This window comes from Acipenser ruthenus, chromosome 21, assembly GCF_902713425.1.
Source record: "Acipenser ruthenus chromosome 21, fAciRut3.2 maternal haplotype, whole genome shotgun sequence".
Taxonomy (NCBI): Eukaryota; Metazoa; Chordata; class Actinopteri; order Acipenseriformes; family Acipenseridae; genus Acipenser; species Acipenser ruthenus.
This window is the reverse complement of record NC_081209.1, coordinates 13325104-13386051: the sequence shown is the minus strand read 5'-3', so window position 1 is coordinate 13386051 and position 60948 is coordinate 13325104. Positions and strand designations below refer to the sequence as shown.

Below are 60948 nucleotides of genomic sequence, written 5' to 3'. Positions count from 1 at the left end.
AAAAAAGAAATGCACACAATGTTAAAAGTGACTATTTTCCAGGAGACTGTCCACATTCATGTCAAATCCTCCAACTACATAGACCTGCTTCTTTGACATTGTTTGATATACAGACGTGCTCAAATTTGTTGGTACCCCTCCACAAAAAACGAAGAATGCACAATTTTCTCTGAAATAACTTGAAACTGATAAAAGTAATTGACATCCACCATTGTTTATTCCATATTTAATAGAAATCAGACTTTGCTTTTGATTTTTTATTCAACATAATATTGTAAATAAGAAAACAAATGAAAATGGCATGGACAAAAATGATTGAAGGCCACTTCAGAATAGTCCAATGTTTTGTTCTTATCCATTCTTGGGTGCTTTTAGCTGTGTGTTTTGGGTCTTTATCCAGTTAGAGGACCCATGACCTGCGACTGAGACAGAGCTTTCTGACACTGGGCAGTACTTTTCGCTCCAGAATGCCTTGATAGTCTTGAGATTTCATTGTGCCCTGCACAGATTCAAGGCACCCTGTGCCAGGCGCAGCAAAGCAGACCCAAAACATAACCGAGCCTCCTCCATGTTTCACTGTAGGTATGGTGTTCTTTTCTTTGAAAGCTTCATTTTTTCATCTGTGAACATAGAGCTGATGTGACTTGCCAAAAAGCTCCAGTTTTTACTCATCTGTCCAAAGGACATTCTCCCAGAAGGATTGTGGCTTGTCAATATGCATTTTAGCAAATTCCAGTCTGGCTTTTTTATGTTTTTCTTTCAAAACTGGAGTCCTCCTGGGTCTTCTTCCATGGAGCCCACTTTCGCTCAAAAAGCGACGGATGGTGCGATCAGAAACTGACGTACCTTCACCTTGGAGTTCAGCTTGTATCTCTTTGGCAGTTATCCTGGGTTCTTTTTCTACCATTTGCACTATCCTTCTGTTCACTCTGGGGTCGATTTTCCTCTTGCGGCCGCGCCCAGGGAGGTTGGCTACAGTTCCATGGACCTTAAACTTCTTAATAATATTTGCAACTGTTGTAACAGGAACATCAAGCTGCTTGGAGATGGTCTTGTAGCCTTTACCTTTACCATGCTTGTCTATTATTTTCTTTCTGATCTCCTCAGACAACTCTCTCCTTTGCTTTCTCTGGTCCATGTTCAGTGTGGTGCACACAATGGTACCAAACAGCACAGTGACTACTTTTCTCCATTTAAATAGGCTGAATGACTGATTACAAGATTGGAGACATGTGTGATGCTAATTAAAGAAACTAATTAGTTTGAAATATCGCTATAATCCAATTCTTTATTATCTTTTCTAAGGGGTACCAACAAATGTGTCCAGGCCATTTTAGAATATCTTTGTAGAATAAGCAATAATTCATCTCTTTTCACAGCTTCTTTGCTTTATTCTGTGACATACCAAAGGCATGCCAGTATACATGATAAAATAGCTTTTAATTTCATCACTTTTCAGGAGGAATGAAGCATTATTTCAATGAGCTGTAAGGGTACCAACAAATTTGAGAACATCTGTAAGAGCTTAACAAACAAAGATCGGTAACACTTTATATTAAGATGCTGCTTATTAATGTTTTATAAACGCCTTATAAAGATATCATATATATGTAATAGCTCTGTTGTAGTGTATTAATACAGCATTATAGATGGTTTATAACCATGTGATAGCCATAGACAGAATTTTATAAAGGACAGTTTTTAGCCACCTATTGTACTTTGCGATGTTTAAACATAATTCCATCTATGGCTATTGCATGGTTATAAACCATCTACACTCTATAACATAGCTATCAAGCATCTATTATATATTTATAAAACATTAATAAGCAGTACCTTAAGATCAGCTTAATGATACATCGCTTGGATTCAATCAGACCTGGACTCAATTACAATTGTAATTGTAATTGAATCACAGCACACCTGTGGAATTGTGGTTGTAATTGTAATTGTAATAATGTATAATTGGTCAATTACAGTACAATTACACATCTTTGCAAGCAGAATTATTCCCAGGTCCATGTTGTGTTGAGAGAACATTGAGAGAACTTTCTTCTTGGATTTTCAACCACTTTTAGTGACCCCTATGTTTGAAAACATGTTCTATCATCTGTTTCTGTACCTGAGATCACTGCTAGTGTGTTTCTATATTTGTACCTGAGGTCACTACTAGTGTGTTTCTGTATTTGTACCTGTGCTTACTGATAATGTGTTTCTGTATTTGTACCTGTGCTTACTGATAATGTGTTTCTGTATTTGTACCTGTGCTTACTGATAATGTGTTTCTGTATTTGTACCTGTGCTTACTGATAATGTGTTTCTGTATCTGTACCTGAGATCAATGCTAGTCTGTTTCTGTATTTGTACCTGTGATTACTGCTTGATAGAATAAACAGAGTAAACATGTTAATAAGTGTAACAATTACATTACTTTTTAGTGTAACATAAATTGTTTAGGGCTTTGTTCTGAAGCATATGTTGTGCTGTGCCTCTTTAGTGACAGCAGCACTGCACTGTATATATATATATATATATATATATATATATATATATATATATATATATATATAGAGAGAGAGAGAGAGAGAGAGAGAGAGAGAGAGAGAGAGAGAGAGAGAGAGAGAGAGGGGGGGCTGACACTGTCAAGACATCTTCATTCTAAAGTGTTAAGTGTGCTCCCTTGTTCTGAGCAGGTGTTGTGCTGTGCCTCTTTAGTGACAACAACACTGCACTGTATATATATATATAGGGAGAGAGGGGGGGCTGCCACTGTCAAGACATCTTCATTCTGAGCGTGCTTCCCTCTCCCTCGCCAAACAAAGTAAGTGTATTTGTCATTGAATATTGAGAGCATTCATGGGTTCAGTTGAATATTGAGAGCATTCATTGCCAAGGTTCAGTTGAATATTGAGCACATTCATTGTCAGGGCTCAGTTGAATATTGAGCACATTCACTGTCAGGGTTCAGTTGAATATTGAGAGCATTCATTGTCAGGGTTCAGTTGAATATTGAGCGCATTCATTGTCAGGGTTCAGTTGAATATTGAGCACATTCATTGTCAGGGTTCAGTTGAAAATTGAGCACATTCATTGTCAGGGTTCAGTTGAATATTGAGCACATTCATTGTCAGGATTCAGTTGAATATTGAGAGCATTCATTGTCAGGGTTCAGTTGAATATTGAGCACATTCATTGTCAGGGTTCAGTTGAATATTGAGCACATTCATTGTCAGGGTTCAGTTGAATATTGAGCACATTCATTGACAGGGTTCAGTTGAATATTGAGCACATTCAATGTCAGGGTTCAGTTGAATACTGAGCACATTCATTGTCAGGGTTCAGTTGAATATTGAGCACATTCATTGTAAGGGTTCAGTTGAATATTGAACACATTCATTGTCAGGGTTAAGCTTTGGGCTGTCTATAAAAATGTGTTGCTAATCTTTTTTTAGTTTTTTGCTCTTTTATATGTTCTCAAATATATAAATATATCAAGGCTATGTGTATCAAATATATATTTTTCATTGAGTTTTGTGGGGGGGAATGGCATCATGCATTTACGTCTTTCAGACTAGAAGATTTTGTATCCGTCCCCATATGAGGTCACCATGCATGAAAGGGTTAAAGGAGATGCTGTTTAATAAACCCAGATCCATTCTAGTTGTATCTGAAATAATGCGTCTATTCACAGGGTTCTTCCACGTGTACGTGATCTAGATTGAGATTGAATAACCCTGTACTGTATTCATAAACCATGACTGGAAAATTCTTGGGGAAAAGCATTGTAAATATTACAATGGTGTAATAGGCAGCATTAAACTATTGGCATTGACATGCAAGATAATTGTCTAGATACTGACTCTGTATATATATATATATATATATATATATATATATATATATATATATATATATATATATATATATATATATATATATACTGTAGACCAGTAAAGGGTTAATGGTGCTGCCTGCTTCAGCATGCACAGGTGTTGTGTTGCTCCAATTCAAAACCTCACCACAGTCTTGTACACAACTAAAGTCTTGTGCAATTTTTTAACTGTTGCAATTGCTTTCTTCATGCATGTTTGCACTTTAAAACTCACTTTAAAAGAGAGAGTGAGAGAGAGACATTAAATCCTTACTAAGCTGATCGTATTAGTGAAATTATTTTAAAATTGTTAACGCCAAAATGTTCTAGTAGTAAGGTTTTGCAAATGATGTCAGGTTTTATATTAATACACTTTTTTATTAGTTTATAAATAGGTTACAATAAATGTAGGTAACACTTATAGCAACTCTCTCCCAGCTTTGGTGCGTGATGCTCCCACCATTGCTCGCTTTAAATCAACTCTCAAGACCCACCTGTTCTCTCTTGCTTTCCATGCTCTTTATGCCAGATATCTGCTATTAGCTGCTGTGTTGCTGCTACTATTTCATGTATTATGTTACTGTCATGTATTATGCACTTTCCACTGTATTTAATGTATTATGCTTTTCTTTTTTTTTTTTTACTGTATATCATGTATTATACATTTCTCTGTATTTAAAGTATTATGGATTTTCTTGTTGTTACTGCATCTTGTAAAGCACTTTGTGATGGTGGTCCACTATGAAAGACGCTATATAAAATAAAGATTGATTGATTGATTAGTTTAGGGATCAGTTATAAGTGATTATAAACAATAGCAGAAAAAAAACAATGGCACAAGTGTATAATAACTGTATTGCAAAAACAAAGCAGTCCCATACAATTGGAGAGACAGACATATAAAGACAGACAGACTAGATCCATTATAAGTGTATGCATACTTCATTTATTTATATCTCAAATTGCATTGTACAATGTCATTTTATACTTGATTATATAAATAAATAAATGTCAATGCAATCCAAGATGGCATATACTGCTGTAGTCTTATGTAAACTTTTTATCATTACTGAGACACATTGTTTTATTCGTTATGAAATAACTTAAACCCCGTTCCATCAAATTACATATTTTGATCATCCTATGTCAACTGTGATGTCAAAAATATCTGTCCTGTTAGATCTGCCTTAACACAATGTTGTGTCACTTTCCACTTTGCACCCCCTAGTGGACATTTCTAAAGCTTCAGAAATTCCTTTTTTGCAAGAAGCGCTGTTGGTTGAAGTCGGAAGTAAAGCATCAGCGGCGGAGCAATAGCAGGTGCAGCGGGTGCAACTGCACACGGGCCCACGCACTCAGAGGGCCCCGGAGGGGTTAGAAAGTTTTTTTTATGTATTTATTTATATTTTAACAATGATAATATCCTTTGCATTTATATTTGCAGATGTTACACATTTGTATAACTATAGCTGCCGGTGTGCGGTGCCAGTAATTCTGACTGTATCCTCCCTTATTTCAACAGGTATCGCTATTGTCTTAATTATCCTAACTTTTTTTTTTTACCCCGGAGGTTGGTACAAGGCACGTCTTCATGGAAGGTTTTGGGGTACTATTCAGCACAAACATTTGCAGTTATATTCTGTGCGCACAATTCATCCTGTAGTTTAGACGAGACCTATTGGGTGCTGCTGCGGGCACCAAAATAAACTACAGCAAATCAACATGCCTGTATTTCTGATTTATTATTAATAATAATAATAATAATAATAATAATAATAATAATAATAATAATAATAATAATAATAATAATTAAAAAAAAACAAAATAAAAAAACGGTTTCCTCTGTGAGAACATTTCTGCAAATGCCTGTGCAGAATTGTGAATTCTGTGATAATTTCTGTGATAGCAGAATCGGGGAATCCTGTTAGGGTTAGTGGTTAAACCTGTTCGTTTATGATTAAAAAATAGTGTAGTGTTGGGTGTAAAGATGCACGCAAAATAAAATAAAGTAGGTGAGTAGAAAACGTTCTTATTACATACTATTCCATACATGCTAACATTCTGTCAATTCAATATAGTTAAATATTGAACACTTGATTTGGTATGTTTGATGTTTATAAATGTGTTAAATTAACGTTTGAGGAGGGCGGCCCACAATAAGGTCCTGCATGGGGCCCATCTTCCTCTTCCTCCGCTACTGCTAACCATGAGAAGAGATCCTGTTTGATAACACACATAATACAGTAGTGAAGAGGTAGGAAATATTAGGAACATGTAAATAATACAGACTATAGAGTATATCTTTAGGAAGGGAAAGATAGGGATTCATAGATGTTTCTTAAAAAATGGTGGAGTTTAAATGAACATTAAAGTCACTGCATTCAATTCAGGACAGAGAGCAGAACAAGGGGACATCATGGGTAAAATTCAGAATGTAGCGAGCACTTTTTTACAGTTATACACACTTGGGATAGCCTACCAGGTGAAATAGTTGGATGTAAAACACTGGGGGATTTTAAAACATATTTCGATGTTGTCCTATTAAATGAGATTCCCTAGGAAGGGCAATGGTGTGCTAAGAAGGGACGAGCTTTGCTGGGGTGAACGACCTCTCATTCCCAGACGTGCACATTGTTGTAGATTGTGAACTCCAGATTGAATTGACTAGACTGGCTCGGTTGTTTTTGTGCTGCTGCTTCAGTGAATGAAACACCGTGAGGCTAAGCGTGAGGCTCCATTCACCGTCAGGTTAGTCGCTTGATTTTCAGCGTCTATTGAAGCAGCCAGTCTCTCGAGAAGGACTATTTTTTTCTTCAGAGAAGGAATTTGTTTGTAACAAATATTGTGGAGCTTTCTTCTCGTCCTGCCTGTACCACTGAAGAGATACAGCATAGCTTTTGTCGGCCGTGTATTTGCACTGTATTATTGCTGTCTGTCCTTCTGTTACTGTGACATGAGATATCAATTGCAATAGTGTCTCTTTCCCTTGATTACCTGCAAAAGCGGTGATGGAAATATGTAAGGATATTCCGAATATTGAAAACACAAACAAGCAGGACCTTATTTATTGGCATAGTATCTTAATACAAGTTCGTGTTTGATTGGTAATTAGGTTCTTTCAAAAGACATTGTATGAATATCAGCGACGTTAAAAAAAAAAAAAAGCTTTTGTCATTGCTCTATTAAAATGTGTCAGTGGGGTTTAATACATTTTCCTCACTTGTACCACTTTAAAAATTATAAATATGTGTTTTTCGTTTTTATTATGTGTATACAATAATTGATTAATCGTAGAACTTAACTTTACATTTTAATTTTTGTTTGTTTGTTTTGTGTTACAGCTTAAAAAATGTTTCTGGGTAGACTATTGCTACAATTGCTTATAATATGGAACTGAATTGACAATCCATTTAAATCGGCTGATTTGTTTTTGTAGTAGTTTTCAAAGGTCTCAAATGTAATTTGTATAGGTTTTATATAAGTTTACGATTACATTGTTGATTCAAAATTAGCAAAAATGTATGAAAAACAAATCGATCCAGACTAACTGGCAAGCAATGCAAAGATAGATGTTGCATGGTCCACAGGATAAGTTATGTTCAGTAGTTTTGAGCAATGCCGCCCCATTCATTACCTTCCATGATACAGACCCCAAGGCTGCATTTGAAGGTAAGATAACCTTTTTATTGAATCAGCATAATCAGCACACATTCATTCATTTCAAGCAAAATGCTCATGGACTGTTTAGGCTAACACTGCTATTGTTTCACAGATACTTTTATGCTGAGATGAGCATGATGCATCGTACCAGATGTTCAGAGTCTTATTCTTTACTGGAAGTAGATATGCACAGTCCTCCCCAGATTCGTCCAGTTTATTATAGTTATCTGGATCTTTCCCACCATCATGCTGCCTAGTGGCCCAGTATCTGAAAACAATGAGGGGCAGGTGTCAGTCAGGATCACAGCACTAACCCGAATGCTCAGTGTTTCAGTGCAGTACATAATCAGTAATATTTCTTCAAATGATCCTGTTGCTATAATGTCAGTTTCTACAGAATATTACTGGATTGGTGTTCTTTTTTCTTTTCAGTCCTCATGAAATGATTACAGTATGAGATTACTTCTTACATTGCATTGTTATTATTATTTATTTCTTAGCAGACACCCTTATCCAGGGCTTACAATTGTTACAAGATATCACATTATACATTATTTCACATTATACAGATATCACATTATTTTTACATACAATTACCCATTTATACAGTTGGGTTTTTACTGGAGCAATCTAGGTAAAGTACCTTGCTCAAGGGTACAACAGCAGTGTCCCCCACTGGGGATTGAACCCATGACCCTCCAGTCAAGAGTCCAGAGCCCTAACCACTACTCCACACTGCTGCCCATGTTATTGAGAGGTGTGTCGTCCACCCAGCACCACTCTCTTTCTACAGCAGCATCAGTCAGTCCAATCCAGTGGGCGCTCTCTTTTCTCTTAGTATTATTATTATTATTATTATTATTATTATTATTATTATTATTATTATTATTATTATTATTATTATTTATTTCTTAGCAGACGCCCTTATCCAGGGCAACTTACAATTGTTACAAGATATCACATTATTTTTACATACAATTACCCATTTATACAGATGGGTTTTTACTGGAGCAATCTAGGTAAAGTACCTTGCTCAAGGGTACAGCAGCAGTGTCCCTTACCGGGGATTGAACCCACGACCCTCCGGTCAAGAGTCCAGAGCCCTAACCACTACTCCACACTACTGCCCAAGCCTTTTCCAATAGGAATTTCTAAACAAAAAACACATCTGTCAGTTAAGAGCCATTCTGCATTGTCGTTATGGATTCTGACCCTTGTTGGTGAGGTTAAAGGTTCTTTGGATACTCCTGCAGAGGAGCCTGATTATCTTGCATAGTGGTTAAGACGCTGGCTTGGGGTGTGCATGGTCACAGTCTCTCCTGACTCTCTTGCATAGTGGTTAAGACGCTGGCAAATGCAGAGTTCAACTCTTCCAAAAATGTGTTCACGGCATACATAAAAAACTTGAGAAGTCATATTGTTATTAACTCACTTTAAACAGAAATAACACTTTAGTATATCTATTAGAACATCATAGTTATTACTTTACTACAGCTGTAAATGGAAAACAGAATTATTTTAGGTGGAATGTTATTTCCGCATTTGTCTAATTACAATCACTTTTAAACATGAAACTAGTTTTATTTGGTATTTCAGTGTGAGCCATTGTATAATAGGAATAATGCAATCCAGTTTGTGTGCTGTGCTGGGATAACATCACTTCTCGGTGTTGGATGCCCTGTCATGCATTACACCGTGTAACAATTTTTTTTTTTGGTTCCTGGGTAGTAAGTGTTATTTCCTAATTGCTTATGCCTCAAAAGTATAGAAAATGGCTATTATTCCCCACAAACTTTGCTTTTGTGACCAGGACAGTGATATTTTGAAATGTACCTATTTTCCAGAACATTCCAGATAGATTCAGTGCTGAGTAAACTTGGAGTAACTTCTAGAACTTTCTAGAACTTTCCAGTAATATAAATAGTTGTATAAATACAGGGGCCTTAAGCCCACCAGTTCAGATTAGTTCCAGCTGCCTAAGTGGATACATATCTGCATTTTTCTGAGATGGCATCAAGGTCATAGGAGACTTCAAAATGGTGGCATTCCTGATGGGTCTCCAAGTCGGTTTTACCAAGTTTCCCTGCTATCTTTGCCGTTGGGACAGCAGGGACACCAAGGCGCACTACCACAGACGGGACTGGCCACAGCAGACCGAGTTCTCTGTGGGGAGGAACAACGTCAAGTGGGAGCCACTAGTGGACCCCCAGAAGGTGCTGATGCCACCACTGCACATCAAATTGGGCCTTATGAAACAATTTGTCAGAGCTCTAGATAAGGAGTCGGCAGCCTTCAAGTACCTTCAAGACTTCTTCCCTAAGCTGTCTGAGGCAAAGGTCAAAGCCGGTGTCTTCGTCGGACCACAGATAAAGAAGATCCTGGAGTGCAATGAATTCCCCAAGAAGCTCACTAGTAAGGAGAAAGCGGCTTGGAACAGCTTTGTCGCAGTGGTTCGGGGCTTGCTGGGCAATCACAAGGCCGAAAACTATGTGGAGCTGGTTGAGACTCTGGTGAAGAACTACGGCACAATGGGCTGTAGGATGTCCCTCAAAGTCCATATCCTTGATGCTCATCTTGATAAATTCAAGGAGAACATGGGAGCGTACTCGGAGGAGCAAGGCGAGCGCTTCCACCAGGATATACTGGACTTTGAACGCCGCTACCAAGGACAGTATAACGAGAACATGATGGGAGACTACATTTGGGGGCTGATTCGTGAAAGTGATTTACAGTATAATCTTAAATCTCGAAAAACTACTCACTTCTAAATCTTTTGTAGACATTTTTGTATTACTTTAGTATAAATACATGTTAATTTGGATTCATATGTTGTTTTTTTCTGACTTTATGTGAACGAAAAGACACAATTTTGCCTGTTTTCTCATTGGAAATAGATACATTTCAAAATATCACTGTCCTGGTCACAAAAGCAAAGTTTGTGGGGAACAATAGCCATTTTCTATACTTTTGAGGCATAAGCAATTAGGAAATAACACTTACTACCCAGGAACAAAAATTGTGTTACATTGTGTTATTCCTTTAATGTATTACACCTGCTTTGTTTGATTCCTACAACTTGTCATTCAAACCAGACACTATTTGCTATTGCTGTTGTGGTTGCTGTATTGCCATTGACAGCAAACACTCTTCTTGTTTTTTTTTACCTATATTGTCTATATAAAATTTAAATAGATCGATTGAACATATACGACAGAGAGGAAGCAGACTTAGGCGCTGTTGACACTACTGGGCCGCCGCATATTTAGGTCTGCAACCCCATTCACATTTGTGGTTTAAGGTGCCTTTGCGCATTTCCATATGTGACTGAAAAGCAGTCCTAAAATGTGGTGAATTGCTGTTTTTTTATGGAACGATAGCCTGCACTCAGATTGGACTGGGATGTACAGTAATCCTTGATTTGTAGCAGGTGTTTCTTATTAATATATTTTTTTTTTCAATACAGCACAGTACGAAGAGTTGTGGGTTCAATCCCAGGTGGGGGACACTGCTGCTGTACCCTTGAGCAAGGTACTTTACCTAGATTGCTCCAGTAAAAACCCATCTGTATAAATGGGTAATTGTATGTAAAAATAATGTGATATCTTGTAACAATTGTAAGTTGCCCTGGATAAGGGCGTCTGCAAAGAAATAAATAATAATAATAAATAACCATATTTCTAGGAGTGGTATATGAGGCTGTGGCAGTGTGCCCTGCCCATGTGTTGATTTTGTTATGTGTTGCATGTGGTGTGTTAATGTTGGTGTATAGGTATTGGTGCACAGGATATAAATGGGTCTGTGTAGCACGAGTGATTTAAAATATATAGTTGTATTTAGGCACAGGGAAGCATAATCATTTCATGTGTAAATAAAGTATGTGAGCACAGGATTGCACAAATTAGTTCACGTGCTGGGATTCAAGTGAATAATTAATTGATAATTGAATCCTGGCACAACAGTATATATAGATGCACGTTTTACTGTCTCGGGGTTGTGTGTTCGTGAGTGGAGAACGGGTGTGGAGAGGAGAATAAAAAGTAAGAAATAATTGCTACACCGTGCTGGAAGCACCAGCACTGTACTTGTTTGTTTGTTTCTCCACTGTCTGTTTTGTTTGTCTATTTATTTTGGCCTCAAGTGCCGTGCACTGTTTTGTTCAAGCTTTTATTTTCTGTGTGTTATTAAACGCACTGAACGCCGCAGCATCTCAGTTTCACCTGCCAGTACTGTCTGTGTGTTCCTTTCTGGCCTAACGTCACCCCTACAGCCAGCCTGTTCACAGAGGCACATCAAACAACCCACCAAACTCCCCTGGCATATGGCACACTGATTATTGCTTCCAGCGTGTAAGATCTGACGTCATAGGCCTGTGACGAGGGGGATACCACCCGGGTGGGTATGAGGAGCAAGCTTAAAGACCTTCCGCCAGAATTAAAGGGGAAAAAGAATATTATCTGCACGTCATTCAGGCCTCTCCGAAGCAGTCAACACACCATTGCTACACCTTCAAATTGAAGAGATTTTCCATTTGGTGTCAGGGCATGGAGCTAGACCCCCTGTCCTGCCCAGTGGTGAGCATCCTGGATTACCTCTGGTCCCTCCCAGTCGGGCCTACGGTTAACGACCCTCAAAGTGCACTTGGCAGCCATCTCTTTATACCAGGCGTGGGCTGCAAATATAGTTCTATTTTTGTAAAGTTGATTAGGTTCTGCAGCTGTTGTGTATGTGTTGAAGTGTACATGTATATCTACTGCTACAGCACCGGTGGACCATGATGATGGATGTCTCTTGTGTCATCTGGAAAGAGTTGCATCTTCTATGTCTTACCTAATGACCGCAGTCTACAGTTGCTTGTGTTGTCTGGTTCCTTTGGCTGCTTGTGTGGGGGTGGGAATGGCGAGCTCGGGTTAAAAAACCTAACACCACATTTCCTTGCTTTTTGAAGTGATGAGTTCAACACTAATTGCTGCATTAATGTAGTTTTTTGTAATGAATTTCCTTGCTTTTCATTTTATTTTCATTATAAACTACACCACTTCTGTGGAGGTGTTCCATATATGACTGCCGTGGGGAAGGAAGAGAGACCGCCTATCAGCTGCCATGCCAGCCAGCAAGCCTGCCCACTGACCAGCCCAACCACCTGCCAGCCAGCATATCAGCTACCATGCCAGGCAGCAAGCCTGTCAGCATACCAGCCTAGCAGCTACCATGCCAGCTGGCCACTCAGCTCTGTCACTTGTGCACCCGCAGTCAAGACTGCCAGCTACCGTGCCAGACCCCAGCCTTTGTACCCGCACCAAACTGGTCCAACATCAGATTGACACAAGGAACGCCAGGCCCAGCTAAGAGACAGCCCGCCGTCTGCCTCTGGCCAAGCAAGACGAAACTGAGGCTCTCATCAGAGAGATGACCGCCAATTGAGTAATTGAGTGTAATTGAGTGCTCAGAGAGCCTGTGGGCTGCCCTGATCGTCTTGAGTGAGAAGAAGAATGGCAGCTTACGTCTCTTTGTAGACGAGACGAGATTGCTGGCTCCTGGTGATTTAGCTCGCTGGACCTGTGGAGTGGGTACTGGCAGGTTGAACTCTCCTCTGATGCAAGGCCTCTGGCAGTTCCAGGTGATGCCATTCGGGCTCTGCAACGCCCCCGCAATGTTTGAGTGGTTGATGGAGAGGGTGCTGCAAGGAGTGCCGCGTTCTGACTGCCGGGTTTATCTGGATGATATGCTGGTGCATGCCACTGAGTTCAGCAAGGGCCTGGACTGGATCCGGGGCGCCGGGTTGAAGCTACACCCTGGGAAGTGCCACCTGAAGAGGAAAGAGGTATGTTTCCTGGGCCACGTGGTGGGGGTCAATGGGGTGGCCATTGACCATACCAAAGTGGACGCCATACGGAATTAGCCCATTCCAACCTCCTTCTTGAAGGGGTTCGCGGACATTCCTCGGCCACTTCACCAGACCACTGAGAAGGGCTGTCGGTTCCACTAGAGCAGTGCGATGCATTGGCCAATGCCCCCAACACCGACCTGCCATTCATCCTGGACATCAACGCCAGCGATGTGGGAATTGGGGCTGTCCTGTCCCAGAAAGCTCAGGAGGGGAAAAGTTGGTCAGCTACTACAGCCAGGCCCTCAGCAAGACAGAGCACAATTATTGTGTCACCCACTGGGAGTTACTAGCTGCTGTCATGGCCGTTCGCCACTTCACCATCCGGACAGACCACGCGTCACTGCTGTGGCTACTGCAGTTCAAGGAGCCGGAGGGGCAGACCGCCTGGAGGATTGAGGCCCTGCAAGGGTACCAGTTTCAAATCACTCACAGGGCTGGGAGGCAGCACGGAAATGTGGACGCTCTATCCCACTGCCCCTGCAAAGAGGAACAGTGTCGGCACTGCACCTAACTTGAAGAAAAAGAGCCCGCCAAGGCGACCGCAGCACTAGTCAACATCGTCACTATGGCCCAAGGGCCACTCCGAGAGGTACTGGCCAACAAACTTTGGCAGCTGATCCAGAACTTGGCCCCGTTATGGCCAGACTGATCGAGGACCGGCTGCCGACATGCGAAGAGGTGGCACCCCTTTCCAAGGAGGTAAAGGGCCTTGTAGGACAGTGGGACATCGCCACCGCTTGCTGGAAGGTACGTTTGGCCGGTTCGGGATCCCTAAACAGCTGCATAGCGACCAAGGCCAAATCTTTGAGTCGCAGGTGTTCAAGGAGCTGTGCAAGAGGCTGGGCATCTATAGGACCCACACCACCCACTCCACCCACAGAGTGACGGTATGGTTGAGCGATTCAACCGGACGCTTGCTGTCCAGCTAGTGCTGTGGACCAGCCGGATAGCCATTGGGAGGGGCCATGTAAAGTGTTGGCCCGGTTCTCCGATGTGGTGTACCAGATCCAGATGCGACACAGGGGGGCGATGTGTTGGCGCCCTATCGACCAGGGGTAACCGCGGTTCCGGAGCAGGGAGAGAACAGGTCAGGGGAGTCCCAAGAAGTAGGTTCGCCGGGACGTTATGGGAAACCGTGGTGAGCTGAGCAGAATCAGACACAGAGCCCTGCCACGTCGGTAGGGTCCTGCCATGGGAAGACCCCACATCAAAAGGAGCCGAGTGAGACGGGAGGGCAGGACGGTCCAGGCAGTTTAGACAGTCTGCTCTCTGGGCAGCCACCATTCGCAGCAGATCCAGTGAGGGAGCCCCGAAGGGGTAAGAGGGCGCACCAACCCTCTCGAAGGTTCCTGGAGTAAGAGGCGTGACTGTGACCGGGATGGTTCACTGTTTAGAGGGGGCAGTATAACGACCTTGGGGAAGTTGGCGGCCAAGTTGGTTCAATAAACCAATTTAGCCTAACTACATTGTTTCTTTTGTAATACATTATTGAAAATAATATTACATACCTGATATACCTCTCAGTGATGAAATTATAGTAATACAAACATATCATCCATGATTACATGCAGTTGTTGTTCATATCATAAAACAAAAGTCACATTGAAATAAGTGTGAGGGATACAAGGTACATTATTTCATGGCATTGACATTACTACATGTAAAGTGTAAAATAGTCACGTATTACACCCTCCCTGACCTGTTTAGCGGGAGCAGCAGCTGATTCATTTTCTAGCGGAACATGAAGTGCCGCATCATGTTCCCTCTGAGCTTGTATTGTATCCTCTGGAGTATCAATATAACATCCATTACGTATAGCAATATTGTGCAATACACACACTGTAGTACTCCATTTTATCTGCAAAAGAGGACATCTTTTTTATTCATATATTTGTTTATTATTAATTTACGAATAATATTGTTTCGTTTCTTACGGTTTGTCGTCTTTGATTTCCTCTTTGTGCCTGTGACAGGGAACCGGGTCGCTGGTTCCTGCGCAAGTGTGTGTCTGTGGAAAATCAGCTGCGACACGCGGTTGGAGACGCGTTGCTAAGCAACCAGTTGAGTGGCAGGCTCATCGCTCTTCTTTGCACTCTTTCTAGAGCAGCAATATCCTTTTTGTAACGAGGTGACCAGAACTGAACACAATATTCTAGGTGAGGTCTTACTAATGCATTGTAGAGTTTTAACATTACTTCCCTTGACTTAAATTCAACACTTCTCACAATATATCCAAGCATCTTGTTAGCCTTTTTTATAGCTTCCCCACATTGTCTAGATGAAGACATTTCTGAGTCAACATAAACTCCTAGGTCTTTTTCATATTTCCCTTCTTCAATTTCACTATCTCCCATATGATATTTATAATGCACATTTTTATTGCCCGCATGCAATACTTTACACTTTTCTCTATTAAATTTCATTTGCCATGTGTCTGCCCAATTTTGATTGCTGTCTAGATCATTTTGAATGACCTTTGCTGCTTCAACAGTGTTTGCCACTCCTCCTATTTTTGTGTCGTCTGCAAATTTAACGAGTTTGCTTACTATACCAGAATCTAAATCATTAATGTAGATTAGTAATAGCAGAGGACCTAATACTGATCCCTGTGGTACACCACTGGTTACCTCACTCCATTTTGAGGTTTCTCCTCTAATCAGTACTTTCTGTTTTCTACCTGCTAACCGCTCCCTAATCCATGTGCATGCATTTCCTTGAGTCCCTACTGCGTTCAGTTTCTGAATTAATCTTTTATGTGGGACTTTGTCAGAAGCTTTCTGGAAATCTAAATAAACCATGTCGTATGCTTTGCAGTTATGCATTTTCAATGTTGCATCCTCAAAAAAGTCAAGTAGGTTAGTTAAACATGATCTCCCTTTCCTAAAACCATGCTGGCTGTCTCCCAGGATATTGTTACCATATAGGTAATTTTCCATTTTGGATCTTATTATAGTTTCCATAAGTTTACATATAATAGAAGTCAGGCTTATTGGTCTGTAGTTACCTGGTTCGGTTTTGTCTCCCTTTTTGTGGATTGGTATTACGTTTGCTATTTTCCAGTCTGTTGGTACAACCCCTGTGTCAAGAGACTGTTGCATGATCTTGGTTAGCGGTTTGTAAATAACTTCTTTCATTTCTTTGAGTACTATTGGGAGGATCTCATCCGGCCTAGGGGATTTGTTTATTTTAAGAGCTCCTAGTCCCTTTAACACTTCTGCCTCTGTTATGCTAAAGTTATTTAAAATTGGATAGGAAGAGGTCGACATGTGGGGCATGTTGTCCGTTTCCTCCTTTGTAAAAACTTGTGAAAAGTAATCATTTAATATATTTGCTATTTTTATTCTTCATCTATGATTTTGCCATTTGTGTCTCTTAGACATTTAACCTCCTCTTTGAATGTTCTCTTGCTGTTATAATATTGGAAAAACATTTTGGACACTGAGCTTCTTGTTGCATACAGTGTTCTAGTGATCAGAGCCGTGTTTCAGACTGAACTGCTGTCATGAACACACTTCAGAACCGTGTGCCCCAGTGTGCTAGTGATCAGAGACGTGTTTCAGACTGAATCGTGTGCACCAGTGCATTTATTTAGAAAAAAAGAAAGCTAAAGCTACCAATCATTGATTAAACAAATCAAGCAAAAATAAAAACAGTCCGTATTAAGAGCACATGCCCTGTATTGTAGCTCTGTTTTCATTTCGATGCTGTAAAAGCCATTTACAAGTTGTTTAATGAAATCAGTTTAATTGTATGCACATGGGGGCTGATGTAAAGTGATTTGCAGCTGCAAAACACCCATATTGCGCCAAAATCAGTATTTTGCACATGCAAACCGTGTTTAGTTGCTTCAAAGTGGGATTTTAGTGGCCACTAAAAATGCAGCGTATGTAAAGAATGGTTTTCACCTGCTGTTCTGCACCTGTTATCAGATTAGCACTTTGCCATCATTTATCCATTTAAATGATTGTGACAGAATACTTGAGTGGTGACGTCCCCAGACCAGGAAGTTGACAGACACAAGTACTGTGCGTGAAAGTGCTGGGCGTGTCTTTATTAACTTAAATAAACAAAAACACTTTTACAAAACCAACATGCTCACAGAGCAAAATAAAAGTTTTTCCAAAAACAGTCCCGAACACACAATCCCCTCACAAGTATTGTATTTATAAAATCTGGATCTCTCTCTCTCTCTCACTCTCACTCTCTCTCTCTCTCTCTCTCTCTCTCTCTCTCTCTCTCTCTCTCTCTCTCTCTCTCTCTCTCTCTCTCTCACCCACCACCAACACAGACAAAGACAAGCTTATATACACTTAGACCTGACAATAATTACAAACAGTCAAACAATAAGTCAATTGCATAATCCCCTCAAATGCACCCAGGTGTTTCCCATTAAGCTCTAGAGGCTTCGGCCATGACATGTCTCCCATGGACTACAAATTACACCTAGTGCGGCACAAACGTAATAGTGAGAGGTAAGGATTCTGCCTTGCACTTAAGAACATAAGAACATAAGAACGTTTACAAACGGGAGGAGGCCATTTGGCCCATCTTGCTCGTTTGGTTGTTAGTAGCTTATTGATCCCAGAATCTCATCAAGCAGCTTCTTGAAGGATCCTAGGGTGTCACCTTCAACAACATTACTGGGGAGTTGGTTGAAGACTCCCATAATTCTCTGTGTAAAAAATTGCCTCCTATTTTCTGTTCTGAATGCCCCTTTATCTATTCTCCATTTGTGACCCTTGGTCGACATTATTATTATTATTATTTATTTCTTAGCAGACGCCCTTATCCAGGGCGACTTACAATCGCAAGCAAATACAAATACATTCAAGTGTTACAATATAAGTCATACAATAAGAACAAGAAATACAATAATTCTCAAGTGTGACAAACCACAATTCAATAATACAGCAGATAATAGTGAAAGTTACATCAGGATATGATTAAGTACAAAATACTACAGATTAAACACTTGGCAGATTACAATATTCTGAGGTACAGGATTAAATGCAGTAAAATAGGGGGCAGATAAGAGCAAAATAAAGCATATTTAAATGAAGGGTGATAGTGTCCCAGGATACAACAGAGGAGTTCTACAGGTGCTGTTTGAAGAGGTGAGTCTTAAGGAGGCGCCGGAATGTGGTCAGGGACTGGGCAGTCCTGACATCTGTAGGAAGGTCATTCCACCACTGGGGAGCAAGGGTGGAGAAGGAGCGGGCTCTGGAGGCAGGGGAATTATGTCTCAATCCTAAAATTCTAGGTGATGCAAAACATTTGGCCACAGCTGTATATGAAAAAATAATATACACGCATTGGAAAATAATAAGCCTCAACTCCTTAAAACCTATCAGCAATAAATCACTTTAAAAAGACAATGCAGTTAAACAAATTAAATAGTTCCAGTGACTTGTACAGAAACAGAAATAACAATTTCTGTGAGCAGACACTTGATTAGTTTACTGGTGTGCTGTTTTGAGTGGATTTCTCTTTCCTAGACCTGTCATATATATAGGTCTGTAATGATGGAATAGTTCATGTGATGTTAGAATGGGAAGTGTTACTGTGTTGCTGTGTTGCTGTGTCGCTGTGTTGCTGTGTTACTGTGTCACTGTGTTACTGTGTTACTGTGTTGTATTCTGTGGTGCACTGCCCTAGGGATGCTCATCCCTGCTGGTGAGTTGAGATTGATTAATAGACAGACAACTTTAAATGACCATACATTAATATTCAGGGCTAGGTTTACATTTCATTATGATTTGGATATTTTTTCAGAAATGATGTAATTTATGTTTTTCTTTTTTTTTACTTAAATAGTTGTAGCTAAAACCCTTGCTTGTGGATTGTCTAGACCAGCTGTGGTATTGTTTCACAGATTCTTTCATAATGAGCTGAGCATGATGCGTCGTACCAGATGTTCAGGGTGTTATTCTTTACTGGAAGTAGACGTACACAGTCCTCCCCAGATGTGTCCAGTTTATCATAGTTATCTGGCTCTTTACCACCATCATGCTGTCTAGTGGCCCAGTATCTGAAAGAGATGAGGGGCAAGTGTCAGTCAGGATCACAGCACTAACCTGTGCATGCTCAGTGTTTCACTTAATCAGCAATATTTTAGAGGCATCAAGTTAGTGCACAGCAAAAAATGTATCCTAGTCTTTGTGATGTGATTTCAGAATGGGATTGCAGTTCTTACACTATACTGGAATTGAGAGTTGTGTTGTCCACCCAGAGCCAGTCTCCTTCTTTTACCACATCAGTCAGGCCGATCCAGTGTGACATCTCTTTTTTGGTCAGAATATTATTGTTCAGGATCTGCTTAGCTTTTTCTGATAGGAATCTCTAAACAGAAAACAACTCATCTTGTCAGTTAAGAGTCCTTCTCTGGTAAAACCAGACTGCACTGGTAGTCCTAATCACAGATCTGAAAACAGATCTGAGTTCTATGTGTACTTTATTGTCAAATGTATAAAAATACAGATAAACAGAAAGCAATGTAATCGATTACAATGTGCAAAGATAGAGACACACTAATTACAGGATCCAACTCTGTTTGACAAGGATCATAAATATACAACACCATCAAGGTTCAAATGACCTTCGACCAGGTTTTTTCTGCTGTTATATATAGTGATCTTGGTCTGACGTAAAATAACAATTGTTAGTTGCTTTCCTTTGAGTGCTGAACGGGCAGGAGTCACACTCTGAAGGGTTAAGAACATTAATAAAATCATTAATAGCAGTGATGGTATGTAATACCTTACACTGCAGATCTCCAGCCCTCTGGCCCCATCATACTTAAGGGATCTTTTAGTCCCTTATATCCCTGGGCGTCCTCTCCGATTAAAGACCTATTTTGTACGATTTATCGTTTCCATTTTAATCTGACTTTTTTTTTTTACTGTTCTTATATATATATATATATATATATATATATATTATTGTAACGGCCCGGCACTCACTCGGGTTCGTTGCCCCTTTAAAAATACGACCCAACACAAGAAATGGAGTTTTTAAGCGCGGTTGCGCTAATTTTTAATACACACACAAAAATAAACAAAACATAAACAAACACCTAACTCCGATTTGGAGCACTTACTACACGTTTTATGCAGGTCCCTGACTAGCTCGCAGGACGGCTAAGCCGTTTACCTGTCATAAAAACCCTACAACTACACACAGCACTTACTCAGGACTGCTCGGAAACAGAGCACGTCTTCTGTCTCCTTCTACTCAGCAGCCCCGTGCAGCCAAGCTGCACGTCTCAAATACCCCGCGCCTGGCATTAATTTACAATACCGCTCAGGTGCGGGTGATAATTAACCAATAAACAATAAAACAATTAAACAAAATGTGCATTCGCACATGTTTTCTTCAGGGAGGACACTAACCCCCTCCCTGATGTGTTACACATCCTTCCCCTCAAGTGTGCAACACTGATCGGCCATTCCAAGGCCACCCCCTCCCCTAAAACACAACCACCCACCCTCGAGTCCACAAATGTCAATTTTCGCCCTCTTGCACGGGCGAGCTTGAGGGTGGGTCGGTCCCTCCGGCGCGTCCAGGAAGGGACCTTGAACCGGCGACATGGGACCCCACCGGGCTGACAGGGGCGACCAAAGCGACGGCCGGGGAACAGGCGGCTGCAGCAGCGGGCAGAGGTCTTCACCTGGGGACCGGCGCAGCGATGTCCGATCACCCAGGGGGAGCTTAGCGGCGAACAGGGGGAGCACTAGCGACGTCTGGCAGCAGCTCAGCGACGTCTGGGTGCTTGGGGAGAGCGGAGTAGGGAACCAGGGGCAGAACTGTGGCCGATGGTGCAGACTCCTGGGCTCCAGGCCAAGCGCAGGGAGGTCTAGGAAGACCGGCAGGGTGTCCAGGAGCAAGGGGCAAGGGACCGCACTGACCAGCGCCGGATCCTCTTCCGGTGTTGTGGGCTGGAGCTGAGGTGGAGGTGCGGTGCTCACCTCCTCTGGCTCCGGGACGGTCTCTTCCTCCTGTTCTCCCTGCCGCAGCTCCTCTGGTGCAGGCGATTCCGCGGTTTCTCTCGCCGGCACCGCCTCTTCTGCCTGCTCCCACTTTTGGAGCAGCAGCTCCAATTCTGTCGGCTCCCGTTCTTTTACTTCTAACGGGGGCCACCCAAACTCTCTCTCCCATCTCTCAGTCTGCTCTATTTGAGCAGCAGTATTGCGGTTGAGCATTGCAATTAATTCTTCAAATGCTTTCCATTTCTTGGGTCGTAGGGGCGCCCACACACTCTGCCACCATATGTAACGGCCCGGCACTCACTCGGGTTCGTTGCCCCTTTAAAAATACGACCCAACACAAGAAATGGAGTTTTTAAGCGCGGTTGCGCTAATTTTTAATACACACACAAAAATAAACAAAACATAAACAAACACCTAACTCCGATTTGGAGCACTTACTACACGTTTTATGCAGGTCCCTGACTAGCTCGCAGGACGGCTAAGCCGTTTACCTGTCATAAAAACCCTACAACTACACACAGCACTTACTCAGGACTGCTCGGAAACAGAGCACGTCTTCTGTCTCCTTCTACTCAGCAGCCCCGTGCAGCCAAGCTGCACGTCTCAAATACCCCGCGCCTGGCATTAATTTACAATACCGCTCAGGTGCGGGTGATAATTAACCAATAAACAATAAAACAATTAAACAAAATGTGCATTCGCACATGTTTTCTTCAGGGAGGACACTAACCCCCTCCCTGATGTGTTACAATATATATATATATATATATATATATATACATACATAAATATATAGGCAAGTTGAGCTGTCTTGGTCACTGAAGCTCCTGCCAAATGCGCCCCAACAATCACCCTTCTTTCAAAGTCACTGAGGTCTCCTCTTGTACCCACGCTAGCCATAATTATAGGCAACCAGGCCTATAATTATATATTAATTATATAATTATATTAAAAATATATTATGTACTAGAGTTTTATTACTGTTTTATGATTTTTGCAGTTTTATTGTTAATGTTTTGAATTGTTGTTTTCTGTTACGTGCCTTGAGATGGCTCTGCCATGAAAAGCGTTATACAGGGGGTCCTCTGCACCTCCTCCAGCACACCCTCCGTTCCTCTGCTCCTCCTCCAGCACACCCTCCCAGTTCTTCTGCACCTCCTCTAGTACTCCCTCCCAGCTGCCCCTGCTCCTCCTCCAGCACCCCCTCCCAGTTATTCTGCACCTCCTCTAGTACTCCCTCCCAGCTGCCCCTGCTCCTCCTCCAGCACTCCCTCCCAGTTCCTCTGCTCCTCCTCCAGCACCCCATCCCAGTTCTTCTGCACCTCCTCAAACACCCCCTCCCAGTTCCTCTGCACCTCATCCAGCACCCCCTCCCAGTTCTTCTGCACCTCCTCTAGTACTGGCTCCCAGCAGCCCCTGCTCCTCCTCCAGCACCCCCTCCCAGTTCTTCTGCACCTCCTCTAGTACTCCCTCCCAGCTGCCCCTGCTCCTCCTCCAGCACCCCCTCCCAGTTCCTCTGCACATAGGTACCCCTTTTTTGCCAGTAGTGTAACAACTGCCACCCTGCAGTTGAGGGGCATTTTTCTTGGGCCAGACCCAGCAGACCCCAGAAGGTTTTATAAAATTCCACCGGTAGCCCGTCGATGAAGGGGCTTTACCATTGCTCAGCACTTGCAGGGCATCAAAGAGCCCCTGCAGCATGAACGCTCACTCCAGTCTGACCTTCTCCTCTTCAGGGACCTGTGGTAGATCGCTGTACCCTCTCCAGTCTGCCCTTCTCCTCTTCAGGGACCTGTGGTAGATCGCTGTACCCTCTCGAGTCTGCCCTTCTCCTCTTCAGGGACCTGTGGTAGATCGCTGTACCCTCTCCAACCTGCCCTTCTCCTCTTCAGGGACCTGTGGTAGATCACTGTGTCCTCTCCAGTCTACCCTTCTCCTCTTCAGGGACCTGTGGTAGATCACTGTACCCTCTCCAGGCTGCCCTTCTCCTCTTCAGGGACCTGTGGTAGATCGCTGTACCCTCTTCAGTCTGCCCTTCTCTTCAGGAACCTGTGGTAGATCGTTGTACCCTCTCGAGTCTGCCCTTCTCCTCTTCAGGGACCTGTGGTAGATCGCTGTGCCCTCTCCAGTCTACCCTTCTCCTCTTCAGGGACCTGTGGTAGATCACTGTACCCTCTCCAGTCTACCCTTCTCCTCTTCAGGGACCTGTGGTAGATCACTGTACCCTCTCCAGTCTGCCCTTCTCCTCTTCAGGGACCTGCGGTAGATCGCTGTACCCTCTCCAGTCTGCCCTTCTCCTCTTCAGGGACCTGTGGTAGATCGCTGTACCCTCTCGAGTCTGCCCTTCTCCTCTTCAGGGACCTGTGGTAGATCGCTGTACCCTCTCCAACCTGCCCTTCTCCTCTTCAGGGACCTGTGGTAGATCACTGTGCCCTCTCCAGTCTACCCTTCTCCTCTTCAGGGACCTGTGGTAGATCACTGTACCCTCTCCAGGCTGCCCTTCTCCTCTTCAGGGACCTGTGGTAGATCGCTGTACCCTCTTCAGTCTGCCCTTCTCTTCAGGAACCTGTGGTAGATCGCTGTACCCTCTCCAGTCTGCCCTTCTCCTCTTCAGGGACCTGCGGTAGATCGCTGTACCCTCTCCAGTCTGCCCTTCTCCTTTGCAGGGACCTGTGGTAGATTGCTGTATAACAGCTGAGTGCCATCCTCTTTGTCCTGCAGCTCAGCTGGGAGTAAATTCCACCGCTCTCCCGCGGATCTCTGCACACTGAATGCAGGCAGTGGACCAGCTTACTCTGGCTCTGTTTCTTCTCCAGACCAAAGAAATACTGCGTGGGGGCATCCACCTCTGGCACACTCTCAAACCTGGATCAAATGAGCACCCTCTGTACTTTAGTGTCTAACAAGTCATTCAATTATGCTTTTGTCTTTGAGGTCTGCAATCTGACTGCTATTTGTAATAGACACCAGGTCATGCTGGAGATCCACGATGTTAATCTCTAGGGCTCTCTTTGACTCATTGATGTTCTTTGTGACTCTCACAGTGTACTGCTGACAGAACTGGCAGATCTGCAGCTTCCCAGCATCCCACCACTGCCTTCAGTGAATTATAACAGTGAAATTGTTCTCGCCACCTCTGCCAAAAAAAATATAACATTCCTTAAAATGTACATCATGAGTTAAAAGTGTGTTAAAATGCCAATGTGAACTCCTTGGCTTTAATGATGGGAGTAAAGCAGTAGTGATTACTAGAGAGTGGTCTGATATTCCCATGGGGCTTATAAAACAAGCTGTTTAAAGCAATAAACCCAGTCTAATCTAGCTAGGGAGGGTGATATCCCTAATCTGCATCCAGGTATACTGCCTTTTGTCACCATTAAAATTCCTCCACACATCTACTAACTCCTACTTCTCCACAATCCTGAGTATCTCCCTGGCAGACTGGGCATGGGGCTCCATATGGTTCCTATCTAACTTATCGTTAGTAGTGCAATTAAAATCCCCTCCAAGGAAAAGATATTCTTCAGAGTTAAATTTTACATCTAAAGTTGATCAAAAACACCACTCTCTCCCTTCTATCTGTAGACACATAAACAGCTTGCACGGTAAGCAGTCATCCCTGAATGACCTCATCTACGATGAGAGAATGGGGTTTAACACTAGAACTGCCAAGGTTATACTCATATGTATATACCCATACTCATTATGACAGTTACATTTTAAACAACCTCAATATCAAAATGAACAATTAAACATTAAGGTTTATTTTCTAACTTACCAAATATAAAGCACTACTTCAAAAAATGAAAAACCCTAATAAAATAAACATTTCAAAAGAAACTAGTATGTAAACAGGTGTAAACTGGTATATGCACATATATATATTTTTTTTATTTAAAATGAAAGTAACATATGTAGCACTGAATCCAGGTTGAGCTGCAGCAACCTGCTGCTTTGTAGTTTTCTGATCAAAATGTTTCGGATGAAGCTCTGTGGCTAGCTTCAAGATAAAATCTCTCCTACTGATATTTTACCTGGTGCATTCCTTGTTCAAAACAAAGGAATTGATGGCTGCCAGGTCCAGTAGAGATAACAACAGGCTTGTATATAAAAACAATAGAATATTGTAGTTTATATTTAGGGCTTCTGTTTTTCGGGTTTTATTAATTGTATTTTTCAATGCTTATTTTTTAGCTATTTTTCGAGTTTTATGCAAATCGTTTTTTTTCAGGGCTTTCGTTTTTGATATGCTGTATGAAATCAGTGTTTTCGGTTACTTTCCTTAAAGGTTGAGCATTTTTTTGTGTCAAAAAATGTATAGTAACTCGACAGTACTTGCAAACTTAAGTTGTACCTTTCCTTTGCTGTCTCCCACAACGAAATCCCTATGGTCACCTGCACATTCTGTAGGCATTTTGTACATTTCGCCACAATTCTGTTTTAAATCCTCTGTATCTTCACTGGAATACAGCTTCAAATCCCGCTAACAAACCTCCATCATGATTGTAATCCTGTTTTAAATCTCGCAAGCGGAGTCTCCAGTAGAAATGTAGGAATGTGCTGTCACTCAGTAGTTGGGGCAGATTTAAAGTATTCAGAACTAATCAACAAGTAAGATACTAGTCAGGAAGGCGGGGAAATGTAATTATTATTAGTTTTGTAGTACGTTTTTTAATGTGAAAAGGGTAAAGTCAACGTGAATAGATTAACCATTTCCACAGTTTTTATGGTGTTTTCCAGTGTTTATTGCCTATCCACCGATTTAATTTTTTTTGTATTGGGGGTGTTTTATTGGGTTTTATCGGTTAAAACAAAAAATCAGAAGCGCTAGTTATATTCAAAATAAAAAACCTGTATTGTAAAAGGCAATTGACTGTTTTGGCAGTTCTAGGTGGGCGGGATTATAACTTCCTATGGCAAAGTGGTTTGCAGGCACAGGTGTAGTGGTGATGCAGTGCTCAGGAATAATATACACACGACAGTCCATGATAAAACAGCTCTTTATTTGGCTGGGTTGCATGCCGGCAACACTTAAATAATAAGCACAGGATCTACACAGCAAAGTGTATCCCTCCATGAAAAACAGTGAGTTCAGTCCAGAAATATATAACACATACACAAACACAACACGGTCACAAGTCCACAGTGAGTGCTCTTAGTGTCGTGGTGAGATACAGGTCACGTGCACAGTAGGGATGTGAAGTCTGGGTTTGGAAACTGGGCGCTTAGCAACAGCTCCCGGATAGTCTACCGACTGACCCTGGAATGAACTGCCAAATCATCCAGTCCGGGGCACACTGTTCCTGTTATACATGTCAGGAGGGAGATTTTTGACTAAAATTCATTCTCTCTCTGTCACACTTCCTTATTTTCATGATCCTACCTTTCAAACGCAGTCAGTGTATTTAATACATGTATTTAGGAAAAGTCATAAACGGACAACTGCATAACTTTCAGACATGCAAAACCTCAAAATGACTGCCGTGGTGGTTCTAGTGTTAAAACTTTCAGAAAATAAAACTGCTAGTCCTGCACTCAAAGAAGACACATGACTTAAAATATCCAAATCACTGTATTTGCTGTAAAAAGGCAACATCAATGCTCTTTTATTTTAAATAATCAAAAATGGCAGCTCTTTTCATTACGTCTCTGCACCTTCACAACTGAAAAGAAAGTAAAACAAACTGCCTATTTTTCACCCATTAAAATAAAAAATGGAGACAAATAACAGAAAAGGAGAACAGGAAAACAAATAACAAAAGATGAAAATGTGATCCATCCATTTTAACTTGCAGATTTTGAGCAGCACCTTATCTTATTGAGAATGTTCATAATGTTCCATCTTCCTGAGCCTTTCTCATCAAGTATTTGGCAGAATTGCCAAATAACTAAATATCAGAAAAATGATCTTCAAAAGCAACATTCCTCTTACCTTTAGTTTTCTCTAAGAAATATTTCATGCCGAGGCTGTACCCTTCCCTGAAATCCCGACTCGCTGTCGATGCAACAGAAGAATCAGTAACTACTCCCTGGCCATCGCGATCAGACCCGGAGGTTTCCTTGTTGTCTGCACCGACAGCACTGGCTCAATGGTGCTCTGTAGTCTGTTTCCCTGCAGAGTTGGCTAGCTCTTCGGGCTTTTCTATCTGCACCTTCTGGCCAACGCTATCGGTAGCACACCTAATTCTCTTCACACATTGTTTGCCATCTCTGTTTCTGCCTGTGAGCCGCTCGGATCCTGGGATCCCGCTGTGGTGCATATCCCCTGAATATGATATTAATACCTGAACATGTGTTAGAAATGTAACTGGACTAATTAATGACATGCCTGTCGTGAAGAGAACGGGCCCCTTTCCTGCAGACATACTGAACTGGGTGACCAGGGCTAGGTGGCATCTGGACTGGATGAGGCTGAAAGGACAGTTGAATTATGCACAGATAATCCACAACATCAACAACAAGCGTTTTGACACAAGGAAGACATAAAGCATCCATATCCCGAGAGGAAAAGTACATTAAAACATCAAAGGACTGCAAGTTTTAAAGAGGAAGATACACAAATGACCTCATGGAAGTGGCTACTTAGCAGGGTGAAAAGACTATAAATATCCAAGCAAAACTAAACATTTGGTATTCCACATTGTTTGCAAAACTGGGTTCTGTCACTATGTCTTGTCCATTGAAACCTGTTTAAACTGACATAAAGGTCTACTACATTATGTTAAGTCACTTGTGTTGTCTAGTGTGATTCCACCTTAAGAGACACTTCATTTCTTACCTTACAATTATGTATTATAGATTTCAAACACTATGTAGATACAAATGATCAACATTGTTTTACTGTTTTGCTGGAATTACTGAGTTTGCACTCTTTGCATTAACATGTCTACATGTCTACTCATGCTTCACATCACTGTCAGTCCCGCCCCTTTTCAAAGGAACGCCTTTCTCCTGCACTCCTCACAACAAGAGAAAATGGCTGAAAGTGAAAGACCTGCTAAACAGCAATTCTGTGACTTAACAGAAAATGAATAACAAAACATACTACAAAAGAAAGATGCTCTAAACATTAAAATGGTGATTAAAACAGCACTGTCACTGTTTTCTGACTTTTTGAAATTCAAACAAATTCAACTTGACAATGGAAACAAATATGATGGCCAGATCTAAACGCACTACTAGAGAGTATTATGCAGCAGTCAGGAAACCAGACGGCAAGCTGTACGTCACAAACACTTTGACAACTATGCAGTATGAACTTCAAAAACATTTTCTGTTATTTATTTATTTATTTATTTATTTATTTATTTATGTATGCCATTATTTAAACAAAATATATAGTCATATTTACTAACCTTGTCTCACTTATTTTCTTGGACTGATTCATATATTAAATATGTACTCTAGACTCAGCTCACAGTGGAAACTTAAATGCCCCTCAGGAAGATTACTGTTACCTCCAGGGTGCCTGTGTCTTCGGGCATTATAGCCCCCTGTCAGTAACAATAGTCTTCCCTTGGGACAATAATTGTCCACTATTCTCCTGTCCATATGTATATGTTACCAGCAGGAATTAGACTCAGACTCAGAGACAGAAGTTGCAGTGAAGCTCTGTATAGAGACTCAGAGACAGAAGCTGCAGTGGAGCTCTGTATAGAAATCAGAGACAGAAGCTGCAGTGAAGAGCTGTATAGAGACTCAGAGACAGAAGCTGCAGTGAAGCGCTGTATAGAGACTCACAGACAGAAGCTACAGTGAAGCGCTGTTGCGCACATTTATTAACAAACACAAAATAAAGATTCAAAACAAAATAACAATCATAGGCTAGGCAACCACCCTCACTACCAGCAGTCAAAATACACTTCACAACACAGGCAAAAAATAAAAAATAAAAAAAACACACTCTCCAAACTTCATCCTCCAAACAAAGGATTTTCCTCTCTTTTATACAAGTATACAGGTGGCCACTCCCCAATTAGCACTCAATTGGGGAATGACCACACTACTGCTGGAAGGGACATAATTAATCCTATTCCTGCCAACCTTACATTCCCATGCACATTATTTACACAAGCAGGGCTTTTGCAATGCCACAGAAGTTTTTTTTTTTTTTTTTGCTGGACCATTTGCTTTGACTTGCTTTCTTAAGTAGGTGTATCTATTACAGCGTGTTATTCATATTACTGGAATAAAAATCAATAACCCACAAATTACTCCTCCTTTTGTTGGACCAGCATTTAAATACTGGATTACTTATTCAAAATGTGTGGTTCAGTACTAGCATATGTTTTGGAAATTCCTAACCCTAGATGTCAGAGGTTATTAATGAATACAGAAATCCAGACTTTTCAGTCGAACCAATGCTCCCATTAATCAAGCAAGATGGAAGAGAAGACAGTTGAAATGATTCGTTGGTCTAGGAGGACTTTATCACCTATAGTGCACTGCAGACACACAGATGAAGCAAGAGCCTGATTCTGTGTTACTGTTAAAGCAGAGAGACAGACTGAAACCTGTAGGCTCAGGGAGTAATAGTCCTGGCTAAAACTTCATGAAATAAACAAATTAATTCAATAAGATGGCGCAAGAATATAACAGCACTTCTTCTTTCAAAAGAATGAAGGTGTGTTTCTGTCCAGAATGGTCCAGTGCAACTAGCAATGCCACGATTCATAAAAATGACAATAGAAAAATTGAAAAGAAGATTGCCATACCTGTTCTTCCACAGTCTCTATAATCACCAGGTGACCCCCCATTGATGTGCAGTTTTTATGACTGGAATTCCAGTCCATTGTATCATTTGAGAAGTAGTAACACTTGTTACTGGACATCTCCCATTCCTGTGGACAGTGTGGGACACCTGCATAATGAGAGAAAGATACAGTAGCTGTCTTTTAAGAGGTTCTAGCAAATTACCCAATTATATAACCTTACACATTGGTTCCTTCTCGCTGGGCTTCTGTCAATTAATTTACAAATGCTTTAGATACCTCTTTGTGACTGTGAAGTACAATACTGTTCAGTCTTGCTCAAGTCATTGTTGACTGAAGCCATTTTTTGCAATTTGATGCAGAAAAGAAACCTTCTCTGTTGCTGGTTATGAATAGATGTGCAATTCAAGATCACAAAGTCCTGTTTCTAGTGCAGTTATCCACAACCAAGATCAAGCTTGTTGCATGAAGTGTTTATCTGGCTGCTGTAAATGGTTGTTAGACGATTTCTTTATGTTCTCTGTGTCTTTTCTTAAATGTGAGTTTTGAATCACTGGCCTGTATATATTAATCACTGGCCTGTATATATTGGATGGTGTGCTACTAAAGAAAAAAATGTCAGATTGTTTTAGTTTTGCCAAAATAGAACTAAGACAAATTCAACACATTATAAATTGAATGTCATCAAGTTAATGTCTATATATAACAAACATGCACGTCTTCAGGGAGGCTCAGCACCCACTGCACCAGTGTGCACTTATGATCTTACCTGTAATGACTTTCCATTTGCTTTGTAGGTCTCACACATGCAGTTTTGAAATACTGTACACACCTGTTATAGCAAACATGCATTTGATTTTCTTTTTTTAGAAAATGATAGCAGGTACCATTCTAGGTTAAAGAATGGTCTAATTATAAATGCCTTCATTTCAGGTCATCAAACACTTTGATTTATAGTGGAACAGGAGGATGCTCACTGACCTTGGAGGACGCCCACAACTGAAAAGAAAGTAAAACAAAATGACCTTAAAGTCCAAACTTATGCAGCTTCCATATTGCAGTTATGTGACTTTGTTTGGTTTCTGGCTGATGGAGGCTTAACACTTTCAGAAATTGCCTTCACAATTGGTTCACAACTGTATTATATGATTCTGTTGCTAAGCTTTGATTATGAGTGAACCATGAAACATTTCCATCTATGTTGTGTGAAATACTCACGGTAGAATGCAAGGAATATCATGGCAGCCATTGAGAGCAATCACAGCAACGTCACGACCAATGCAACCTGTCTGCACGAAAACACTCTGCAGACAGAAGGATCTAATGAGAAAAAGAACACAGCACAGGATTGACTCACACACAGCTTATACAGACAGCAGTGAAATAGCTCATTCTATCATAGTGTTTGTTGGGTAGACTGAAGAGCATAGGAATGTAAAATCATAAGAACATGTATAAAGCAAAGAAGGCCATCTGGCCCATCTAAGCTTGTTTGATTCCTAATAGCTGATTGATCTCAAAACTGTCAAGTTGGGTCTTTATAGCTTTTTCCTTTGAGCCATGGGATTAGACTGGTTGCTCTCTCACTGGCGCTTGTCTCGTCAGGATGGTAGTAAATGATTAGTCTGGCCTTTCTCTCACTGGTGCTTGTCTCGTCAGGGTGGCAGTAAATGATTAGTCTGGTCACTCTCTCACGGACGCTCATCTCGTCAGGACGGTAGTAAATGATTAGTCTGGTCAGTCTCTCATGGACGCTTGTCTCATCAGGATGGTAGTACATGATTAGTCTGGTAGCTCTCTCACTGGTGCTAGTCTCGTCAAGATGGTAGTAAATGATTAGTCTGGCCTCTCTCTCTCACTGGTGCTCGTCTCGTCAGGACGGTAGTAAATGATTAGTCTGGCCTCTCTCTCACTGGTGCTCGACTCGTCAGGACGGTAGTAAATGGTTAGTCTGGCCTCTCTCTCACTGGTGCTCGTCTCGTCAGGATGGTAGTAAATGATTAGTCTGGCCTCTCTCTCACGGACGCTAGTCTCATCAGGACGGTAGTAAATGGTTAGTCTGGCCTCTCTCTCACTGGTGCTCGTCTCGTCAGGATGGTAGTAAATGATTAGTCTGGCCTCTCTCTCACTGGGGCTCGTCTCGTCAGAATGGTAGTAAATGATTAGTCTGGCCTCTCTCTCACGGACGCTCGTCTCATCACGATGGTGGTAAATGATTAGTCTGGCCTCTCTCTCACGGGCGCTCACCTCGTCAGGGCAGTAGTAAATGATTAGTCTGGTTGTTCTTCACTGGACTCTTTCCAGAGAGATGTTATGTTTATTGTTTGTAGCAATATGGAGCTATATCTCTTTGCATGTCTAATATATTTTCTTTACTTGCACAAGAACATCCTTGTACTCATTTTGTTTTGCTCTATGTTGTGTTTTTTGTACGCTCGGTAGATCTCCCTCTTAACCATTAAACCATATTTCTGACTGTTTGTTTAGCTTGGAATTCTTAGTCTTTGGGATGAAGAGGTCTTGCATTTCCAGCATGATGTCTCTGAACTCTCTGAGATCACAGGATGCGGGCTGCTAGTTATTCCTAGGGTCAACAAAAGCAACACGGGAGGTAGGGTTTTTCTTGTAGAGCTCCTAAACTATGGAATGCTCTGCCTTCATCTGTATGTGTGACATGCTACACAAATGTATTGTGGTTTATCCTTTTTTTCCGCTATGTACTGTACAGTGCTTTGCAATAGTTTTGTATAAAAAGCACTATATAAATGCAATATATATCTTTACACGTTATGTTAAGAAGCTGTCGTTTGCCACTTCCACCATTTCCTGCTCTGTCGCTCCACAATCTGTGGGTCTGTTCCAGTTGATTAAGGCATCCCTGTCCTTGCATGCATCTCTAATGTTGTTGCATAAACAGATGCTATCATTGGTATCTGAGCTTGGCATCTGTAGAACACTCCTAGTGTCAATCCTTTTGTTTTCTTGTCAGTTTCCTTGACCCAGATGGATTCACACAGATGTTGTGTTCCATCTATGTCCATTGGTTTTACCTCTATGTTGTCTCTATACAGCGCCACCCCTCCTTCTCTTCTGTCTTGTCTGTCCAACAACCTAAACCCACAAACTGAATCCCGATGACATCATAGTTTTCAGAGGCTTCTGTTGCGTGTAGTAGTTTGTTTTGAATTCTTCTTGCACTTGAACATAGGCATTTAAAAATATTACTATTGTTGTCCACTGTGACTTGGCTAGTCTCTGCCTCTTTACTAGTTTCTCCCAGTGGTCCAGCAGTGTATCCTGCCCTCCTCAGTCCTAGCTTAAACAGGTAATCAGTTCTATGTCTATGCACTCACTTAGTGTGCTGGAGCCCTTCTTGAAACACCTTTGGGCTCTTTTCCTCAGTATTGGTTCCAACATGGATAATGACTCCCGGGTTCTGCCCGGCTCTGGCCAGTAGCTTGTCAACCTGCAATGTGATGTCTTTGACCCTGGCAGCTGGGAGGCAGTAGACCTCCCAGAGCAGTTGGTGTTATTATCATACATCATACATCTCTTACATGTTGGTCATGCTCTTTGTAGAATGGCACTCTGGAGTTTATGTTAAATGAGCCCCTTTTTGTTGGGTAAAATGAAGAGCTGTTGATGTACTGTGATCTGTGATCTCACCTGCTGTGCCAATAGGGGTTTCCTGTTGCTGGTCACTTGGAGCTTCTGCAAACTTCACTGCTGCATAGGTGACATCACTTTCCTTTCCTTTGTGTGAAGAAAAATAAGAAGAACATGATTGAAGCTAATTATATATACCGAGCATCAAAAGAAACTTATCACTATTATAACACATTAACCACACAGTGGTTTGCAGAAGTATTCACCCCTACCAATAATATCACATTTAGTTGCATTACAAATAATCTATGCACAGTTTTTCAAACAAACTTTTTGTATTCAAAGCTGTAGTGGTTAAACTGAACACTGTTATATGAGGAGGAGGTTAAATGTCAGCAAAACTTGCAAAGAACATATACAAAATGAAACTGAATGGTTGCATAAGCATTCAGCCCCTTAAGTCAATACTTGGCAGAAGCACCTTTTGCAGCAATTAGTGCTATGAGTCTACTAGCTTTGCACAGTAGGATGGTGAAATTATTGCCCATTCTTTATGGGAAATTTGCTCCAGTTCTGATAAGTTTGTTGGGGATTGTCAATGGACTGCATTCTTCAAGTCTTGCCATACATTTTCGACTGGATTCAAGTCAGGACTTTGACTGGGCCATTCAAGAACATTAATTCTCTTTTTGCTCAACCACTCCACTGTGGCTTTGGCTTTGTGCTTCGGGTCATTGTCCTGCTGAAATGTGAATTTCCTCCCCAGTTTCAGAGTCTTGGCTGACTCAACATGTTTTCCTCAAGGATTCGCCTGTACTTTGCACCATCCATTCTCCCCATTATCCTGACAAGCTTCCCAGTCCCTGCTGAAGAGAAGCATCCCCATAACATGATGCTGCCACCAACATGCTTGACAGTTGGGATGGTGTTGACTGGGTGATGTGCAGTGTTGGGCTTGCGCCAGACGGAACTCTTGGAATTTAGATAGAAAAGTTCAATTTTTGTCTCATCTGACCACAAAACATTTTTCCACATGTCTGCAGTATCCTCTACATGCTTTTTCACAAACTCCATACTACTTTAAGATTAAGCTTTTTGAATAATGACTTCTTTCTTGCCACCCGTCCATACAGGCTAGCTTTGTGTAGGGACCAGCTTATTGTTGATGTGTGAACACTGACTACCATCTCAGACACAGAACTTTGCAGATCTCTCAAGGTCATTGTTGGCTTCAGAGTGACATCCCAAACAAGTTTCCTGCTTGCCTGGCTGCTCAGTTTGGGAGGGTAACCTGATCTGGGTAGTGTCTGGGTGATATGATGCATCTTCCACTTCTTAATGATGGACTTCACTGTGCTGAGAGGGATAATCAGCGCCTTTGAAATTTTCTTGTACCCTTCTCCTGCTCTGTGCCTATATACCACTTTATCCCTGACTTGTTTCGAAAGCTCCTTGGTCTTCATAATTGCTTTGTTGGATCACTATGTGAGTTGCAGCTTGAAAGTCTTTATATACCTGAGAGAAATTATCTACAAGTTAAACCACTTTGAGTACACACAGGCTGAAACCATTTCACTAATTTTGTGACCTTTCAAACAGATCATTTGCACCTGAGCTGATTTAGGGCTGCAGTAGCAAAGGGGTTGAATACTTCTGCAAACCACATATATATATATATATATATATATATATATATATATATATATATATATATATATATATATATATATATATATATATATATATATATACAGTGCTGTGCAAAAGTTTTAGGCAGGTGTGAAAAAATGCTGTAAAGTAAGAATGCTTTCAAAAATAGACATGTTAATAGTTTATATTTATCAATTAACAAAATGCAAAGTGAGTGAACAGAAGAAAAATCTACATCAAATCAATATTTGGTGTGACCACCCTTTGCCTTCAAAACAGCATCAATTCTTCTAGGTACACTTGCACACAGTTTTTGAAGGAACTCGGCAGGTAGGTTGGCCCAAACATCTTGGAGAACTAACCACAGTTCTTCTGTGGATTTAGGCAGCCTCAGTTGCTTCTCTCTCTTCATGTAATCCCAGACAGACTCAATGATGTTGAGATCAGGGCTCTGTGGGGGCCATATAATCACTTCCAGGACTCCTTGTTCTTCTTTACGCTGAAGATAGTTCTTAATGTCTTTCGCTGTATGTTTGGGGTCGTTGTCATGCTGCAGAATAAATTTGGGGCCAATCAGATGCCTCCCTGATGGTATTGCATGATGGATAAGTATCTGCCTGTACTTCTCAGCATTGAGGAGACAATGAATTCTGACCAAATCCCCAACTCCATTTGTAGAAATGCAGCCCCAAACTTGCAAGGAACCTCCACCATGCTTCACTGTTGCCTGCAGACACTCATTCGTGTACCGCTCTCCAGCCCTTCGGCGAACAAACTGCCTTCTGCTACAGCCAAATATTTCAGATTTTAACTCATCAGAGCACCTGCTGCCATTTTTCTGCACCCCAGTTCCTGTGTTTTCGTGCATAGTTGAGTCGCTTGGCCTTGTTTCCACATCGGAGGTATGGCTTTTTGTCTGCAAGTCTTCCATGAAGGCCACTTCTGACCAGACTGCTCCGGACAGTAGATGGGTGTACCAGGGTCCCACTATTTTCTGCCAATTCTGAGCTGATGGCACTGTTGGACATCTTCCGATTGCGAAGGGAACTAAGCATGATGTGTCTTTCATCTGCTGCAGTAAGTTTCCTTGGCCGACCACTGCGTCTACGGTCCTCAACGTTGCCCATTTCTTTGTGCTTCTTCAAAAGAGCTTGGACAGCACATCTGGAAACCCCTGTCTGCCTTGAAATTTCTGCCTGGGAGAGACCTTGCTGATGCAGTATAACTACCTTGTGTCTTGTTGCTGTGCTCAGTCTTGCCATGGTGTATGATTTTTGACAGTAAACTGTCTTCAGCAACCTCACCTTGTTAGCTGAGTTTGGCTGTTCCTTACCCAGTTTTATTCCTCCTACACAGCTGTTTCTGTTTCAGTTAATGATTGTGTTTCAACCTACATATTGAATTGATGATCATTGGCACCTGTTTGGTATGATTGTTTAATCATACACCTGACTATATGCCTACAAAATCCCTGACTTTGTGCATGTGTACCTAGAAGAATTGATGCTGTTTTGAAGGCAAAGGGTGGTCACACCAAATATGGATTTGATTTAGATTTTTCTTCTGTTCACTCACTTTGCATTTAGTTAATTGATAAATATAATCTATTAACATGTCTATTTTTGAAAGCATTCTTACTTTACAGCATTTTTTCACACCTGCCTAAAACTTTTGCACAGTACTGTATATATATATATATATATATATATATATATATATATATATATATATATATATATATATATATATATATATAATCACAGCTTCTGTGCACTTTGATTCATTATATAGGTCTCAAATGTATTTTAATATCAAAACACTTGGTCAAATAAATCTCTGTATAATTGTCCCCACCTCTTCAATGGCTTTTTTCCTGTTATTAACCAATCAGTTGCTTCCCTGTTGACTAACATGTATTCATCCAGTAACATGTTTTGACTGAGAAGACGCTGCTGCTGTAAAATGACACAGGAAGTGCAAGCAGAGCAGATATCTTAAATGCAAAGAAACTGAGAGTGTTCTAACCCTAAAGTAGCACCAGCTGTAACACGTGTTTCTTTCAAAACTGCACATTTGAGAGTAATGTGCAAAAGTGCAAAGCAGGTCAGATGTATTGAATTACTGTGTTAGCTATGACCACTTTAACCTAATACTATAAAATCAAAGGAACAGCGGTTTTGTAATGAAAATAAATTTCATGCTGTAATATATAACTAAAAATGGGAGAACTTCAACAGTCAAACTCTAGTATACTGATTTCTACAGCCAGTATAAAATTATATTAAAGAAATAAAGAAAATAAATTGGGCAATGATATGCAATGCAATATGGAGCTACAATAGTGGAATATAAGAACAAAATACAATTGCTGCTACAATTGAAACAAAATGATGACATGTACTCTGTGGTTTCATCTGAGGATTCCATTCTCCAGAGTAAGAGCTCCATTAAGTCGGTAGGCAATTTTTTCCTGACATATTTTCTTGTGTGTTGTTAATTCTGGATAGCTGGCCTTCTGGGTTCTTTCTTTCTTTCTTTCTTTCTTTCTTTCTTTCTTTCTTTCTTTAGCAGCACAAGCTTCCCCTTTTGCACAGATGTGCTGTATTAGAATAATGTGAGAACCAACTGCAGTTAAATAAACAGCACCTCGTGATACTGTGTGATAACAGGAAGATGAGGGTTGCTAAGTAAAGATTTCACTGGTCAGCAGCTTTACAGATACTCTGGGGGAATTGAACATGTATTGCTACCACTACAGATACCACTGAGCAAACCACCTGTAGACCACAGCAGTCCAGTGCATCACCTGTTCAAATGAATAGCAGTGAAGATTGTGGTACCAACAAAAGCCCTTGGGCTCTGTGATTGTAAAAGTGATTTCCACAAATTATTATTATTATTATTATTATTATTATTATTATTAGTAGTAGTAGTAGTAGTAGTAGTAGTAGTAGTAGTAGTAGTAGTAGTATTAGTATTGCAGTAGTATTGTGTCTCATATGTTTGAAAAAAGATTGAATCCTTAATTGAGTGACTGCTATTCACTATTAAGCAGGCTGTTGAGTACACAATACTTTTCTTTTGAGTCAGTTGCAATGATACGAAGTTCATAGGTTGATGGGGTGCTAAATGAATGAATATTTGCTAAATGAATGAAGATTTCCTAGTCTGTACAGTTACACACTCAGCTGGGGGTCCCCCTTGGCTCATCCAATAAGGACAGCACATTGCCGGAGTGCAGACTGAGTCCTACAATCAGAAGCGTGCTGCTTCTAATCCTGGTTGTGCTATGACTGCTACTATTAATAAAAATTAGAAAAAATGATACATAATGTTATCTAGTGGCCATACTCTTGTTATAAATACATGCTTTCAAGAAAGACACTGTAGATTGCAAGATAAATCGAGAGATGTTGATGTAATAATTACTCTGTAATCTCACCCTGTTTCTGGGCACTTGGAGCTTCTTTAAACTTCACGTCAGCGTAGGTGACATCATTTCCATCTCCTTGTGCAAAGAAACATGAGAAGAAATTAACTTGATTGCAATGTAATCACAATGTTTTAACATCAATGTAATGGTAGTTGTATAATGAAAATAAGCAACATGTTTTTATTCCATTTGGAATTCACAGTAGGCTACACTCCACTTACAGCAATTCAATATATGAATGATATTCTTGTGCATCTCAGTAATTGCTCCTTAGAACAATACCATTGCATTGCCATTGCAGCACCTGTGCCTGTGTACATTACCATTTAATATCAGTTATCCTGCTGTGGTACCATTCTCCTAATGGCAGCATCATTCCATTGTGGCTGCCCAACACTTTGAATAGCATTGCCTCTTTAAATGAACAATTCTCTTACCTGTGCTGGTTTGATCAGCTGCTTTTCTGCCTTTGTTTTTCTGAGGAAACTTCACATAGGAGTAAATAACTTCACCCAACATATCAGGATCTTTGTGAGTCAAGACGTTTTCTTTCTACTTGGTTGGTCAACCTTCACACTGCAGCGATGGTTCCCTTTGCCAGCTGTGTCTAAAATCATACAAGAATAAAGAGGAAGATCTGTTTTTAATATGCATACGTTATAACACTGATATGTGGTGCACTGTTTTGTTCAATAGCCGCTTGGTATATGGTGGTGTCACTTCTCCTTTTGTTGACACTCTTGGCTGCATTAGCAAATACAGATCTATCAAACAAAAATGTCCTACACCCAGGCTTCTAAATACAGAACTTAACTCTGTGTAGAGTCAGCATTTCAAGACCATATACTGGCAGAGCTGTCCTCTCTCTCCTGAGCTCCTCCCTTAACTGAATTGATTCAGCTGCATTTATACATGTGTCTCTGCAAAACTAAAAGAAAACATTTCAATGTGCAGGGTCTTCACCCTCCACATTGAGCTTAATTGATGATCAATTTGTGTGTGGTCTCTCCCTGGCAGCATCCCAAACCGCACGCTTGCTCACTCGTTACCTTCCCTTGAGGGGTTGGAAGTACTATGTTCGCCATCTTAAGGGCTGTCCCAAATCCTTAGGGAACAAGTGAAGGGAGCTTTATGTGCCCTTTATTTTGTAGCACCTTTATTTTGTAGTTTTATTAGTAGTGTTTTGTTTTCCCTTTTTCTTAGTGCATTTTGTTTTATTATTATTTTGAGCGCTGATGTGCACTGGACTGTCTACCGCATTGGTAACCCTGTGGTACTGATTAGTGTTGGCAGTATTCAGGCCATGGACAACAGCGCCCTCTGCGGGTATGAAAATAAATCTGTGCGCCTGAGCGGCGTTACAAATAAAGTTTTGTCTCCTGTGTGTCAGTGAGTTGCCCACCACCATTCCACAGTGGTCCACAAACAACTCCCAAATAAGATATGTATGCAGTCTGCATTATTCCCCTTTATCTGTTTTCTTTTATTACGGGTGTGTTTATAAATGAATATTTATTACAGCTCCGCCATTAACTGAAACAGCTTTCTAATGTGAAACACATACTAACTACTAACTAACTTACACATTATGAAGGGACATTTGTCTTGTCAAAATGACAGACTTATTTTTTGTTAGGCAGCATTATTTAAGAAAAAACAAAATCTAGCATTCACGTAAATTCACTGCTTTCTAATCTGTGTTCGTACTTCTTGTGTTCATTGAACGCCAGGGAAAAAAACGTAATCTGGCTCTCCCAGCCTTTTCGCTTGGCATAAAAGTAGCGCACTGCATTGAATATTCCTAACAGTTTGAATAGCAAAAAAAAAAAAAAAAAACATTGAAACCACAAATTTAGTACTTTTCATTTTCAACAATATATGTGCTACAGTCTTGCCAGTGGTATATACAGTATGCCATTACATTTCTGGAGAGGTTAGCTGCATATAGTAACAGAAGTTAATGTGAAACAGAAAGAGGCTATATTTGTAGCTTGACTTGTGAACTATACCATAGTATGTATGATTGATTTCAGCTCTGTGTTATTATATGGGTTTATTCAGCCAGGTTTAATATCTCACAAGACTATATGCCAAAAGGAAATTCTATTTCAGTCTGTTTTTTGTGCTGCACATAGCACCAAGATGGCCCTTGTCAGAGTTGTGAATGATCTGCTAATAAGTTCTGACTTGGGCTTTCCATCAGTTTAATTATTTTAGATCTAAGTGCTGCTTTTGATACTGTAGCCCAGGGGTAGACATCCCTGGTCCTGGAGTGCCACAATCCTGCAGGTTTTGTAGGTATCTCTTAATCATCAATTGCTAAATACCTGGAACAAATGGTAATTCTGACCAATTAAGCCAATCATTGAATCAATTAGGACTTGGGTAAAAGAAAAACCAGAAGTGTCTGTGGTCCTCCAGGACCAGGGTTACCTACCGCTGCTGCAGACCATTCCATCCAACTGAATCATGCACAGTGCGACTGTCTGGCCTAGTCCTGGCTCAAATCTTATCTTCCTGATAGTTTTCAGTTAATCTCTATTGGGGAGATAAAATCTGGCATTATCGGAAGTTGTCTGTAGTGTTCCACAGGGCTTCATTCTAGGACTCTTGTTGTTTTCATTATATATGCTACCGTTAGGTGACATTATCCACAGACACGTAGTGAACTTCCTTTTCTATGCTGATGATACCCAGCTATATTTGTCCCTAAAGCCATGAATTTCTTCTGCCTGGTTGTTATTATCTACTTGCCTTACAGACAGGCATTGGATGTCACAGACTTTTCTAATGTTAAATTCAGATAAAACAGAGGTTATGCTAGTGGTCTCACAGAACCAATTGAAAGGAAATGTGGGATTACGTGAGTTTGACCCTTGCAGTCGCTCATCAAAACTTAAACTATAAATTAAGAGTTTGGGGGTCATCTTTGATCCTGATCTCTCATTTGAGACTCATATAAGGGAAGTTACTAAAGTATATTTTTACCATTTGAGAAATATAACCAGACGTATACCAATTATTTCTGTATCTGATGGAGACTAATGCACGCCTTTGTTTCATCAAGAATTGTTTATTGCAGCTTGTTCAGAATACTGCCGCTAGAATTCTGACTAAAACAAAAAAAGGATATTGCTCCTCTAGAAAGAGTGCAAAGAAGAGCGACCATAATTATCCCAGGTTTAAAAGGCATGTCGTATGCAGACAGGCTAAAAGAATTGAATCTATTCAGTCTTGAACAAAGAAGACTACGCAGTGATCTGATTCAAGCATTCAAAATTCTAAAAGGTATTGACAATGTCGACCCAGGGGACTTTTTCGACCTGAAAAAAGAAACAAGGACCAGGGGTCACAAATGGAGATTAGATAAAGGGGCATTCAGAACAGAAAATAGGAGGCACTTTTTCACACAGAGAATTGTGAGGGTCTGGAACCAACTCCCCAGTAATGTTGTTGAAGCTGACACCCTGGAATCCTTCAAGAAGCTGCTTGATGAGATTCTGGGATCAATAAGCTACTAACAACCAAACAAGCAAGAATGGCCAAATGGCCTCGTCGTTTGTAAACTTTCTTATGTTCTTACTAAGTTAGTCCACCTGAACAGGATCATCTCACACCCAATTTGGTACGCTGCAATCAGGATCTTGTTTAGTCTGATTTAGCAGATGATCCACCAGTGGTGATTATCTTCTGGTACGATGCAATCGGGATTAACAAGTGTACTAACTTTAGTCTAAGCAAGTGGACTAAACCTGCTTAATCCGCTAGTTAGACACAACAAGTGGACTAACTTTGTATGTTGCAATCGACCCATTATGATGTTGTTTTGTTTCCACCCGGATCACACACACAGGGGAGAGTTGTTAATAATGGGGACCCTAATGAGCCGATTCAGATTGCCTACAGGTGCAGCCAATTTAACCAACGCATATAAACACTGGCTATAAAGAGCAGAGGCAGGCAGGCAGAAGCGAAAACGAAGAGACAGAAGCAAAAACGAAGAGACAGAAGCAAAAATGAAGAGACAGAAGCAGACAGGAGGTAGAGAACAAAAACGAAACAGAAGGAAAGCAGCAGCATTAGAAGCAGCAGCAGGGGCACTGGAAAGAAATCAGAGAGGCAGAGCAGAGGGCAGAGAAGCAGTAGAACAGCGGTGGCACTGGAAAGAAAGCAGGATGGAGAAAGACCCTGAAAAATAGAGGACAAGAAGAAAAGAGAACCCTGAGACCGGAAGTGAGGTGTGGAATTCCTACTGGAATTGAAAATAGAGACAGGTTGAAGTGCAAGAGACATCGAAGGGAAACAGCTGATATTGCAGTGACGAGAGTACCTGCGGAAAGTGCGTGTTCGGATAGGCAGAGAATGAGTGGAGCTAGTATTTGTGAAGTTAATTAAACCGAAGTTATTTTGCACAAGTTATAAAGTATAATACCTTTTGCTTGCTGTATCATTTAGATGTACTAATGCATCTGCCCTGTCTATAGATGTATTAGATGGATATTAGTTGTTTAACTAATGTCTGCTTTTAATTAAATTATTGAAGTAGTGTTTTATTTAGTCGGCTGACAATCTTATTGTATTTTAAGTCTTTTTAGTGAAATAAATCTATGTCTACTTCTCAGTATTTTACTCTGATAGTATATTGTGTGTTATTTATATAAATAATACAGCAGGGTTTGGGTACTTCGTTAAAGGCATTATCTTTTAAGGGACAAATAGGTATAGTTCTCCTGATTATTAGATTAAAAAGAAGAAGGGATTATTAGGATTCTAACTGCACTGTTGTGCCTCTTGAGCTTTGAATTAGAGCATTTGAAGACCACAGCCACAGCACCGTGACCATTGTTGGTGTGCTGCATGACGGGACTTACCCATCCTGGACCACAGCTCAGTCGGGGTGGACTTTCTTGGCACCACCTGAAAATTGTACACGGCTGATCCGTCATAGTCTGTCTGGGCTGGGTGGCGGAGTGGTGCCCCTTGCTGTGGGTGACAGTAGATTTTTAGCATATTTGTTAATTTACTTATTTATATTTTAATTGTGCCAGTATTAAACTTCATTAGCACCTGTTTAATAATAAATATTATTAATTACTTACCTGGTTGTCTTGTCTGGTGTGTTCTGCTGCTGGTCCCCTCTGTGGATGCCTCGAACCTGTGTGACCAAAGAAAGTGGGTTAAACACAATTATAAATATTGTCCTGTTGCTATTAACACAGGACTGGCGTAGTCAGACTACATTTTATAGCACCCAAGGGTATTGGAGTGGACCATCTGATTGGTTGTGGTGCCATGACATATCCATTTTCTAATAACAATAGAAACCTCATGAGGGCTTTAACGTCTGGTACGACACTTCTCATTATGGGTGCTGGGAGCTGGGTGTCTTACCAGAAGGTAAAGCCCACTTCAGGTTCTATTGCTTAGTTTCACTACTTCACTAGTTGTGTTTTGTTTATTGGTTTTGCCTTCACTTGTAATTTTTGTTGATTTTGATTATTAGTTAATTGGCACTTATGATAAGTCAATTGCCTGTTAAAGCTAGCCTTTTAGATGTTTTCAGGGGATGGTAATTAAGTGGGTGTGGCAATGTGCCCCGCCCCTGCGTGCATTTGTGTATTATGTGTTGTATGTTGCGTGCATGTGTTAAATGTTGGTGTATAGATTGGTACACGGGATGTAAACGGGTCTGTGTTTCACGTGTATTTAAAAAGTGTAGATTTGTATTTAGGCACGAGGACAGCACAAATCACTTCACGTGCTGGTTAAATGTAATATGTGAGCACGGGGTTGCACAGAATTAATTCACGTGCTGGGATTCAAGTGAATAATTAATTAGTAATTGAATCCCAGCACAACAGTATATATAGAGACACGTAGCATTCAGTCGGGGTTGGGTGTTCGAGAGTGGAGAACGGGTGTGGAGAAGGAGAAACTAGAAAGTGAAAGATCGTAAATATAAGTGTTTGTTCTCACCGTGTTTGTTTGTCTCCGTGCACCGTTTGTTAAGTGTTAGTTCGTTTTGTCTGTCTATTTATTTTGGCTTAAAGTGCCGTGTCCTGTTTTGTTTCAAACCTTTTATTTTCTGTTCTGTTATTAAATGCTGAGCGCGATCACGCGCCCAGCTTCACCAAACCCCAAATCTCTGTCTGTTTATTTTCTGCATCTGGTCTGACGCCACCCACTCCGGCCGTCTTTGTGACAGTGGGATATGCACTTGCATAAATCTACCTCTTTTAAAGTACGAGACACAGTTGTATTTGTATTGTATGACTGACTTGTTATTTCCCTGTAAATAAATGCTTGATATTTTCTTACAAATGGGGCCCGTTTTAAAGTGCTTAAGTTCTCCTGGACTTGGTCCTCTCAATGTCTCTCCAATAGTCCTGGCTCCTACCTGTTGCATTCTCGCTCCTCAGTTGGTTTAATGTTGCTGCAGTCCTGAATGTTCCTGGGGTGCTGGGTATGCTGGCTGCAGTAGCAAGTACACTCCTCTTTAATGTTGTTGCTCCATTATCCAGTAGGGTAGCTATTCTCAAATGCTTAACTTGTTACTTAACTTCTGAGGGCCTTAGCCAGGCCTTGAGGTGTTAGCGTGAGCCTGCGTCTTCCAAAATCCTCTCCTGCCAGGGCCATTCCTGCTGTTCCCTGCTTCACTGTAGTCTTCCCCAGCGAGCTGGCTGAAACACAACAACACAAGCACACACAATCCACAAGATTCGCTGTGCACTTGTTGGTTAAATTCAATGCTCCTGTACCCTATGTGTGCACAGCGCAATGTGTAATCCTCTTAAGGCAAATAGAATGATACTAGTTACTTTACCACACCAATACTTCTTTCCCTTTAAATATTTCCACTGCTCCAGCCTTTCCCTTTAAATATTTCCACTGCTCCAGCCTTTCAATTCAAATTGCAGCTGGTTCTGGCTCTTCTCTTCTCTCTTCTACTCTTCTTTTCTCTTCTCTGCTCTGCTGTGTGCTTCATTGTACATCTCCATGGTTTGTGTGTTGCATTGTACATCTCCCTGGTTTGTGTTCTTCATTGTACATCTCCCTGGTTGGTGTTGCATTGTACAACTCCCTGGTTTGTGTGTTGCATTGTACATCTCCCTGGTTTGTGTGCTTCATTGTACATCTCCCTGGTTTGTGTGCTTTATTGTACATCTCGCTGGTTTGTGTGTTGCATTGTACATCTCCCTGGTTTGTGTGTTGCATTGTACATCTCCCTGGTTTGTGTGCTGTATTGTAAATCTCCCTGGTTTGTGTGCTTCATTGTACATCTCCCTGGTTTGTCTTGCATTGTACATCTCCCTGGTTTGTGTGCTGCATTGTACATCTCCCTGGTTTGTGTGCTTCATTGTACATCTCCCTGGTTTCTGTGCTTCATCGTACATCTCCATGGTTTGTGTGTTGCATTGTACATCTCCCTGGTTTGTGTGCTTCATTGTACATCTCCCTGGTTTGTGTTACATTGTACATCTCCCTGGTTTGTGTGCTTCATTGTACATCTCCCTGGTTTGTGTTGCATTGTACAACTCCCTGGTTTGTGTGTTGCATTGTACATCTCCCTGGTTTGTGTGCTTCATTGTACATCTCCCTGGTTTGTGTTACATTGTACATCTCCCTGGTTTGTGTGTTGCATTGTACATCTCCCTGGTTTGTGTGCTTCATTGTACATCTCCCTGGTTTGTGTGCTTCATTGTACATCTCCCTGGTTTGTGTGCTTCATTGTACATCTCCCTGGTTTGTGTGCTTTATTGTACATCTCCCTGGTTTGTGTGCTTCATTGTACATCTCCCTGGTTTGTGTTGCATTGTACAACTCCCTGGTTTGTGTGTTGCATTGTACATCTCTCTGGTTTGTGTGCTTCATTGTACATCTCCCTGGTTTGTGTGCTTCATTGTACATCTCCCTGGTTTGTCTTGCATTGTACATCTCCCTGGTTTGTGTGTTGCATTGTACATCTCCCTGGTTTGTGTGCTTCATTGTAAATCTCCCTGGTTTGTGTGCTTTATTGTACATCTCCCTGGTTTGTGTGCTTCATTGTACATCTCCCTGGTTTGTGTTGCATTGTACAACTCCCTGGTTTGTGTGTTGCATTGTACATCTCCCTGGTTTGTGTGCTTCATTGTACATCTCCCTGGTTTGTGTGCTTCATTGTACATCTCCCTGGTTTGTCTTGCATTGTACATCTCCCTGGTTTGTTTGTTGCATTGTACATCTTCCTGGTTTGTGTCTTGCATTGTACATCTCCATAGTTTGTGTGCTTCATTTTACATCTCCCTGGTTTGTGTGTTGCATTGTACATCTCCCTGGTTTGTGTGCTTCATTGTACATCTCCCTGGTTTGTGTGTTGCATTGTATATCTCCCTGGTTTGTGTGCTTCATTGTACATCTCCCTGGTTTGTGTGCTTCATTGTACATCTCCCTGGTTTGTGTGCTTCATTGTACATCTCCCTGGTTTGTGTGCTTCATTGTACATCTCCCTGGTTTGTGTTACATTGTACATCTCCCTGGTTTGTGTGCTTTATTGTACATCTCCCTGGTTTGTGTTACATTGTACATCTCCCTGGTTTGTGTGCTTCATTGTACATCTCCCTGGTTTGTGTGCTTCATTGTACATCTCCCTGGTTTGTGTGCTTCATTGTACACCTCCCTGGTTTGTGTGCTTTATTGTACATCTCCCTGGTTTGTGTGCTTCATTGTACATCTCCCTGGTTTGTGTTGCATTGTACAACTCCCTGGTTTGTGTGTTGCATTGTACATCTCCCTGGTTTGTGTGCTTCATTGTACATCTCCCTGGTTTGTGTGCTGCATTGTACATCTCTCTGGTTTGTGTGCTTCATTGTACATCTCCCTGGTTTGTGTGTTGCATTGTACATCTCCCTGGTTTGTGTCTTGCATTGTACATCTCCATAGTTTGTGTGCTTCATTGTACAACTCCCTGGTTTGTGTGTTGCATTGTACATCTCCCTGGTTTGTGTGCTTCATTGTACATCTCCCTGGTTTGTGTGCTGCATTGTACATCTCTCTGGTTTGTGTGTTGCATTGTACATCTCCCTGGTTTGTGTCTTGCATTGTACATCTCCATAGTTTGTGTGCTTCATTGTACATCTCCCTGGTTTGTGTGCTTTATTGTACATCTCCCTGGTTTGTGTGCTTTATTGTACATCTCCCTGGTTTGTGTGCTGCATTGTACATCTCTCTGGTTTGTGTGCTTCATTGTACATCTCCCTGGTTTGTGTTACATTGTACATCTCCCTGGTTTGTGTGCTTCATTGTACATCTCCCTGGTTTGTGTGTTGCATTGTACATCTCCCTGGTTTGTGTGTTGCATTGTACATCTCCCTGGTTTGTGTGCTTCATTGTACATCTCCCTGGTTTGTGTGCTTCATTGTACATCTCCCTGGTTTGTGTGTTGCATTGTACATCTCCCTGGTTTGTGTGCTTCATTGTACATCTCCCTGGTTTGTGTGCTTCATTGTACATCTCCCTGGTTTGTGTGCTTCATTGTACATCTCCCTGGTTTGTGTGCTTCATTGTACATCTCCCTGGTTTGTGTGTTGCATTGTACATCTCCCTGGTTTGTGTGCTTCGTTGTACATCTCCCTGGTTTGTGTGCTTCATTGTACACCTCCCTGGTTTGTGTGCTTCATTGTACATCTCCCTGGTTTGTGTGTTGCATTGTACATCTCCCTGGTTTGTGTCTTGCATTGTACATCTCAGCTCTGTTTGAAGGGCATAGTACAGGTGTGAAAAGCAAAGGTTGAAAGGCATATCTGAAAAAAGCAACAATATTTAGTTTTTTGACAAGGAATACAGACTTGCCTATATCAATCTCTCAAGTGTAGAATGTGCACCTGTGTGTGTTTGTTTGAAGGTATAATTGAGAGTATGGGATTGATCGAAGTAGGCCTAATGCACGCTGTATAGAACATAAGAACATAAGAAAGTTTACAAACGAGAGGAGGCCATTCAGCCCATCTTGCTCGTTTGGTCGTTAGTAGCTTATTGATCCCAGAATCTAATCAAGCAGCTTCTTGAAGGATCCCAGGGTGTCAGCTTCAACAACATTAATATGGAGCTGGTTCCAGACCCTCACAATTCTCTGTGTAAAAAAGTGCCTCCTATTTTCTGTTCTGAATGCCCCTTTATCTAATCTCCATTTGTGACCACTGGTCCTTGTTTCTTTTTTCAGGTCGAAAAAGTCCCCTGGGTCGAAATTGTCAATACCTTTTTGAATTTTGAATGCTTGAATCAGATCACTGCATAGGCTTCTTTGTTCAAGACTGAATAGATTCAATTCTTTTAGCCTGTCTGCATACGACATGCCTTTTAAACCCGGGATAATTCTGGTCGCTCTTCTTTGCACTCTTTCTATAAAAGCTATAGCTAATTTGTAAGCAAGTTTAAAATATGTAAAGATTTTGTATTATTATTATTGTAGTGTGCAAGGTATATACTTGAACACTACAATAATATTGTAGTGTACTCATTGTATGACCCTGAGCAAGTCACTTAACCTCCTTGTGCTCCGTCTTTCGGGTGAGACATAGTTGTAAGTGACTCTGCAGCTGATGCATAGTTCACACACCCTAGTCTCTTTAAGTTGCCTTGGATAAAGGCGTCTGCTAAATAAACAAATAATAAAATACTGTATATATATATATATATATATATATATATATAACTAGTTTAAGTTGTAATCCTTTAATACTGATCCACAGCAATCTATGGCAGATTACTACCACATTCCTGACAGTTACTTAAGACGACGGTTAGTCTTAACAGGGCTATCATTATAACACAATGTGGTGGAGTGTCCCGCCTCTATGTATTATTATTTGTATTTTTGTTAGCGGCGCGGATAACAGCTCCGCATCTTTTATTATTATATTTAAAAACCCCGTGAGGATGCATGGCTGATCAGCTACTGATTATTTAACTAGCTTACAGTCATGCATCCTTACCAAACGCGTGCAGACTCTGGCCGAGGGATAATAAGATAATTAACAACTAGTTAATCCCTCGGCCAGAGTATATAAACATGCAGCTCTCTGCACTCGAGGTTGGGTGTACAGAGGAGAGTACGGGGAGCGGAGAGAGCGAGTCACATTTAAAAAAACAATTGCTAAAACGTGCTGGATTTTCCAGCACGACACTTACTTGTTTGTTTGTTGATTCGTTTGGCCCACGTGCCCTTTTGTTTTGTGTTTTGTTGTTTTGTTTAAATCTTTTGTTTTGTTTATTAATAAATACGCTGAGTGCCATTGCACTCACCTTCAACCGCCCATCCATTGTTTTGGTTTCTACTTCCTGGTCAGTGACGTCACCACTGCGAGCCAGACTGTCACACACAAATATTTACTTCCGTTAATATTTGATAATCAAAGCATTGCTAAATCAGTCTCATATAGATGTTTTTATTCAGAAGGCAATTCTCACTCTTACGAGATAAATATGCTCTTCGCGTTGTCACAAAGACGGCCGGAGTGGGTGGCGTCAGACCAGAAGCAGGAAATAAAACCACAGAGAGGTGTGGTTTGGTGGAGATGAGCGAATGGTTTCGCTCAGCATTTAATAAACAGCGAAGAAGCTGCAGTGGGAGCAGGTCTCCGGACCTCCCCCACAATCTCCGGCAGCGAAACTGCTGCAGTGGGAGCAGGTCTCCTGACCTCCCCCACGATCTCCAGCAGCAAAACTGCTGCAGTGGGAGCAGGTCTCCTGACCTCCCCCACCTTCTTCGTGGCCGGCAGCTCCCCTTGGTGGGGTTCCGGCCACAGTACTTCCTGCTGCAATGCGGAGCAACAGGCAGCCCCAGGCAATGCGGAGCGGCTGGCAACCCCAGGCGATGCGGAGCGGCTGGCAACCCCAGGCGATGCGGAGCGACAGGCAACCCCAGGCGATGCGGAGCGACAAGCAACCCCAGGCGATGTGGAGTGACAGGCAACCCCAGGCGATGCGGCGCGACAGGCAGCCCCAGGCGATGTGGCGTGACAGGCAGCCCCAGGCAATGCCAGGCAGGCATCCTTGGGCGAAGCGTGGCAAGCATCCTTGGGTGAAGCGTGGCAGGCATCCTTGGGCGAAGCGAGGCAGGCATCCTTGTGCGAAGCGAGGCAGGCATCCTTGGGCGAAGCGAGGCAGGCATCCTTGGGCGAAGCGAGGCAGGGAGTCAGGACAAGCTGGGGTGCGGGTGTTGGCCCTCTTCTCGACCTCTGCGGCCGGGCGGTTCTTCCCCGTGCTTCCCTCAGCAGCCTATGCAAGGGCTGCTGAGGACCGCCAGCATCTAGTCCTGGTCCTTCTGGTGAAGGGAGAGGCAGCTCCTGCTCCTCTCCCCCTGATGGTGATGGAAGCAGAGGCAGCTCCCGCTCCTCTCCTCGTGATGGTGGGGAAAGTGATACCAGCAGGCATTCATCCTCTGCTGGTGGGGGAAGTGATACCAGCAGGTATTCATCCTCTGCTTGTGGGGGAAGTGATACCAGCAGGTATTCATCCTCTGCTGGTGGAAAGGGAACCAGCAGGTATTCATCCTCTGCTGGTGACGGGAACCCAGCAGGCATTCACCCTCTGCTGGTGGACAGGGACCCAGCAGGAATTCACCCTCTTCTGGTGGACATGGCGGAGGCAGAGGCAGCTCCTGCTGCTCTGCTCCTGCCGGTGAAGGTGGCGGAGGCAGAGGCAGCTCCGGCTGCTCTGCTCCTGCCGGTGAAGGTGGGAGCAGCGTGTAGTCTCCTGGCGACGAAGATGGGAGCAGCGTGTAGTCTCCTGGCGATGGAGGTGGGAGCAGTGTGTAGTCTCCTGGCGATGGAGGTGGGAGCAGCGTGTAGTCTCCCCCTTTTTCAGGGGACTGGTGCTGCTCTGCCACTATTGCAGGAGACTGGTGCGGCTCTGCCTTTCTTGCAGGGGACTGGTGCAGCTCTGCCTCTGAAGGGAAAACCAGCAGGCATTCTTCTTCTGCTGGTGGAGGTGGAACCAACAGGCATTCTCCCTCTGCTGGCAGCTCTTCCCTCTCTTCGGGCTGTGGACGCACCGACTCCTCCCTTTTGGGCTGTGGACGCACCGACTCCCCCCTCTTGGGCTGTGGACGTTTGGGCTCCCCCCACTCAGGCATAGGACATTCGGGCTCCTCCCACTCAGGCGTAGGACGTTTGGGCTCCTCCCACTCAGGCGTAGGACGTTCGGGCTCCTCCCGCTTGGGCTGTGGACACTCGGGCTCCTCCGGCTTGGGCTGTGGATGCTCTGGCTCCTCCCGTTTGGGCTGTGGACGCTCTGGCTCCTCCCGCTTTGGCTGTGGATGCTCTGGCTCCTCTCACTTGGGCTGTGGACACTCAGGCTCCTCCCGCTTGGGCTGTGGACGCTCTGGCTCCTCCCGCTTGGGCTGTGGACGCTCAGGCTCCTCCCACTCAGGTACTGGAGAGGGCAGCGACTGCTCCTCTCCCTCTTGCTCACTGGAAGGCATCCCTCCCATGTCTGCAGCTAGGTACCCCAGCACCACCATGGTAATGTCACGAACTGATGCCGGGTTGTGCTGTTGCTCCCAGTCCTCCCATCGTTCCCCATCTCGCATCCGCAGCATGTTAATAACCCAGGGGAGGTCACTGGCGAAGTTCCCCTCAGGGTGTACCAGCCAGTCGCATATTTCCCAGGACGGTGGGGAACCCGGTGGCAGTGGGGGTAGAGGGGTGGCTACTGATGCTTGGGGTGACAGCTGCTCCTTTCCCTGAGCCCGCGTATACGAGCACCCTGCCCTGTTGTGGCTGTCCTCCTCCCAGCCCGGCATGCAGGATGAGTGCTGCAGCTGTTGTTGTTGCTGCTGCTGCTTCCGCTGCTTCCTGCAGCTCTTTCTCCCCATCCTCGCTTTACTATTTATTTATATATATATATATATATATATTTTTTGTAATCCAACACACAAACACCTCTCCTGGTCTGACACTTGGAGGCGCGGTTATCCCACGCTGACACCACGTGTCACAAAGACGGCCGGAGTGGGTGGCGTCAGACCAGAAGCAGGAAATAAAACCACAGAGAGGTGTGGTTTGGTGGAGCTGAGCGAATGGTTTCGCTCAGCATTTAATAAACAGAACAGAAAATAAAAAGGTTGTACAAACAAAACACAGGGCACTGCACTGGTTGCCAAAATAAACAGACAAACAAAAACGGACTACACAGACAAACACGGTGAGCTTCTACTTTTCACAATTATTATTACAATTACCTCCGTCTCCAATCCCGTTCTCCACTCACCGAACACACAACCCTGAGTGAAAGAAATGTGCATCTATATATACTGTTGTGCTGGGATTCAATTACTAATTAATTATTCACTTGAATCCCAGCACGTGAATTAATTCTGTGCAACCCCGTGCTCACATACTATACTTTAAATGCACGTGCAGTGATGTGCAATCCCGTGCCTAAATACAAATATACAATTTAAATCACACGTGAAACACAGACCCGTTTATATCCCGTGTACCAATCTCTATACACCAACATTAACACACGCAACATACAACACATAACACACACATGCACACAGGGGCGGGGCACATTGCCACACGTCCAGACAACCATACGAGAATGATCTACTATCAAGACAGCTACTTTGGATTCTAGCTTTAAACGCAGAATGATCATTGCCTTGTAAAACCCACATCAATTTGTATAAATCACATACAAATAAACAGTTACTATAGTTACTATAGTGTTCTGTAGTTACTATAGTGTTCATTAACTCAAAGCATGAATACTTTTCTTACATTCTACTTTAAACAAAACGTTAATTATACTTTAAGGTCTGCTTATTCTCGAGTTCATAAGAGGATAACAACACTACATATTTAGGTATTCCACTGAAACAGCAAATTATTAATTTCTTAGCAGACATCCTTATCCTGGGCGACTTACAATTGTTACATGATATCACATTATTTTTTTACATACAATTACCCATTTATACAGTTGGGTTTTTACGGGAGCAATCTAGGAAAAGTACTTTGTTCAAGGGTACAGCAGCAGTGACTCTCACCTGGGATTGAGCAAACAACCCTCCGGTCAAGAGTCGAGAGCCCTACCCACTACTCCACAACTGCTGCCGAATTTTCCACATGACGTGCACCTACGTCCCAGTATTACACCGCAGACAGGTGATTGGATAGTTTGTTTATTTGGGGCTGTGCCCGAGTCCACGTGGAGTTTCCCATTGGCTGTTCTCGTTCGAGATGGCCCAGTGTTCTCAATTGATCCGCTGTTTTGACCGTCAGCTGGATTTATGATGTGGACTGTACTCTGTCTGTGCTGTCATAGCATTCAAAACCGTCTAGTTTTTACATTGTGGAAGATACCCGCCTGTGCCACAGGATGTATTCAACGATGGTGAAGATAACCCCCTTGTCCAGTATTTAGTTTACGACTCTTTTCAAAAGCATTCTTTGTCAGTGGGAGAGTTCGTGACAAGAAACCAATCAGACACAGAGAATGGCTTCGGACCCCCTGTATATTCCATGTCTGTTAATTTCATAAATATTATGAAAGTGATATTATGACCCTATCTGAAAACTACCGCTAGCATAGAACCTATGGTCCGTTAACACTTGCAATGGCACGGGTAATGTCATATTTCATCGCGTTTCGTTTCTAATTTCTTCATCTGATAAATCACACAAATTAGTTATCTCTCCTCTTGGCAATCGATACTTAATTCGGAGTCTGTATACGAATCAAGTGTATTTGATAGGTCCCTAAATACTCTTTCCTTTCTGATTTCCCTGCCATATCGATGACGAGCTGGTAGTAGGTGCGCCATTGTATGTTCTCACAGGATCTGCATTGAAATTTGCTACTTGCAGCTGCTGTCTGGCAGTTGCATGTTTCTGGTGAAAATCGGCGATGTTGCAGCCCTGCAAGTCGATTGCGAATCGTCGCAAATCGCTTTTGTGAAACGGGCCTCTGGTGTCTCGTTTTGAATTATCGCTTGCCCTGTCTGAAGAGACCCGGATTACCGTCAGCTGTGATATAATCACAGTGTAGAATGGTGTTCTCTGTTTCTTTAACAACGGTGAAGTTTGAGGATTGAGCCACTGAGTCTCATTGATCATTTTTAAAAGAAGACAAGTCAGACAGATAATTAATGAGATGAAAGAGTGGATGCAGATTTACAGTAAATACAGAGAAAGAGAGAGAGAGAGAGAGAGAGAGAGAGAGAGAGAGAGAGAGAGATTGTAATGAAATTGTTTATACCGACTAATCTACAGCTGACACCACCTTTAATAGCCGGTGAGGTCTGGCTATGGAAGAGAAAAACAGTAGTAATGTCACAATGATCAAGGAAGGAGACACCAAGGTATTTTAACAGCCGTTCACAGGGATCCCTGTTAAAATACAGTGATTCTTAAACAATTCAATGAAACTAAAACAATATATAACATCCCAAAATAATCAAACAAAAATATAAACTACTAGACTGAAAGTCGCACTTTCCTGATTTCTAGACCAAGATAAAGAGTCAAATTGTTCCGTGACTGTCCATAAATTGCAACCAGGAGAAGTAAAATAAAGTCTTTATAATCTCATACAGTCCCAGGAACTTCCCCACTCCAGTTTAGAACCACAGTCCTTCTCTCGTTCCAACAACGCGCAACAGCTGTCTCCACTGCCAGTTTCCCCGCTTTTACACTACATGTTTTGACAGTAGGCTAAACTGCTTAATTTTTCGGGACTTAAGTAAATTGCAAGTACATTGCGAAGAATGCTTTAAAAACACACAGTAACACAAAAATACTTTGCAAAATAGGATTGCTTTATTGTATAAGGTCATGTTTGTAGATCTGGTCAGTGCGTGATACCTATTCTTAAACAAACAAGTAGCAAAGAGCATTTTAGTTTCTCAGCACTTCTGTACGTCAGATCCTTCCGCAATCTGCAGCTGAAACTGTGAAGAATGTGTTTCTATATCAGCAATGTCATGGTAACCAGAACTTGGGATCAATCGAGTTAGTGGCCCTGAATATCAAAAATGTTTTCCTACAGTCTGAAACTCGCTGGCTCACTGTGTTTTACCGGCTCATTCCGAACGTGCTTCCATTAAAAAATGAAACATTTTCCTGATATTTTCCGAGTGTTGGAATGGTTGAAATTTACATAAAGTTGGCGGAATAACTGTTCAGTATTTGAATGAGAAACTTAAACCTAAATCCCTAGCAGCACATTGGGCTCCGCCACCATTAGCACAGTCAGAGTAACTGCACCCACATCAGACCCTTTTTATTTAGCGAAAGTCCTGTTTGAATGAGCCTCCCATCTCCATTAGGATTCTTTGAAACGGGTGGAACCACTTTAGATGGAAAATACTGATCAATCTGATCACATGAACACTTCAGATTTTTTTTTTTTTTGCACGGGAGATATGTTTATTACGTACCCACTTCATTTGGATAACATTCCTCATACTGTCGGAATTTGGATTTTGCGACTGTTCTTATCCTGACTAATTTTTGCTATGAACACGAAAAACAGTTGGAAAATTAAAACACCGACACGAAATCCCGACTGTCAGCAAAGTTTTGATTTCAGTAGACCGCTCAGCAGGGAAGGACGCTGGTATCTGTCCGTGACAAGATTATTTACTGTGGAAAAGTGACATGCAGTTCAACACTGCCATCTGGCGGTGTTGCATTGAAACTGCATTAACAACCCATTCTCTTGCAGTAGAAAGGTTTGTGTTCAGGCTCATCAGCAAATGCATCGCTGTGGGCTTCAGTGCACAGTAGTACCTCGCAGAGTCCGGCGCATTGGCATTGTTCACAGTCAGGTTAGCTGAATTAGCTTCAGGGTTTAAAGAAGAAGACAGTCTGGGTCAGTGGCTTTAGGCTTGTCTGTATTGACTGTGCCTCCAGCAATGGAATAGGTTTGTAGTAAATATTATGGAGATGTATTCCCATTCCGCTTGTACCATTGCAGGTAAATACTAACACCCTTGCTTGCAGTGTATGCACACTGTATTGTGGCTGTTTCTCCTTCAGTGGTGCTGACATGGGCAGACAATGATGTCACTGACTCCTTCCCACAAGTGTCTGCAAAGATTAAAGCAATATGTTGGTGTTAAAATCACAAGGTGTGTTGAAATGTGAGATTGAATACCTTGTTAACAAGGGAGCCCATAGAAGCAGAAGCAGCAAGCTGTAAGCAAGCAGTAAGATGCAACCAACACTCGCACACAAACAGTCCCATCAGAATAGAACCCCAGGCAATCACATAACACACGTGATCCATTCAAACAGGATCGCATAACAATTCACTGATATAGCCAGGCAGCCATGTCCTTAACAAGGATCTGAAATGCCTTCAGATAAGATGTGAGTTTCATAGAGACACAAGATGAGATGCAATGAGAAGCTGTATAGAGCTCAACCAGTGCAGCTTCGTTAAATTAACTCTTATCTCGTACATTGTATGAAGGCACCCATGTGCAGAGGGATAGTTACCAGCAGGTACAGATTCATGTGTGCTGTTTTCTCTAGTAGAGTGCAGGGGGTTAGTTATCATCAGGTTCAGATTAATGTGTGCCGTTTTCTCTAGTAGTTTCTACACAGAACACAGGCTGCACTGCTATCTTCACCAGCGACTCACTCGGCAGGAAGCAGGTTTTTGTATGAAGTGATATAGAAACTTTCACAGTGTGGGCCTCAGAGCACAGAAGTATGTGGCGGAGTCAGACAGCACAGCCGCAATGATATTCAGATGAAAGGTCTTCTCTGTGTTGTTATGAGATGCAGAGAAACGATTTCGAAACCTTGGTGGAATGTTCTCCTGCTTAGAATAGTCAATGAGTATGAGCTGTGGGGCTTGACTGGGATCCTGAATGTACCAGAAGAGATATGCAGTACTGCTTGATGTTAAATCATATTTACAGTGTATAGTGGTGTTATCTGTTTCTTTAACGAGGGTTGAATTTTAAGGTTGAGTCACTGTATCTCCCTGGATCATTTCTAAATGAGGAGACAGAAAGATAATCACTGTGAAATTAGAATGAAATAGACTGCAGATACAAGTTGCCTTACAGTAAATACACACATAAATAATCATTACAACCACAAAGGAAATACATAGTTATGCTGCCTATATGTTGAGAAACTGTAAAATGCTGGAACAGACTACAGATACAGTAACACGAAAGACATTGCCAAAATCTTGTCAAAAGTTGCATCTAATTGTGTAGCAGTTTATTTACCTATGATTAAACAGAGAAGTATCAAAGTAAAAACAGCGCATTCCTGTTCCATTGTCAAAACTTTAAAACGACAAACCTCCCTTCACCGTCTGCTTCAATCTGCAGCTGAAACTGTGAAGAATGTGTTTCTATAGCAGTGATGTCATGAAACCAGTGCCCCGCCGCCACACAGCTGCAGATGTCTCTCAGATTTCAGCCATGTGATACTTGAATTCAAATTACAACATCGTCCAGTGGCAATCTTAGTATCCCTGCTGTGACCCATCTTAGGTTGTTTTTATTATATACAAGATCTCCAAGCAACAAATCTCTTTTAATTAATGATTTTATTTTGGAGTTAAATTTAGATATTTTTGAGACTTGGCTGAAACGATGATACTATACCACTAGTCGAGGCCTGTCCAACTGGTTTCTCTTTTTATCAGAAAACGTGCCCCATAGGCCAGGGTGGTGCCACCATTGTTGTTAAGGTGTTTGATCTTAACTATGATAATATTGAAGGTTATTTGTCATTTGAAATCCTACCATTTGTGGTTGGTGGTCAATTTCCAACTCAGATTGTAGTAGTTTATTGACCACCCAGACCTAGGTCTTTGTTTTTATCAGATTTCATGACCTCTTATCAACACTTGCTATCAATTGTGATAGGATTGTGGTTTTAGGTGATTTTAATGTACATGTTGATGTGGACCAAGACCTCCTTGGAAGAGAGTTTGTGAGATTACTGGAGTTGGTAGGATATTCTTAACATGTATCTGGCCCAACTCATAATCATGGCCACACACTCAGGATCAGTCGATGTGCTGGTAGATAACTATAACACCACCCTTGGTAACATTTTAGACACCGTAGCACCTATTAAAAAAAAAAAGTTTCTCAAAAGATTCTCCCTGTGGTATAATGACACAACACATTTACTTAAACATGCCGCAAACTGGAACGTAAATGAATAACACCAAATCACTGGTCTGTCAACTTGTGTTTGCTGAAATATAAGACAGCATTATTCTCAGTGAGATCATCTTACTATTCTACTCTTATCAAATCAAATAAAGACAATCCACAGTTTATTTTTGCAAAACTAACAAATAAACAGAAGATGTCCCATGTAAACATTCTATTAACAGCAAGCAGTAATGATTTTATGAACAATTTTAATGAAAAAATAATTGAACCCTCAGTTCTTGATCATCTAGACTTGACTGCAGCCTTTGACACCATTGATCATCCAATTCTGATGAACGTCTAGAGAAGCTTGTAGGATTATCAGGCAGTGTCTTGTCCTGGTTTAAATCTTATCTTTCTAACAGGTTACAATATGTCAATACACGTGGTGTCCCACAAGGCTCTGTTATTGGACCCATTCTGTTTGCTTTATATACGCTGCCTCTGGGTGCTGTTGTCCTAGACATGAGGTTAACTCTCATTGCCATGCTGATGATACTCAACTATATTTATCTTTGAAGCCAGGTGATACCAAGTCATTTAATCCTCTGATAATATTACAGTGGCCTGAAGGAACCACGTGCTTCTTAAGAGAAGTCATTTTTTATTTTATTTTTTAAATGTTTTATGGATTACAATTATTTCTTTGAGTGTATAAAGCAATGTTGGCTGAACAGCAGTACATTGGTGGGTGTAAACGATAACGGAAAGTTGCTCTGAGATGACACCTGGTTTTTGATAAGCCTCTTGAATGAACTGCATCGCTGTGGCCTTCAGAGCACAGTAATACACCGCCGAGTCATTAAGTCGGAGGTTCGTGATCTTCAAAGAGGTAAATTTGACAGAAGTGTTAAGAGATGTTGAAAGACGATCTTCATTTTCGTTTGCTTTATTCTGCTTCGTTTCGCCCCCGGTTTTGTACGTCTGGATTATATATTTCGGGGCGCTGTTCGTGTCCTGCCGATACCATTGTAGGTACTGAGTACCGCCACTGATGGTGAGCTCATAAGTACAATTGACAATCCTGTCTTCTCCCTCCCTCGCAGAGATCGATGCTGGCAACTGGGTTCCCTTTCAAGTCGAAAATAACCATCAAGGTATGGGATATTGCCGTCAGGCAGTAGCGATTGGCTGAGCTTTTATAGCAAAGCTGCCGATAGGCCTCTTTTGTCTTCAGCATTGGTAGCGGTAGGTATTAGAGCCCGTAGCTGATTGTACTCAATAAGCTTAAAGCTTGAGAAGCTGGTTATTGCCCCTTCTCGGAGTTGATTTCAGTTACACTCTTCGGAGTCGTTATTATTATTATTTAAGGATTTTATATATTGTGTATATTTTTATATATTTTATATATTTCCTTCACGCTTTGCTTTGCATCGCGTTGTCTCGTGGTCTCCCGTCTTTCCTTTAATAATTAATTTTGATTATTAGTGTTGTGTTTTGGGTTGTATTAAAATATATTTTTCTGTGTGTATTTGTATATTTTGTGACGCACGTTGCGTTGGCCTTGGCCGCGCGCGTGTCTGCAGCCCCGGTCTTGCCTTGGCTAGACCGCGTGTGTGGAGCCTGCTCTGCTGTCTCCCACGTACTGTCTGCGGTGAAAAAAAAAAAAAAAAAAAAAACGCGTGGTAGTTGTACTGTGCCCACATATATTGTGTCCCAGTCACATAATCACCACCAGCAGTACTGCTGCAGCGAAAAAAAAAAAAAAAAAAAAAAAAAAATCCCATTCACTACACAGAGGAAGACGACCACTAAGCCTCAATCCCCAGCACCAAAAGGTAAGTAGTGCACAGCACCCAGGACACTGTACCAGCACATAGCGTCTCCGCTCTGCGGGTCAGCTGACGCTTAGGCGTCTGTGCTAGCGTTCTACGCTCGGTACTCACGCTCCAGTGTGCTGCGCTTAGGCGCTTGGTGTCGGAACTTTGCCACTTGGTGCAGCGCTTCGGCGCTTTGTGCAGCGCATCAG

General features: G+C 41.9%; 1 protein-coding gene across 1 annotated transcript; it reads right to left on the bottom strand.

The window, feature by feature from the left end:
- Positions 1-18445: 18445 nt before the first annotated feature.
- On the bottom strand, positions 18446-39421 carry LOC131699087 (C-type lectin domain family 4 member E-like). The gene is made up of 8 exons (XM_058994840.1): positions 39241-39421; positions 38813-38878; positions 33781-33867; positions 31333-31434; positions 31096-31113; positions 30118-30263; positions 19612-19757; positions 18446-19446 (listed from the first exon to the last, which is right to left on the bottom strand). Exons 4-8 carry the CDS (start codon positions 31361-31363, stop codon positions 19263-19265), a joined length of 525 nt encoding a protein of 174 aa, XP_058850823.1. The 5' UTR covers positions 31364-31434; positions 33781-33867; positions 38813-38878; positions 39241-39421; the 3' UTR covers positions 18446-19262.
- Positions 39422-60948: the final 21527 nt, after the last annotated feature.

Coding starts and splice junctions, on each gene's coding strand:
- LOC131699087 (XM_058994840.1), bottom strand. CDS start 31,363: ATGGCTGCCATGATATTCCTTGCATTCTACC. Junction 19,758..30,117: donor TAGAGACTGTGGAAGAACAG/GTATGGCAATCT, acceptor TTTTCTGTTTAG/AGATTCCTATCAGAAAAAGC. Junction 19,447..19,611: donor ACTCTCAATTCCAGTATAGT/GTAAGAACTGCA, acceptor CATCTCTTTCAG/ATACTGGGCCACTAGACAGC.